Raw genomic sequence first — 72,089 nt, 5'->3', positions numbered from 1 at the left:
CACAGTAATGTGTGTGTGTGTGTGGGCAAAGTAATGTATGTGTGTGGATGTGTGTGTGTGGACACAGTAATGTGTGTGTGTGGAAACAGTAATGTATGTGTGTGGACACAGTAATATATGTGTGTGGCATAGTAATGTGTGTGTGTGGACGCAGTAATGTGTGTGTGGACGCAGTAATGTGTGTGTGGACGCAGTAATGTGTGTGTGGACGCAGTAATGTGTGTGTGGACACAGTAATGTGTGTGTGGACGCAGTAATGTGTGTGTGAACACAGTAATGTGTGTGTGGACGCAGTAATGTGTGTGTGGACGCAGTAATGTGTGTGTGAACACAGTAATGTGTGTGTGGACGCAGTAATGTGTGTGTGGACGCAGTAATGTGTGTGTGGACGCAGTAATGTGTGTGTGGACGCAGTAATGTGTGTGTGAACACAGTAATGTGTGTGTGGACGCAGTAATGTGTGTGTGGACGCAGTAATGTGTGTGTGAACACAGTAATGTGTGTGTGGACGCAGTAATGTGTGTGTGGACGCAGTAATGTGTGTGTGGACGCAGTAATGTGTGTGTGGACGCAGTAATGTGTGTGTGGACGCAGTAATGTGTGTGTGGACGCAGTAATGTGTGTGTGAACACAGTAATGTGTGTGTGAACACAGTAATGTGTGTGTGGACGCAGTAATGTGTGTGTGGACGCAGTAATGTGTGTGTGAACACAGTAATGTGTGTGTGTGGACACATTAATGTGTGTCCGTGTGGACACAGTAATGTGTGTGTGGATGCAGTAATGTGTGTGTGTGGACACAGTAATGTGTGTGTGTGGACACAGTAATGTGTGTGTGTCGACACAGTAATGTTTGTGTCTGTGAGCACACCATAATGTGTGTATGTGTCTCGATAATTGTCTATTTTTATGTGTCCTTGGTGTCCTGCCCACTCTCCCTAATGGTTAGTTGCTGTGTAGTTATTAACTGGATGTGAGTTTGCTGCTCTCTGTCTGTGCTCCTTCTCACTCTCTGACCCACTGAACCAACGGTGCCGAAGGTCCAGGCACGCACTTGTTGCACAGGGAAACAGCCTTCACCTGTTTTATTGGGCAGGCCCGGGAATGGCAAACTTTGTGCCGCCAATTGCTCACATTTTGCAGACATGCTGCTCCATTCATGTCGGAAGGTGTTTGCTATTGGTCTCTGTCTGGCTCCTTATGAATGAAATGCAGACTTCCGGTTGCGGCCATCGAGTGTGCGGTCGCACATTTGGTCCCCCCCCACCCCCATCCCTCAGGTGGAATTTGTTATATTACTGAATTGTAATATAAATATTACTCTTTTGTCTTGCCGAGTTGTATTGAATTCTGATGATAAATTGTCAAAGTCTTCCAGATGATGACAAATTATTTATTGAGTAATGTAATAATATACTTGTGAGTTCCTTCACTGTATTACTTTGACTAGTAAAACAAATAAGTAAGTTTAGATTAAACTAACAATTATGATAATACACTACACTCTGATCAGCTCATGTCTTCACGCTAGCTGTTCTCCACACACACTAACTAAAGAAAAAGTGGGAAACTCCTTATATAGCTCTGGTTAGTGATCATCTGTCTGTACTTACTTTACATTAACTGAACATGTATTAACACATACAGAGATCATTACATCCCCCTTTTTCTTGTGTTCCACTTTTCTATTTACATTATAAAGAGAAATGCAATATTGTGTTATGCATTGTACAGTAAATGAGAATTAATCACTCAAAAGTTTATAAATTCATACGAGTTAGTTTTCTGCTATGTCTCGTAGATCTTCTCAGTTTGATTAGAGAGATAGAAGCTTTGATGTTCTGTTGTTCTGGATCAACAGATTGTTGGATTTGTACATTTCGAGTTAAAGACTGGTTTAAGTTCAGATCTGGAAAGATTGGTTTCGGAACTTGAACTTTTAAAAGATCACATTTGTTTCTCCTAATCAATCCACCTTCTGAAGTTTTGATTAGATAGGATCTTGTTGATATTTGCCGAAGAACTATGGCAGTGTCAGACCATCCTCCATCAGGACATCTGATTCTGACAACATCTTCTGCTACGAGAGGTTTTAGCGGTTTTGCATGTCTGTCGCAGTAACTTGTTGTTTCTCAGTTGCTGATGAATTTTCTCTAAAACACCTAGTTGATCTGGGTCATCAACATGAATTTTAGGTAATGTCATTCTAATCTCACGATTATACAACATCTGTGCTGGTGATAGCGGAATTCAGCGGAGAGGTTCTATAGGATAATAAAGCTAAGTAGAAATCCGATTGAGAATCTCTTGCTTTACTCAACAATTCCATCATAATATGTACACCTTTTTCCACTCTTCCATTTGATTGAAGAAAATGAGGACTGGAAGTATTGTGATTGAAGCTATGTGGTCTCGAAAATTCCATCTACTCCCAGCTTGCAAAGCACGGACCATTATCTGACATAACAGTTTGCGGCATGCCATGTCTCGCAAAAATTTCTTTACACGCTTTGATAACAGCTGTAGAGGTGAGATCAGGTAGTCTCATTACATCCGGAAAATTGGAATAATAATCATTTACAAGAACATAGTCTTTTCCATATGAATGAAATAAGTCTACACCTACTTTCACCAATGGTGACGTAGTAATGTCATGTTGTTGTAACGTTTCTTTGCATTGAGATGGTTGATGTCTTTGACATGTTGAACATAACATAATCATTTCTGCAATGTCCTTGTTTATACCCGGCCAGTACACTGTTTGCCTAGCTCTTCGTTTGCACTTCTCGATGCTGAGACGTCCTTCATGAAGTTTGCTTAGAATTTCTGACCTGAGACTTCCTGGAATGACAATTCTATCATTTCTCAACAGTATGCCATCTGATATTGTCAGTTCAGCTTGTATACTTTGATACTGAGGATAGTGACCTTTTGGCCACCCATGCTGCAGATGATTGATGACTCTACGCAAGGTTACATCCTTCTGTGTTTCTTCACGTATCTGCTTCAGCTTTCGATCTGATGCAGGAAGTGTTTCTCTGTATAACTGTAAGTGAGATTCGATATCATTGATTGATTCCAATGGTAATTTTTCTGTGTTGACAAATCGCGAAAGTGTATCTGCAATTACTAAATCTTTACCAGGAGTATAGAGTGAAATCATATCTCCTTAACTTCTTCATCATTCTCTGTAATCTTGGGGTCATATCATTGAAATTTTTATCAATGATATTTACTAGAGGTCAATGGTCAGTTTCAACTATGAATTTAGGTAGACCATATACATAATCATGAAACTTAGATATGCCAGTTACAAGTCCTAAGCATTCGTTTTCTATTTGCGCATATCTGCACTCTGTTACTGTCATGGCTCTCGATGCATATGCAATGGGTATCCAATTGGTCTGGTAGTCTTGCTGGAGTAAAACTGCACCCATGCCTTCTTGACTTGCATCTGTCGAGATGTTTGTGGGCTTAGTTGGATCGAAAAAGTTCAAGCTTGGAGCTTGTATTAGTTGTCTGAGGTCCAGCCATTCTGCATTACGACGTGGAGTCCACTCAAATTCAATGTTTTTCTTAATCAATTGACGTAGCGCAAAGTTCTGGAAGATAGATTGGAGATGAATTTCCCAAGGAAATTGACAAAACCAAGAAACCTTCGTACAGCTTTTTTGGCTTTTGGTTGCTGCATTTTCTTGATGGCTTCTATCTTTTCTTCATCCGGTCTGATACCACTGTCTGTAATGTTATCACCCAGAAATTTTAACGATGAGGTAGCAAATGTGCATTTTGACTGGTTTAATTTTAAACCATACTGATGTATGTGTTTGAATACTTTCTTTAGCCTAGCAATATGCTCTTCCTCAGTGGTAGACCATATAATGATGTCGCCTACATAGACTCGAACCCCATCTATGTTTTCATCATTTGCTCCATAATTCGATGAAAAATCACTGAGGCAGAGATGATCCCGAAGGGCATTCTATTAAAGCAGTACCTCCCAAAAGGTGTGTTGATTGTACAGAGGAGCTTGCTTGAGTCATCGAGCTGCATCTGCCAAAAATCTTGTGATGCATCCAACTTTGTGAAAATTCACGCATTCAACATTTCAGAAGTAATTTCTTCGCTTTTGGGAATAGGATAATGTTCTCTACGTATATTTTTGTTAAGATCCTTGGGATCCATGTAAATTCTGATATCTCCTGACGGTTTTTTTTACACAGACCAAGGAACTAACCCAATCAGTCGGTTGTATTACCTTGGACATGATACCTTGAACTTGTAATCTCATTAGTTCTGCTTTCAATCTCTCGCTTAGAGGGGCTGGAAGTCTTATGGGCAGATGGATTATAGGCTTCGCAACCTTTTTTAGCAGAATTTTATACTGATATGGCAATGTGCCCATACCATGAAAAACATCAGGGTATTCACTGAGTAACTGTTGAATGTCACCTTCTAATCTTGATGTCTCATTTGTGTGCATGAAGCTCCTTTGAATCAACTGCAACTCCTTGCATGTCTGATCACCTTATAAAGAAGATCGGTGATCATCCACAATCTCAAAACGCAGTGTTCTCTGAATTTCTCTGTTGAGAGCTGTTAAATGACACGAACCATGTGACACAATCTGATTGCCATTATAATCTTTAAATTTGCATGCTGCAGGTAAAATCTTGTAATCCCCTTGGATGGATGATAAATCCTGACAGTTGAGGAAATTGGCAGAAGCACCAGTGTCAAGCTTAAATAATATAGGACTGTTGTTAATATGCACGGTCGTTGTCTATTCATTGTCGTTACTAATGATGTATACTTGATGAGGAACCTTCTTTGTTGCATGGAGATCTTTTGTTGTTGCTTGAAGCTCCGTTGTTGTTTCTTCAATGACTCCAACTAAAATGTGTTTTCCAAAGAAAAACTTTCATCTTCGTCTGAAAAATTCTTTTGTGACTTTTTATTTTCAGTTTTTTCCATGGATCTTACATTGAAATACTTGTCCTGTGCAGTAGGGAGACAAATTGCTGACGATTTACGTTGAGAAGCAAAGTGGTTTAATCTTGAGCACTTTAAACGTTTTCCTTGAGCAGGACAATTCCCCTTTAAGTGGGCGTTACCACATCTGTAGCATGTCATGAGGTCGTCACTCTGACTCATGAGTGACGTTCGCGCATGCGCAGACTTCCTCTGTTGAGTCTCGCATTTCTGAACGAACTGCGCCTGTCCCTAGTTGAAATGTATGCGCGCAAGATAGCTGCTGTCCTGAACGTGCTTTTTTGCCTCCTGCGACACCATTTTAATATTCTCAACCTCGTGGTGGACTTTCGCACCTTTTTCACCGTGATAAAATTCCAAGCATTGGTTTTTACTCTGCTCATTTGAAATGCACTTTTTGATAGCAATTTTTAGAGTTAAATCATTTTGCCGTAATAGAGTTTCTCTTAGACTCTCGTCCGTTATTCCATAAACGATCTGATCTCTGATTAAAGAGTCATGTAAATCAGCAAAATTACAAGTTTGGGCTAGAAGTTTAAGATTAAAGATAAAGCTAGTGATGGATTCTCCATTTCTCTGTAAATGCTTGTGAAACCTGAATCGCTCCAGAATTTCATTGGTTTGCATTTTGCAATGATCATCAAATTTTGCGACATTCACTTCGAATTTACTTTTATCTTCGCCTTCAGAAATATGAACAAATTATAAATTTTGATAGGTTGCTGACCTGCCAGAGACAGAAGCAGGGCTATGCGTCTAGCTTCAGAGGCTGTATTTAAGTCATGAGCTTCTAAATAGAGTTGTAATTGCTGATTAAATAGCTTCAATTAAGATTTAAGTTACTGGTAGTCTTCCGGTGTCTGGGAGCCTGCACTTGCCAATCGATTTGCTGTCGAGGATTCGTTTGCTGCAATGACTTCCACAGTCGAACAGTCAGTATCGGAACTTTTCTTATCTTTTCTAATCTTGTTACTAGTTGTTCTTAAAGCTTGTTTTTACCTGGTACCATGTTATATCACTGAATTGTAATATAAATATTACTCTTTTGTCTTGCCGAGTTGTATTAAATTCTGCTGATAAATAGTCGAAGTCTTCCAGTTGATGACAAATTATTTATTGAGTAATATAATAATATACTCGTGAGTTCTTTCACTTTAATACTTTGACTAGTAAAACAAATAAGTAAGTTTAGATTAAACTAACAATTATGATAATACACTGCACTCTGATCTGCTCACGTCTTCACTCCAGCTGTTCTCCACATACACTAACTAATGAAAGAGCGGGAAACTCCTTATATAGCTCCTGTTAGTGTTGCCATCTAGTGATCATTTGTCTGTACTTACTTTACATGTATTAACACATACAGAGATCACTACAGAATTGTTTGGTCCTTTTTCACCTTGATTTAGGGGTTGTTTGCTGGTGTGAGGTGCATGAGTACTGAGAGATAGAAGTGTTCCCCCAGTGTGGCCAGATTATAGCTGATCAGAAGAGGAGTGTAACAAGCAAGAGGCAGCAATCTGGCAGGGAGGATTTTCAAACTGAGACAGAAGGAAAGATGGCGGCGAGTTCTGGGATGTCGTTGCCTGCCCAGAGGTCTGCTGAGCAACTACTTGAATGTTAAGTTCCAGCAGCAGAGGCAAGAGGCTTTAGAGGGCCTGGCTAAGATGGTGGAGCCACTCAGGTCGGCTACTGAGAGAGTGGAACAGAGGCTGGAGGTCCAGTGTTCGGCGCTCCAGAAGGTGGGTGAGTCAGTGGTGGAACATGAGGATCGGCTGGCCTCGTTGGAGGCAGATATGGTTCTCGTAGCGATGGGCAAGAAGCAGCTGAGGAGAAGGTGGGGGACTTGGAGAACCGCTCCAGGAGGTAGAATCTCTGGGTTGTGGGGCTGCCTGATGGGATTGAGGGAACGCAGGCTGCAAAGTACATGATGAATCGTCCCCCCGAGGTGGACCAAGCGCCCAGGACGTTGAGGAAGAGGCCGAAGGGGGAAAGCAGCCGTTGGCGATGGTGGTGCGGTGGCTGTATTGTTCTCACGATAAGGAGAAGAATCTGAGGTGGACGAAGGAGACGGGAAAGTGCACCTCGGAAGGAGACGTATTGCGGATCGACCAGGGCTTGGGTGTGGAGTCGACCCAGAGGCGGGCTGGGTTCAATTGGATCAAGGCGGCCCTCTACAAGGAAGGAGTGAAGTTTGAAGTGTTGTATCCTGCTTGTCTGTGGGTCACATACCAGAATCTAGAATTTTATTTAGAATTTCTGAGAGACAATGGACTGGGAGGCGTGTGAGGACATTGAACTTTGGGGCAGCACGGTAGCCTTGTGGATAGCACAATTGCTTCACAGCTCCAGGGTCCCAGGTTCGATTCCGGCTTGGGTCACTGTCTGTGCGGAGTCTGCACATCCTCCCCGTGTGTGCGTGGGTTTCCTCCGGGTGCTCCGGTTTCCTCCCACAGTCCAAAGATGTGCAGGTTAGGTGGATTGGCCATGATAAAATTGCCCTTAGTGTCCAAAATTGCCAGTAGTGTTGGGTGGGGTTACTGGGTTATGGGGATAGGGTAGAGGTGTGGACCTCGGATAGGGTGCTCTTTCCAAGAGCCAGTGCAGACTCGATGGGCCGAATGGCCTCCTTCTGCACTGTAAATTCTATGAAATCTATGAGATGCCAATGTTTGGAATGTGGGTGAGTACATGGGGCAGATTGTTGTATTTACTGTGTCCGGGTGCAGAGTGGGTAAGTGTGTTTTACTGTTCTTGGTGAATTGTGGGTAAAGGGTAGCTGGGGGGGGGGGGGGGGGGGGGGGCGTGGGGGGGTGGGAAGAGAGGTCGGTGGTGGTCCCGAGTGGGGGCCACCATGCTAGGTGGTTGGCTAGTTAATGGGAGTGAAGTGCGATGTTGATCTGTGGAGGGAGTGGGGGAGGGGGTGGTTGGGTTTTCTTTTTCTTTGTTCATGGGGGGGAGGGGAGTGGGGGAGGGGGGATGCTGACATGAGTGGAATTAGTTGGTTAAGGGGAGATGGCGGCGGACATCTTGGGGAGGGCTCGAGGGTGAGCGAGGCGTGAACCTGGTGGGGGCTGGTTAAAGAGGGGCTATGGCTGATCGACGAGGAGGGGAGGCAGGGAACCCCCGCCGACCCGGTTGATTACATGGAACCCCCGCCGACCCGGTTGATTACATGGAACGTTGGAGGTTTGAATGGCCCCGTTAAAAGGTCTTATGTTTTCACGCATTTAAGGGGTTTGAAGGCAGGGTTTCAGTTCTTTCAGGTGACGCACCTGAAGTTTGGGGACCAGAGGAGGCTGAGGAAGGGCTGGGTGGGGCAAGTTTTCAATTCGGGGTTGGATACGAAGACGAGGGGGGTGGCGGTGTGGATCAATAAGAGGGTGGCTTTTGGGGTGGGGGGGGGTATTGTGAAGGACCCGGGGGGTAAGGTTTGTGATGGTGAGGGGATGCCCGTGGTGCTGGTGAACGTATATGCCCCAGATTTGGACGATGTGGAATTTCTGAAGCGGGTTTTAGCAAAGACACCGGACCTGGACATGCACTAGCTGATTATGGGCGGGGAATTTACTAGAACATAGAACAGTACAGCACAGTACAGGCCCTTCTGCCCACGATGTTGTGCCGACCATTTATCCTAATCTAAGATCAACCTAACCTACACCCCTTTAATTTATTGCTGTCCATGTGCCTGTCCAAGAGTCGCTTAAATGTCCCTAATGACTCTGACTCCACCACCTCTGCTGGCAGTGCATTCCATGCACCCACCAATCACTGTGTAAAGAACCTTCCTCTGACATCTCCCCTATACCTTCCTCCATTCACCTTACAATTATGTACCCCCATGACAGCCATTTTCGCCCTGGGGAAAAGTCTCTGGCTATCCACTCTATCCATGCCTCTCATCATCTTGTACACCTCTATCAAGTCACCTCTCTTCCCTCTTCGCTCCAGTGAGAAAAGCCCTAGCTCCCTCAACCTTATGGTGCTGCATCCTCGGTAGGACTTGTAACAATATGTATATTGTAAAGAATACAAAGGGTTGACAATTTGATGTTAATACTTCTCACCACCAGATGGCGATAAGGAGCAGTCATATAAATATCATGTGACTCCTGGGATTCTGGGAGAAGGTGTTTAGGTGTGAGGTAGGTTAGTTGCATAGTGTAGAGTTCTGTAGTTAGAGTTATCGTATAGTTTAATTTAATAACTTATACCTTGTGATTTGTTTGAATCTTATTTAAGTAGTGTAAATAAATCAGCTTTGTTCAGTAACTTAGCTTGAAGTTCTTTGTTCAACACTATGTTCTCAAGACATCCTGATAGACACAACAGAGAACATCACAGGACTGGTCGTGCTGTAGGTCCCTGAAGGTTTTAGCCATGGAAAAGAAGCTTTGAGGTGTGTGAAAGGTATGGGGGGAGCAGACCCATGACAGTTTGAGAGACTGACATCGAAGGAGTTTTCATATTTTTCACACGTGGAATGGATGTACTCTTGGATTGATTTCTTTGTCTTAGATAAGGCGCTTTTGGCGGGGGTGGCTGGATCGGAGTATTCGCCGATTGTGGTGTCGGATCATGCACTGCATTGGATGGACTTGTGGGTGGTGAAGGGGGATTCCCAGCAGCCGCAGTGGAGGTTGGATGTGAGGCTATTGGGGATAAGGGGGTTTGCTAATGAGTGAGGATGGCCATCCGGAACTATGCGGAGCAGAATAGGAAAAGGGAGGTTTCTGCCTCCACGCTGTGGGAGGCACTGAAGACAGTGATAAGGGGGAGCGTATTTTGATTTGGGCGCATTGGGAGAGAGTGGAGTGGGCTGAGGGGTTGAGGCTGGTGGAGGCCTTCTGAGGGTGGACCAGAAGTACTCAGCAGCGCCTGAGCAGGCGCTATTATAGGAGAGGCAGAGGCTTCAGATGGAGTTTGGGCTGGTGTCCATGGGAAAAGCGGTGGGACAATTACTTCGAGCCAGAGGGGCTGTATTTGAGCATGAGGAGAAAGCCAGCAGGATGCTTGCGAAACAGTTGAGGAAGCAGGCAGTGGCAAGGGAGATTGGGAGGAGGAGAGACGATAGGGGTGCAGTGGTATCAGAGCCAGCGGGGTTAATAAGGGTTCTGAGCCTTTTTACCATAATATATAGCTCGGAGCCTCCGGTTGGGGATTAAGGGATGAGGTGGTTTTAGGGTGGGCTGGAGTTTCCAAGGATGGAAGAGGCACGAACAACATGAGTTCGGGAACTTTGCTCTGCACTGGGGCGAGGCAGAGATATCCTATGTCCCCCCTGCCATTTGCATTAGCGATAGAGCCAATGGCCGTCGATTTAAGAAGTTTGGGGTTGTGGAACGGGCTAGTGAGAGGGGTGATGGAAGAGAGGGTGCCCTTGTATGCAGACGATTTACTGCTGTACATTTCAGAGCCGAGTACATCGGTGGGGAATATAATGGGGCTACTCCAAAGATTCGGGTCATTCTCGGGGTATAAATTAAATTTTGAAAAGACCGAGTACTTTATGGTGTCCCAGCCAGGAGTGGGTGCAGGAGTTTGTGCGGGGGCGGGGGGGGGGGGGGGTGCTCCGCAGATTCAATTTTATTAGCTTGTCGGCAGGGCGACTTGACAAGGTGGGACTATCTCCCTCTGTTGGTTGAGGGCCGGTTGCTGGTGGTTAAGATGAATGTGCTACTGTGATTTCTGTTTCTCTTTCCGTGTCTGCCAGTCCTGTTACGCAAGTCATTTTTTAAGGATCTGGTCAAGGTAGTCACCTCATTTATTTGGGAGGGTGAAAGGTAGCCAGGGTTAGGAAGGTGGTCCTGCAACGAGGGCTGGGTCAGGGGAGATGCCGATCGGGGGGGAATCATGGGTTTGAGCCAGGGGGGCTGGATGGGAGGTTCGGAGATGGGAGGAGAGGGAGATCAAGGTGATAAAATATCTTCCTGGGAGGACATTTTGCGAGGTTGCAGGATTTGGGGGATAAGTATGGATTGGCACAGGGGGAAGGGTTTAGGGATTAGGGTGGCATGTGGCGCAGTGGATAACACTGGGACTGCGGCGCTGAGGACCCGGATTCAAATCCTGGCCCTGGGTCACTGTCCATGTGGCCCCGTGTCTGCGTGGGTTTCACCCCCACAACCCAAAGATGTGCAGGTTAGGTGGATTAGCCACGCTAAATTGCCCCTTAATTGGAAAAAATATATATAATTGGGTACTCTATATTTATTTTTAAAAAGAAAAAAAAAAGGAAGAGTTGAGGTACCTGCAAGTCCGACACTTTGTAAGGAAGGAGTTTCCGAGCTTCCCAATCGCGCTGGCCCTTCGTTGTTGGAGGCGGTACTGTCGGCAAGGGGGCTGGAGAAGGGGGTGGTGTCGGCGATTTATGGAAAGATTATGGAGGACAGGGTGTCCATGGAAGGGATTAATACTAAATGGGAAGAAGATTATTGGGGGGAGGTAATGGAGGAAGGTTTGTGGTGTGAGGTGCTGCGAAGGGTGAACACTTCAACCTCTTGCGCAAGGTTGGGGCTTGTACAGCTGAAGGTCATGTATCAGGTACACCTCACAAAGGCTAGGATAAGGTGAGCTGGCTCTTTGAGGGACTGGAGGATGTCTGTGAGTGGTGCGGAAGGGGTCCCGCAAACCATATACATATATTTTGGTCCTGCCCGAAGCTGGAGAGGTATTAGAGGGATTGCTGGTAAAGGGAGAGCTTTGCTGCATAGAGCAGCTACACCGTGGATGGGATGACTCAGAGCACTAGACTTTGAATTGCTGCCTGGGCTTCATTTCTCATCCAAGCTAATTATCATGCTTGCTATTTTTTAAAAATATGAACATCTGTCAGTGTCTTGCATTTCAGGTGCACCTTATTTGTACAACCACTTATGAAGCTCGCAGCATCATGGTTAAGAGGGCAGAGTGGTAATCGCTCACTGAGCTCTGCCATCCAGTGACTCAAAATGGCCCAAAAGCTCCTGAAGCTGACTATTCTGATAATATTCCTAAATGTCAACAATGACTACACTTCAAAAGTGCTTTGGTAGCTGTAAAGCACCTTGGGACATCCTGTGGTTGTGAAAGACGCTGTATAAATGAGAGACTTTTGTTTTGTTTTTTCTCTATTTGTGAGAATGTAATTATCCAGCAGTAACCGTGCCCCCCTCCTCAGTGACCCCCGCCCCCGGTGTTCCCCCCTAGTCCTCCCCCCAAACCCCACCCTTTCTCCATAGTCTGGGTGAAAGAAATAAAACAATATTCCTTACATTACCTGAAATGATTCACCTGCAACTTACATATCCTTAGGTCATGTTTCCTGGTAACCTTGCAACTTCAAAGTCAGCTGTTTATTTTGCTACGATACATGTCCTCACCTGTGTGCTATTCTCCATCCCACGGTGTCTCCATCAGTTGCAAAGAGACAAAATTCTGTGGTTTACATATGTGGATCATCGAGGAGGCGGAGTCATTGTAGACAGGATGTTCCCTTTTGGTTTTATCATGTATGAAGGCTCATTGTCATAGAGCCTCTGTGGATATGGTCTGGCGTGATTGATGTTTTGTTAATTTACGGGATGTGAGCATCATTATTGAGGCAATAAGTTATTGCCCATCCCTATTTGCCCTTGAAAAGATGGTGGTGAGCTGCCTTCTTGAACCGCTGCAGTCCCTGAGGTGTACGTACGTCCACACTGTTGTTAGTGGGGGAATTCCAGGATTTTGACCCAATGACAGTGAAGGAACGGTGATATATTTCCAAGTCAGTGTGGTGAATGACTTGGAGGGGAACCTCCAGGTGGTGGGGTGGGGTTCCCAGGAATCAAAAGGGCTGTTTTTTTCTGGATGGTGTTGAGCTTTTTGAGTGTTGTTGGAGCTGCACTCATCCAGGCAAAAGTAGAGTATTCCAACACACTCCCGACTTGTGCCTTGTAGATGGTGGACAAACCTTGTGGAGTCAGGATGTGAGTTACTTGCCGCAAGATTCCTAACCTTTGACCTGTTCTTGTAGCCACATTATTTATATAGCTAGCCCAGTTCAATTTCTGGTTAACGGTAACCTCCAGGATGTTGATATTGGGGGATTCAACGATGGTAATGCCATTGAATATCAAGGGGCGATGGTTAGATCCTCTCTTGTTGGAGATGGTCATTACATGGCACTTGTGTGGCGCAAATGTTGCTTGCCACTTGTCAATACAAGCCTGGACCTGGACATTGTCCAAGTCTTGCTGCATTTGGACTGCTTCAGTATCTGAGGAGTTGGGAGTGGTGCTGAACATTGTGCAGTCATCAGCGACCATTCCCACTGTCAAGCTCCGCTGGTAATACTATAATGAAAGCTAGAAAGCAAGTATTGACTTCATCGACTCCAAATTTATTGTGTTCAACAATCGCTTCTCCAACACACCCGAGTGCCCTTTATATATATATATATGTGCAGTCTATCAAACAATAAGTGCGGTCTATTAAACAATTAAAGCACCAATTCTAACTTAAGCACTGAGGAACATTAGCTCTTTCCTAACAGATCCCCCTCTTAAAGAAAATAAATCTTTAAATTTGACATAAATGGCCATAACACAAACGTATATATTTTCTTTTTTGCAATAAATGCATACTATTCCCTCTTATTAATTAAAACAAAATCTACCCTCACATATCTCTTCCATATAATAATAATCACTTATTGTCACAAGTAGGCTTCAATGAAGTTATTGTGAAAAACCCCTAGTCGCCACATTCCGGCGCCTGTTCTGGGAGACTGCTATGGGAATTGAACCCGCGCTGCTGGCATTGTTCTGCATTGCAAGCCAGCTATTTAGCCCACTGTGCTAAACCAGCCCCTATATGAAAAGGCACCACTCTTTAACAATTTCTAATAACTGCTTTAAGCAGTTTTTTTGTCGGTCAGTTTTTAGAATGATGTGTTTATTCAAAATTTTTCATATTAAACAAATATGGCAGCCTGGTGGCATAGTGGTTAGCACAGTGCCAGGGACCTGGATACGATTTCAACCTCAGGTGACTATCTGTCTGGAGTTTGCATGTTCTCCCCGTGGTCTGCATGGGTTTCCTCTGGGTGCTCCGGTTTCCTCCCACAGTCCAAAGATGTGCAGGTTAGGTGGATTGGCCATGCTAAGTTTCCCCGTTGTGTCCAAACTATAGGTGGGGTTACGGGGTTGCAGGGGAGTGGGGTCTAGGTGGGATGCTCTTTCAGAGGGTTGGTGCAAACTCGATGGGCTGAGTCATCTCCTTTTATACTGTTGGGATATCTATGATCTATGAAAACCACCCGAAATAATCAAACATAAATACACTATAGAAGGAGGAAACAAAAAAAACCCACATTGGGCAGGATTCTCCGTTTTTCCGTGTTGACCCCAACGCAGAATTCGTGGAATTCCACAACAGAAAAACTGGCGCCACACCTGGACCGATTCTGCAACTGCTAACCAGTGCCACGTTGATTCTAATGGAAACGGTGGTGGATTTGCCGGTTTCGCGATTCACACTCAATGGCTGACAAGCTGCAGCCGCATATACATACTTCACTCCCCACACACACCATCCCAACCAACAAGGTGGCAGCGAGGAGAGCAGCCCCGAGGTTTACCGATGCCGAGCTGGAGACCCCCTTTGAACAGGGTGGAGGAGAGACTGATGACCTTGTACTCCAGCCCGAGAAGGACGCTACCAGCCTCCTCCGCTCACTGTGTCTGGGCACAGATGGCAGAGGCCGTGAGCGCCGTGGGCAACACCATCCGGGCGGGTCAGCAGTGCCGGAAAAAACTACACAACCTCCTCAGTGCAGCCAGGGTGAATAGGCAGCATTGAGCCCTTACATTGTCCCTTACTTGGAAAAATGAATTGGGTACTGTAATTTTTTAAATAAACTAACCCGCATCCCACACACCCGTATAACCCCCCCCCCCCATACACACACAAAGAGGACGACCCAACCCTCACTCTGCCCCACATGCCGGTTCCCATACCTGGCCACTGATGTCACCAGCTACCCACCCCCTGGGCTGCATGCATCGGACTGTTTCACACTGTCATTTTCTGTCCCCCCCCTCCCCCCGCCCAACTAGCCTGGTGCGGGAGGAGATAGGAGGGGGCCGTCTGACCTGCGGCCTCTCACCGTGGCTGAGCAGAGGGCCCTGGATGTGGTCAGCGACCCAGGGGAAACGGAGTTTGCCAGGGTGGAGATTAGCCGCGGGTGAGGAAATTAGACCCCGCTTAGTTGCGGTTCTCTGTGATACGTGTGCCAACCCTCCCTAACAACCCCCCCTCCCCCACCACCACCACCCTCCCCCCTCCCCCCATCACCCTCACCCCCACACCACCTTCATGGCAACACCACTGTAATGATATGTAGATAGACAAGTTAGTGAAGGTTTAATTATTACATCTCAGTATAATTCAATAGAGGGCACCACCATATCTCGGAGTATAAATCAGACCTCAGGGAACGCTGGGTATATAGTAAGAGTTAGCAAAGGAGCAGTATTGATCACAGCACGAGGAGTTGTTTAGATTAGAGAGAGAGTTAACACGAGGTCATCATTAGTTAATACTAGATTATAGATTATTGTTTAACAGATTCAACCTTACTTTATTCATAGTTATAGCTCTGTAGTGTATGCAAACTTTATTTAATTAATCATTATTCAATAAATTAGTTTTGCCTCAATCTAAAGATTGGTGGTTTCTTTATCATCAACTCAACAGACCATTCTGGATCACAAGGCAAAGAATAACAACATATTACCACAAAGTGTAATATAACAACCACCACCCCCCAACCCCACCCACATGCCCCCGCCCACTCCCCTCTCCGCCCCCCCTGTCTGCGCCCAAATTCAACATGGAAAAGGAGCTAAAAGTACGAAGGGTAGGGTCAAGTGAGCACTGGTGGCCCATCTCAAGAATGGAGCCCAGCAGCCTCTGCTGCTCCATCCACGTCATCCTCACCAAATGCACTTTATAATTTCACCCCAAAGGTCCAATTTAAGTGCCTCCCACATCTTGGAAGGTGAGATTGACTCGGTTTTGTTAAATTCTCTATAGCCCTCTATGGCAGCGGACAGGCGCTCACACAATTTCCTATCCATTAACACTGTTGTGTCTAACCTCCATGGCAGACGTTGAGTGAACATAGAAACTTATAGGAACATCGGAAATAGGAACAGGAGTAGGCTATTCTGCTCCTCAAGCCTGTCCAGCTATTTAATGATATCATGGCTGATCTGTGCCCTAACTCCATATACCTGCCTTTGGCCCATATCCCTTTGCTGAACAAAAATCTATCTATCTCGGATTTGAATTTAACAAGTGTTCTGGCTTCAACTTCTGTTTGTGGGAGTGAGTTCCAAACCTCTACCACCCTTTGAGTGAAGAAGTGTTTCCTAACATCATGAATGATCTAACCCTCATTTTTAGATTATGCCCCCTAGTTTTAGAATGTCCAATATACCTTACATACTTTGATCAGATCACCCCTTAACCGTCTAATTTTAATCCAAAACAGGTCTAATTTGTGTAATCTCTCTTCGCAACTGAACCAGTGTGGGGCCAGGCTCCAACACCAAATCCATAAAGTGTGGGGCATGGTCCGAAATAGCATCGCTGAGTACTCAGTTGCCACCACTGAAGGGAGGAGCGACCTATCCACCGCAAAATGAATCAATCTGCGAATATACCTGCTAAACATGCAAAAAAAAAGAAAAATCTGTATCAGCTGGGTGCAAAAAACACCAAAGATATACCCTCCCCACCATCTGCTCCATGAAAGTTAGCAAAGCCCTGGCCACCCCCGATGGAGTAAGAGATTTGGGCTTGGAACGATCCAACATAGAGTCCAAGGTCCTGACCCAAAATGAGCCAATGCAAGTCTAATTCAGGGAGGGAGGCAAGCAGGGTATTAATAAAATTTGTATCGTCCCAGTTCGGGGCATAAATATTAACCACCATCGCTGTGATGCCCACCAAAGAACCACAAACAATAACGTGTCTGCTGTTAGGGTTGACCAAAATCTTAGAGGCAGAGAACTGAACCCTTTTATTAATTAAAATTGCTGCACCCCTGGCCCTACCATATAAACCCGAATGAAAGACCTGTCCTACCCACCTGGTTTTTGCAGCCTGTTTGGTCTCTGACCTGCAAGTGGGTCTCTTGCAAAAACGACACGTCGGAGTTTAAGCTCTCAAGGTGAGCAAATAATAATATTATAATAATAATTAATGATAATAATAATCTTTATTATTGTCACAAGTAGGCTTATGTTACCACTGCAATGAAGTTACTGTGAAAAGCCCCTAGTCGCCACATTCCGGCACATGTTCGGGTACACTGAGGGAGAATTCAGAATGTCCAAATTACCTAACAGCATGTCTTTTGGGACTTGCGGGAGGACACTGGAGCACCCAGAGGAAACCCACGCATACACGGGGAGAACGTGCAGATTCCGCACAGACAGTGACCCAAGCGGGAATCAAATTAATTGTTATTAGGTTAATATTCTCCAAGTAAGGCGGCTGATGTTGAGTGAAATGCGAACCACTACCTGATTTCTAACCCAATGTACTTGAATGCACCAGAGGCCTGACTTCCAATCTTGAACTCTGTTCAAAGCCCATTAATAACAGTATTTTCAAATTCGCTACCACCACTCCACATAACATCATCCACATCCATCTGAATATGCCTGAAGACTTTCCTTCATGGTGCCAATAAAACATCACAGGGCCTGCTTTCAACTGAAGACAGCCCAACTTGAACACAAACAACCTCACTGGGAAATACCAAATGCTAGAAGTGTCATTTAACTGGTATACACATTTATTTCACTTCCAGAATACCCTTTCTGTGCTTGGCACTTCTTTCGGAGGACAAAGAAACATTTCTCTTTGAAGTTGATGTCCCTGTAAGAAAGCAGCTTTAATATCTATCGAATTGCATTCCCAAGCAGTTGTGGCTAACAGAACCAAGAAGATCTTCAAAGTAACCTTTTCTGCTGTAGGTGAATCTACCCTTACACCCAAGTTTCTTCAGAACCTCGTGTCACCAGCTGGGTTTTGGCCTTATAAGTTGCATCAGGAAGCACCTTTTCCATGTATATCCATCTATGAGATAAAACCCATTGTCCCCTGTCTGGGACCTCACCTGGTCCATCAGATTAATAAGCTCATCCGGTTCGTCAAATTTACTATGTCCCCCTTCAGATACCCTTGCAATTTCCACGATCTGGTCCTCATAATTCTATAACATGTGTATGAGAAGTAGCTGGTTCCTCAGCATGTTCAATAACGCCATTTGATTCTGCAAATTTTTTTTTTTTTAATTTAGAGTACTCAATTATTTATTTTTTCTCCAATTAAGGGGCAATGTAGCGTGACCAATCCACCTAACCTGCACATCTTTGGCTGGTGTGGGGTGAAACCCACACAGACATGGGGAGAATGTGCAAACTCCACACGGACAGTGACCAGGGCCGGGATTTGAACCCGGGTCCTCAGCACCGCAGTCCCAGTGCTATCCACTGCGCCTCATGCCACCCTTTGATTCTGCAAATTTGTAATCTGTGCCCACTAATCTTGATGAGTATACCTGAACAGTTTGGTTTCCATGCTACAGAATGATTGTTTTACCATCTTTATCTATAATCTTTCTTGGACCTTTCTACTCGTTAAATCATCTCTTTTATAGTATGATATATCTCCTTGTTTGAAAATAGTTTAAAGTTGCCGTACACTATGCCTCAAAGCTCTCTGAATTCTTTCCAGGATTTCTGCTTTAAGGATTGCACTTTTGCCCACATGAAGTGCATTTAAATGCTCAGAAAGGGTAGAACTTATCATTGTCCTCTCACAAGCTGAAAGATGATCATTCATGACTGAAGGAATTTTAGATTTTCTACCAAAAAACAACTGGTATGGGCTGTAGCTCCCTACCATCTGTAATGAATTCTTTGGACGGCCCATGCTGAAGTCAAAGTTAACTTACAATTTGGCCTATCGCCCAAAGTTTTACAAAGCATTTAATCTATCACAGCACGATTTCTCTCGCACACCCCCTTACTAAATTGGCTTTCTGCAGCTGTATTCACAACTATTATGTTTATGTTCTTACACATATCCTAAAATCCATCATTAGCAAATTTCCCCCCTTATCAGAGAGGAACTTTGCCAATGGCCCCAGTCTGGTTCCTATCCATTTTTCTATCATCTGTTCCACAATTTTCTCTACCACGAATAATCGTCGACTGACTAAACCTAGTTGCCAAGTCTACAAAGTGTAAAATGAAGATGTTCTTTCCTTTATCCCACACCTTAAGATCCATAACCACAACTTTATTAAAATCTGTCACCAAGGGCATTCTCACTATGGGTCATGATGGTGTTCTTCTATATTTCTTACATATATCACATCTATCACTTATCTGTTTTATAAGTTTGGTATATTCTTCATCTCTTATACATGAGCAAATTTTTTAATCTTTGAGAGGACGGATGGGAAAATTGCTGATGTAACTTTAACACAATCAACTTTCTGTTTTCTAGACTCCTACTCTCTGATGCTAATAGTACTTCCTTAATTTCTTTACAAGAAAAATTAGGATTCATTAAGGAAGACAATAGTGGCCAGAATGTGTAAATCGTAAGTCCACAGTTTTTCCCAAAACGGTGGCCTTGTTGTTTTCCATGTCAAGTTTCAGATGTGCTTTCTTCATCGATGTTCAGGTCAAAAATAAAGGTAGTTCATTGGATATGCCATCCGTGCTAATAAAATGATTCCTTTCCGCGATTTTACAAGGAATCACAATTCTTTTCAGCGATCCCAAATCTGAAACTCAGAGAACTTCCAAATTCCTTAACCTTCTTCCGATCTTTGTCATTTAAAGAGTCTAGGTAACATCTCAACCAGTTTATTCCACAGACTGTAGATATGCATCTGCTGCCTAATCCGGCACAATTGAAGGCCTCTGCGACTAGCACCGTCATCACCAGGCTGAAACTTCTCATTGCTAAAACAATGCCTTCTCTTTGGGCAATATCTTCCACTTCTTCTTCAAAGTGTTTGGTCCCATGTTTATTTCAAACACCTTATTATATCGCTTCGGACAGTCTATTGCATAATAGAATTTTGAATCACTCCTAAAACACCGATTGACCACACCCAGGCATTTCTGGGTTCATTTTTTTGTTGAAATTTCCCAATTCATTCCTCCTGCCATAATTGTTAAAGGCGTTTCTGTCCTCGTTATTTTTAGTTCTAAATCTTCTTTCGTATTCACCCTTGTGGCTTGTTTCTTCACCTCATTGCTTTCCCGTTAACATTGTGTCTTCCATAGTCTGTGTTATTGCAGATCAGCCCATTTGTGTCATGAATGCTGCCAGGAAGGAATGTTTGCCCAGAAACCTTTTTAGAACCTCTGACATTTGTTCTAGCAGGGTGTGTCTTTCTGCAAATTTAACTCCCGTCCAAACCAGAATCCAATCCATATTTGTAACTTTAATGCAGTCCAATAACTTGAACGCCAGCACAAATTGAGGAGTTTCTAGATGGAATTTTTTGCAGCCTAGCAGACTGTCTGCTAAATTCCATGATATACTCTTCCATGGAGGTATCCTCCAACTTTCTAAATTTGTCAAAATATGACCAGGCCTCATAAGTACTTAATAAGTCATCCTTTATGTAGATTAGCTATGAAAGTTAATAATGTATCCAAACCTTCACTTGAGTTTAAATGCTTTGGTTCCAATTCGGAAAAAAACTTGCGTCTTATTTTGTTTTCGTACGGTAACGGAAGTGCCAAGGCCTTTCCATGTTTTTTCTTGGGCAAGGACGTAACCCTTGTCCACATGATAACTTCATTCTTCCATTGGTCAGAGAGTTGACACTCGTCAAACAATGGTGGGTAGTCATACCACAATATATTACACTTGGATTCAACCATTTCTAGTTTGCAATCCTTTTTATTCACAAGAGCTAAACATCCTCTGCTATCATTGTTATGCTCTGATCATAACACTATAATGAAACCTAGAAAGCAAGTCTTGACTTCAACTCCAAATTTATTATGGTCAACAATCACCTCCCCAACAAACCACAATGTCATCTGTATCCCCCTTATATATATGCAGTCTATCAAACAATAAGTATGGTCTATTAAACAATTAAAGCTCCAATTCTAACTTAAACAATGGAGAACATCAACACTTTCCTAATACCCATTTCTGATCTATGATGGAAGGAATGTCATTGATGAAGCAACTGATGATGGGTTGGTTCCAGGACACTACCCTAGGAACTCCTGAAGTGATATCCAGGAGCTGAGATGACTGCTTGCCAACCACCAAGCATCTTCCTTTGTGCTTGGTATGACTCCAATTAGTGGAAGGCTTTCCCCCTGACTCCCATTGACCCCAGTTTTGCTCGGGATTCTTGATGCCACAATGCTGGTCAAATGCTGCCTTGACGTCAAGGACAGTCACTCTCACCTCACCATTGGAGTTCAGCTCTTTTGTCCATGTTTGAGCCAATGCTGTAATGAGGTCAGGAGCTGAGTGACCCTGGCGGAACCCAAACTGAGTGTCAGTGAGCAGGTTATTGCTGAGTAAGTGCTGCTTGATAACACTGTTGATGACCCCTGTCATCATTTTATTGATGGTATCATTTTATTGATAGATGATAATTAGTTGGGTTGGATTTGTTCTGTGTCTTGTGTACAGGACACACCTGGGCAATTTTCCACATTGCTGGAGGGATGCCAGTGTTTTGGCTGTACTGGAACTGCTTGGCTGGGGGCGTGGAAAGTTCTGGAATACAAATCTTTGATACTATTGCCGGAATATTATCAGGTCCCATAACCATTGCAGCCTTCAGCCATTTCTTGATAGCGCATGTAGTGAATTGAACTGACTGAAGGCTGACACCTGTAATGCTGGAGACCTCTGTCAGAGGCCATGATTCATCTATTGATCTTCCCTCCCTCTTTACTCACTGCTTCCTTCTTACCGCAAGGTTTAAAATTAGTAACTCGTTTTGCAAGCATCAAGTGTAAATTGTCACAATGACACATTCAGTTGGCTGACATGCCCCAGAGTTATTCAATGACCGCTTACGCAATCTAGGTCCTGAAAGTCTCAAGTTCAGTTCCCAGTTTACTGAGTTCACTATCTTAGTCAAAATGACTAGCAAGAGTTCCATAACTTGTCTTGTGAGGTGAAAGAGTGATTTTTAAAAATTCATTCTTGGGATGTGAACATCAATGGCTAGGTTAGAATTTATTACCCATTCCTAATTATTCTTGAGAAGGTGGTGCTAAGCTGCCTTCTTTAACTGTATAAAGACCCTGGAAGCTTAGTGGTCGAATAAATGGTACTTTATTCAGTCAAAGGAAATGGCCGCCACGGCCACAGTATAGGTCCCAGTCGGACCTACCAGAATGCCGGTCCCTGTACAGTCCAATTATGAACCCCAGCTGGGCGGGCCTCCGCCTGCGAGCGGGGAAGCTCGTATTTCACAAGTCCCGGGGAGACCATTAGGGAATCCCCGTGCGCCTTGTGAGGGTTATTACAAACCGCTATAGTCAGGGGTTATGGGGATAAGGCAGGAGAATGGGGACGAGAAACATATCAGCCATGATTGAATGGCAAAGCAGACTCAATGGGCTGAATGGTTTAATTCTGCTCCTATGTCTTATGTGGTATAGGGACACCCACAGTGTTGCTACGAAGGGAACTGTGAAGGAGCGGTGATATAGTTCCATGTCAGGGTGGTGGACTTGGAGAGCAACTTGCAGTGGTTGTGCCCCATAGTCCTTCTAGGTGACAGAGGTTGCTGGTTTGGAAGGTCTGTTTTGGACGAGGATAATTAGACTCAGTTGTGTTGTTGCATAGCAGTAAATAGTGCCAACAATCACTATCCAAGGTTCACATAAATAGTGCCCGCTGGGGCAAAGTGCCAGAGAATGCCCAAATTTAGGGAATTGTGATATAACAGGGATAAAAAAAAAATCCATTTATATCACACCTCTTGCAACCATCAGCCGTCCCAAAGCACTTTACAGCCAATGAAGTACATCTTTTTGAGGTGTAATCATTGTTGTGTTGTAGCAAATGTGAGCAGCCAATTGACACACAGCAAACTCCCACGAATATCAGTGTGACCAGATTGTCTGTTTTGGTGATGTTGATTGTGGAATGCCAGGGGAAACTCCTTTGATTGTCTGTGAAATCGTGCCCTGGGATCTTTTCTATCCACTTGAGAGGGACTTGGTTTAATGCCTCATCTGGAAAAGAGCAACTTCGCCAAGCAGTGGAGAAGATAAATGTTTCCATATTCCACTGTTTTCAAAGTTTAAAGATGCCAGACATCAATTCTTAAAAGGTATGTTCCAGTACTAAGAATGGGATGCAATGTCTGCTCCATGAAGTATGGATAATAATCACATGTGATTTGTACCATTATAAACAAAATAATGCCTTATGTATACATAACAAGCGACTAAGGTTATAACTTTTCTCTGTTTTTTCCAGTGCTTGCTGTCGTTGGGCACATTCTTAAAAATGGACTTGTTACCACCACTCGTTCCTTCTTGGAATTTGTGACAGTAAAGCAATCTTCCCAGACTGGAAGTCAATGGAAATAACCCAATCGGATCCTGTAATAGCAATGTTCACAACATGATAGTGAATAGGTTCCTGCCCTTATTTTTCCAATCCTTGATGTGGAGATGCCGGCGTTGGACTGGGGTGAGCACAGTAAGAAGTCTTACAACACCAGGTTAAAGTCCAACAGGTTTGTTTGGATTCACTAGCTTTCGGAGCACTGCTCCTTCCTCAGGTGAATGCTGATGATTCACCTGAGGAAGGAGCAGTGCTCCGAAAGCTAGTGATCCAAACAAACCTGTTGGACTTTAACCTGGTGTTGTAAGACTTCTTACTGTTTTCCAATCCCAGACACTCATGGGTCAGCCAAGTACCTTTGTGCCTTTTAGAATGCCATTCCAAGATCGTACATGGAGCTATGCAGGGTGAATCATTCCAAGGTTCAGAAGTCAATATGTAGAATGAGCCTGTGTCAACATTTCCCTCCAGAAACAAAATGCTGCAGATGATGGAATTCTGAAATGAAAACAACAAAAAAAGGTTGGAGATCCCGGCAGGTCTGGCAACATCAGCGGAGAGACACACAGAGTTAACCTTGCAAGTCGATGACCTTTCATCAGATATGGTCACGATTGGAAATGGCTGAACTTCATGTAAAGACTGGAAAATGAGGTGCTGTTTCATCGCACTTCTTTGGGACTTTTTAGGAGGTAGAGGACAATGAGGTCAGAGTAGGACTGGGTCAGAGGATTTAAATGACAGGTGACGGGAATCAGGTTACACTTGTGGAAGTGTTTCGCAAAACGGTCATGAAATCCGTGTTTGTTCTTCTGAATAAAAGGGGGACTGTATCATGAGCAGCGATTACAGCAAAATAAATTGGAAAACATAGAACATAGAAAAATACAGCACAGAACAAGCCCTTCAGCCCACGATGTTGTGCCGAACCTTTGTCCTAGATTAATCATAGATTATCATTGAATTTACAGTGCAGAAGGAGGCCATTCGGTCCATTGAGTCTGCACCGGCTCTTGGAAAGAGCACCCTACACATAGTCAACACCTCCACCCAACACTAAGGGCAATTTTGGACAATAAGGGCGATTTATCATGGCCAATCCACCTAACCTGCACATCTTTGGACTGTGGGAGGAAACCGGAGCACCCGGAGGAAACCCACGCAGACACAGGGAGGATGTGCAGACTCCACACAGGCAGTGACCCAAGCCGGAATCGAACCTGGGGCCCTGGAGCTGTGTAGCAATTGTGCTATCCACAATGCTACCATGCTGCCCTTAAGAACAAATAAATCTACACTATATCATTTTACCGTAATCCATGTACCTATCCAATAGCTGCTTGAAGGTCCCTAATGTTTCCGACTCAACTACTTCCACAGGCAGTGCATTCCATGCCCCCACTACTCTCTGGGTAAAGAACCTACCTCTGATATCCCTCCTATATCTTCCACCTTTCACCTTAAATTTATGTCCCCTCGTAATGGTTTGTTCCACCCGGGGAAAAAGTCTCTGACTGTCTACTCTATCTATTCCCCTGATCATCTTATAAACCTCTATCAAGTCGCCCCTCATCCTTCTCCGTTCTAATGAAAAAAGGCCTAGCACCCTCAACCTTTCCTCGTAAGACCTACTCTCCAATCCAGGCAACATCCTGGTAAATCTCCTTTGCACCTTTTCCAAAGCTTCCACATCTTTCCTAAAATGAGGCGACCAGAACTGTACACAGTACTCCAAATATGGCCTTACCAAAGTTTTGTACAGCTGCATCATCACCTCACGGCTCTTAAATTCAATCCCTCTGTTAATGAACGCTAGCACACCATAGGCCTTCTTTACAGCTCTATCCACTTGAGTGGCAACTTTCAAAGATGTATGAACATAGACCCCAAGATCTCTCTGCTCCTCCACATTGCCAAGAACTCTACCGTTAACCCTGTATTCCGCATTCATATTTCTCCTTTCAAAATGGACAACCTCACACTTTTCAGGGTTAAACTCCATCTGTCACTTCTCAGCCCAGCTCTGCATCCTATCTATGTCTCATTGCAGCCGACAACAGCCCTCCTCACTATCCACAACTCCACCAATCTTCGCATCATCTGCAAATTTACTGACCCACCCTTCAACTCCCTCATCCAAGTCATTAATGAAAATCACAAACAGCAGAGGACCCAGAACTGATCCCTGCGGTACGCCACTGGTAACTGGGATCCAGGCTGAATATTTGCCATCTACCACCACTCTCTGACTTCTATCAGTTAGCCAGTTCGTTATCCATCTGGTCAAATTTCCCACTATCCCATGCCTCCTTACTTTCTACCATGGGGAACCTTATCAATTGCCTTACTAAAATCCATGTACACTACATCCACTGCTTTACCTTCATCCACATGCTTGGTCACCTCCTCAAAAAAATCAATAAGACTTGTAAGGCAAGACCTACCCCTCACAAATCCGTGCTGACTATCCCTAATCAAGCAGTGTCTTTCCAGATGCTCAGAAATCCTATCCTTCAGTACCCTTTCCATGACTTTGCCTACCACCGAAGTAAGACTAACTGGCCTGTAATTCCCAGGGTTATCCCTATTCCCTTTTTTGAACAGGGGGACGACATTCACCACTCTCCAATCCCCTGGTACCACCCCTGTTGACAATGAGGACGAAAAGATCATTGCCAACGGCTCTGCAATTTCATCTCTTGCTTCCCATAGAATCCTTGGATATATCCCGTCAGGCCCTTGTCTATCCTCAAGTTTTTCAAAATGCCCAACACATCTCCCTTCCTAACAAGTATTTCCTCGAGCTTACCAGTCTGTTTCACACTGTCCTCTCCAACAATATGGCCCCTCTCATTTGTAAATACAGAAGAAAAGTACTCGTTCAAGACCTCTCCTATCTCTTCAGATTCCATACACAATCTCCCGCTACTGTCATTGATCGGACCTACCCTCGCTCTAGTCATTCTCATATTTCTCACATATGTGTAAAAGGCCTTGGGGTTTTCCTTGATCCTACCCGCCAAAGATGGTTCATGCCCTCTCTTAGCTCTCCTAATCCCTTTCTTTAGTTCCCTCCTGGCTATCTTGTATCCCTCCAACGCCCTGTCTGAACCTTGTTTCCTCAGCCTTACATAAGTCTCCTTTTTCCTCTTAACAAGACATTCAACCTCTCTCGGCAACCATGGTTCCCTCACTCGACCATCTCTTCCCTGCCTGACAGGGACATCCATATCAAGGACACGTAGTACCTGTTCCTTGAACAAGTTCCACATTTCATTTGTGTCCTTCCCTGACAGCCTATGTTCCCAACCTATGCACTTCAATTCTTGTCTGACAACATTGTATTTACCCTTCCCCCAATTGTAAACCTTGCCCTGTTGCACGCACCTATCCCTCTCCATTACTAAAGTGAAAGTCACAGAATTGTGGTCACTATCTCCAAAATGCTCCCCCACTAACAAATCTATCACTTGCCCTGGTTCATTACCAAGTACTAAATCTAATATTGCCCCTCCTCTGGTCGGACAACCTACATACTGTGTTAGAAAAGCTTCCTGGACACACTGCACAAACACCACCCCATCCAAACTATTTGATCTGAAGAGTTTCCACTCAATGTTTGGGAAGTTAAAGTCACCCATGACTACTACCCTGTGACTTCTGCACCTTTCCAAAATCTGTTTCCCAATCTGTTTCTCCCTACTATTGGGGGGCCTATAGAAAACTCCTAACAAGGTGACTGCTCCTTTCCTATTTCTGACTTCAACCCATACTGCCTCAGTATGCTGATACTCCTCGAACTGCCTTTCTGCAGCTGTTATACTATCTCTAATTAACAATGCCACCCCCCCCCCCCCACCTCATTTACCACCCTCCCTAATCTTATTGAAACATCTATAACCAGGGACCTCCAACAACCATTTCTGCCCCTCTTCTATCCAAGTTTCCGTGATGGCCACCACATCGTAGTCCCAAGTACCGATCCATGCCTTAAGTTCACCCACCTTATTCCTGATGCTTCTTGCGTTGAAGTATACACACTTCAACCCATCTCCGTGCCTGCAAGTACTCTCCTTTGTCAGTGTTCCCTTCCCCACTGCCTCATTACATGCTTTGGCGTCCTGAATATCGGCTACCTTAGTTGCTGGACTACAAATCCGGTTCCCATTCCCCTGCCAAATTAGTTTAAAGCCTCACGAAGAGTACTAGCAAACCTCCCTCCCAGGATATTGGTGCCCCTCTGGTTCAGATGCAACCCATCCTGCTTGTACAGGTCCCACCTTCCCCAGAATGCGCTCCAATTATCCAAATACCTGAAGCCCTCCCTCCTCCACCATTCCTGCAGCCACGTGTTCAGCTGCACTCTCTCCCTATTCCTAGCCTCGCTATCACGTGGCACCGGCAACAAACCAGAGATGACAACTCTGTCTGGTCCTGGCTTTTAACTTCCAGCCTAACTCTCTAAACTCATTTATTACCTCCACATCCCTTTTCCTACCTACGTCGTTGGTACCAATGTGCACCACGACATCTGGCTGCTCCCCCTCCCCCTTAAGGATCCTGAAGACACGATCCGAGACATCCCTGGCCCTGGCACCCAGGAGGCAACATACCTTCCGGGAGTCTCGCTCGCGACCACAGAATCTCCTACCTATTCCCCTCACCATTGAATCTCCTACTATTGCTTTTCTATTCTCCCCCCCTTCCCTTCTGAGCCCCAGAGCCAGACTCAGTGCCAGAGACCTGGCCGCTAGGGCCTTCCCCCAGTAGGTCATCCCCCCCAACAGCATCCAAAACGGTATACTTGTTTTGAAGGGGAACGGCCACGAGGGATCCCTGCACTGTCTGCCTGGGTTTTTTTTCCCCCTGACTGTAACCCAGCTATTCTTGTCCTGTATCTTGGGTGTGGTTACCTCCCTGTAACTCTTCTCTATCACCCCCCCCCCCCCTTGCCTCCTGGATGATCCAAAGTTCATCCAGCTTCAGCTCCAGTTCCCTAACACGGTCTTTGAGGAGCTGGAGTTGGGTGCACTTCCTGCAGGTATAGTCAGCGGGGACACCGGTGGTATCCCTCACCACCCACATCCTACAGGAGGAGCATGCAGCTGGTCTAGCCTCCATCCCCTCTTACCTTACAGAATATAGCTGCCCAGTGGACCAACTGGATCTCCGCCCTCCGACTCTGCTCCCAGTCAGCTGCACTCTCTGTAAACTCCTGGCTCCCTTCTTGCTCTTTGCGGAAATGTAGAAAAAATGAAAGGAGTACCTTACTCCCTCCTCACCTAACTCCCTCAGTCACCAAACTCTCACTATAGCACTCAAATGCACCAAATTCAGCACTCCCTCAGTCACCAAACTCTCACTATAGCACTCAAATGCACCAAATTCAGCTCTCCCTCAGTCACCAAACTCTCACTATAGCACTCAAATGCACCAAATTCAGCACTCAGTACAAGGAGGGAATGATTGGGACGTTGGATGATGGGAAGGAAGGAGTTAAAAAGGCAGGCGTTGCATCTCCTTCACTTGCTCTAGAATGGTTTGAGGAAAAGTGGGGAGTGTTGGAGATTATTGAGTGAAGCAGAGTGTTGCAGACGGAGCAGTTCTTTTGGAATGTTGAAAGGGCAGGGCAGGATGTGTTTGATGGAGAAAATGACAAATGATACATTTTTAAATTTGCAGGCTGGTGGGGTAAAAGGTGAGAACAAAGGGAACCCTATTGTGGTGCCGGAAGGGAGCGAAGGAGTGGGGCAGGAGTCTGAAATGGGGCGGGCATGGTGGAGGGCCCTGCCAGCCACAGTCGAGGGGATCATCGTTCAAAAATTTCAGCTCAAAACCACTGCTTCCATTTTTTCAAACACTTAAGTGCTGATTATGACTTTTCTTTTTCCATTTACATCTCCTCGAGACACATCTTTTGTTTCTTTACATTCCCTATTACCTTCCTCTTTTTCAGTGTACCATGTCAATTAATCCCTCCTTCTTTCATCCCTAAACACACCTTGCTCACTTTCTCTCCTGCCCACTTCCCTTTCCTTTAAACCTCTTAATCTTTTTCAGTCCTGATGATAAGTCCTCGACCCGAAACATTAATTTTGTTTCTCTTGCCGCATTTGTTGTCAGATCTGTAGAGTATGTCCAGCATTTTTTGTTTTTATCCAAGATTTCAATGTGCTTTCTGGGGTTTTTCATAGAGATCACAATAGGGTTTCCTTTGTTCTCACCTTTTAGTATGAGGGTGAACCCTCCAGTATTAATTCACACCAATACGTTTCCACAAATCCCTGAGGATTTGAGAGCTTACATATGTGAGGTGCATAGGAGATGGTTTCCACTGAGGCTTAGTGTTAACGGACTAAGAAGTGAAAGTTATAAACTGTGTGCTCCATCTAATTTCCTGCATTAAATAGGTCAAAATTTGTAACCCATTCAGTCTGAGCTACTCGGAAAGTAGAATTACAGCAGAACAGACAACAAAAAATCAAGTTCAGCGACCTGTTGAGGGCATGTATGCTGGCTGGTAACATAGGACGGGATTCTCCGACCTCCCACAGGGTCGGAGAATCCCAGGGGGGCGGCGCGAATCCTGCCCCGCCGCCCCAATGCCGGCTGCCGTATTCTCCGGCGCTGGTTTTTGGGCGGGGGCGGGGTTCACGCCACGCCAGTTGGGGGCCGTTGGTAGCGGCCCCACCGGCAATTGTCTGGGCCCCGATAGGCTGAGCACCCGTCGGTTTAGACATGTCCCACGCGGCCGGACCTGGCAGGTAAGTTGGCTGGTGCGGTTCTCGGGGGGGCACGGGGGATCCTCAAGGTGAGGGCTTGACACTTAAATGTCACTTAAATTGGGGCGGCCTGACGCCGGAGCGGTTCACGCCACTCCATCCCACCGGGACCACCCGCCCCAGATGAACCGGCACACTGAGAGAGCACCCCACCCAGGTCCACTCACCCAGCCTAATCTCGCAACCCCGTAACTCCACCTAACCTGCACATCGTTGGATTGTGGGAGGAAGCTGGAGAACCCGGAGAAAACATACGCAGACATGGGAGAACATGCAAACTCCACACAGTCACCCAAGGCCATTGTGATGATAGCAGTAAATAACAGGAAAGGAAATGTGACCTATGCCCTCAAAAGGATGATAGTGTGGACAGCGCAGTGGTGCAGTGGGTTAGCACTGCTGCCTCACGGCGCCGAGGTCCCAGGTTCAATCCCGGCTCTGGGTCACTGTTCGTGTGGAGTTTGCACATTCTCCCTGTGTTTGCGTGGTGTTCACCCCCACAACCCAAAGATATGCTGGGTCGGTGGATCGGCCATGCTAAATTGTCCCTTAAAGTGAATTGGGTACTCTAAATTTATATTTTAAAAAAAGATAATATTGTTCTGCAATAAGTAAGTAAAAAATATGACGAGAACACATAATGCCTCTCATTCACTGTTCATGTTTTTGCCTAATGTTCCAGTAAATTATACATCATTTTAATATCCTTGTTCTGTATGTTTAGTGTCATTACCAAATAAAATGGCACCATAACTGCAAATAGGGCTTAATTATTTTGTCTCAGTGACACATGTGAATGCTATGACTCAAGAGGAGAATTGCCATTTTATAATGGTCATTCTGATGACCATCATGGTACAATGTCGAGAGTAGGGGTCACATAGTCCAGCTCTCAAGTCAGCTGCCCTAATAATTCTCTTCATTGGCCTGATCTTAAGCCTCTCACTGCCTGAGAGCGTGGTGGAGGCAGAGCATAAGACCACCATAAAACCATAAGATGTAGGAGCAGAAGTAGGTCACTCAGCCCACCGAGTCTGCTCCATCATTCAATGAGGTCATGGCTAATCTGGTATAATCCTCAACTCTACTTTCCCGCCTTACCCCCATAACCCTCAATTCACTCACTGATCAAAAATCTGTCTAGCTCAGCCATGGAAATCCCGACCAACCCAACCTCTACAGCTCTCTGCCTTAAATAATGCCACAGATTCACTACCATCCGAGAGAAGAAATTCCTTCTCATTTCTGTCTTAAATGGATGACTCCTTACTCTGAGATTATGCCCTCTGGCACTCGACTTTCTCACAAGAGGAAACATCCTCTCAGCATCTACCCTGTCAAGCCTCTTGAGAATCCTATATGTCTCAATAAGGTCACCTCGCATTCTTCTAAACTCTAATGAGTACAGGCCCAACCTACACAACCACTCATAAGAAAATTCCCCCATACCCGCGGTCAACCTGGTGACCCTTCTCTGGACTGCCTCCAATATCAATATATTTTTCCTTAAATACGGGAACCAAAACTGTTCATAGGTTTGATCGAAGGATTCAAAAGGAAATTAGACAGTTATCTGAAAAGGAAGAGTGTGCAGGGTAACCGGGAGAAGGTGGAGGAATGCCATCAGATGAACTGCTCATTCAGTGAGCAGGTGCAGACAGGACGGGCCGAGTGGTCTCCTTCTGTGATGTAAATATTCTGTGGATTCTGTGATTCCTCCTATTCTGCTGTTTGAATCTGTTGTGCAGAGCAAAATTGTGGAGACTACAGCAGGTTCCAGGAGAATACTGCCCCATGCCACCTCATTTTAAAATTCATTTGAGGGTATATAGACATCGCTGGCAGCGCCAGCATTTATTGCCCACCCTTATCTGCCCTTCACAGGTGGTAGTGAGCTGCCTTCTTAAAACGTTGCAGTCCCTGATGTGTAGGTTCACCCACAGTGCAGATAGGGAGGGAGTTGCAGGATTTTGACCCAGCATCAGTGAAGGAACGGTAATATATTTCCAAGTCTGGATGGTCAGTGACTTGAAGGGAAACCACCAAAAGGTGGTGTTGTTCTCAGATATCAACAGCCCTGTCCTTCTAGATGGTAGTGGTCGTGGGTTTGGATGGTGCTGACTAAGGAATTCGTGCAGCGCACTTTGTAGATGGTACACACGGCTGCTACTGTTCGTCGGTGGTGGAGGGATTGAATGTTTGTTGACGGGGGAGCAATCAAGTGGGCTGTTTTGTCTTGGATGCTGTCGAGCCTCTTGAGTGTTGTTGGAACTGCGCTCACCCAGACAGTGGAGAATATTCCATTACACTCTGACTTGCAGATGGTGGACAGGCTTTGGGGAGTCAAAAAGTGAGTTACTCATTGCAGGATTCCTAATCTCTGAGCTGCCCTGTAGCCACAGTATTTGGATCAGTTTCTGGTCAATGGTAACCCACGGGATGTTGATAATTGGGAATTCAGCAATGGTAACGCCATTGAATGTCATGGGGCAGTGGTTAGATTCTCTCTTGTTGGAGATGGACATTGCCTGGCACTTGTGTGGCGTGAATGTTTCTTACCATTTTGCAGCTCAAGCCTGGATATTGTTCAGGTCTTGCTGCATTTGGACATGGACTGCTTCAGCATCTGAGGAGTCACGAATGGTGCTGAACATTGTGCAGTCATCCGCAAACATCCCCACTTCTGACCTTATGATGGAAGGGAGGTCATTGATGAAGCAGTTGAAGATAGCTGTGCCTAGGACACTTCCCTGAGGAAGCCCTGTAGTGATGTCAGTGGCAGCACTCATACCTTTGACTCAGAAAATTCTGAGATTGAGCACAAAAATCAAGGCTGATACTACAATGCAGCCTTGCGGGACTGCTGCACTGTCAGCAGCATCTGCTTTTGGCTGAGAGGCTAAACTCGGGCCCTGTCTGTCTTCACACATGGATATTGAAAAATCCCTTGTTACTAGTTTGAAGAAGATCAGAGATGCCTCCTCTGTGCCCGAGCAAATATTTATCCCTCAATCAACATAATTGAAGCAGATTATCTGACCATTATGCCACTGCTGTTTCTAACAGCCTGCTGTATGTATATTGTCTGTAGCATTTTCTTCATTGCAATAGTGAATGCACTTGGAAAATTGATTGATTGGTTGTAAAAGTATTTTGGAATCTTCCGTGATATTGATAGGCACAAGCCTTTCATTTAAGGTAGTGTGGAGACTGTTACATTGTTATGGGATCCAGTAGACAGGAAGGATGTTCTGTGAACATACACTGTGTATGCTGACTTCACTGGTGAGGAATGCAGAAGGGTGGAGTGTTGGCATATTTTGTGAGGGCCACGAAGAATCCAGCACGAGTTTTAAGGATACAAAGTAATAACATTTATTTACAATAACATATATATATATAACAGCAGCAGCAACTTCCCTTGCTGCACACTCCTTCCTGCTGGTTCCAAATTGGCCAGCTTTATTTATACTTGGAGTTTACTAATGGTTTCTCCACCCCCCTCATTGGGGAAGCTCATACTCCCACAGGATTGTGGGATTGTCATTAGTCCCCAGCCAATGGGAAGCAGGCAGGTTATAACATCCCTCCCCCCCCCCCCAAAGTCCAAGGAATCCACCGAAGACCCTGGCGAAGGAGGGCGTCGGACTCGTTTTGCCGCAGGCCGGACACCATTTGCACGCGGCGCTGGATCAGGCGGCGTGTAACGAGACGGAGACCGGCGTTTCCGTGATGAACGGCGCAATGGTTGTACATCCACGGCCCGTGGACCCGAGGATTCCCCCTCTGATGCATCCTGTGTCTCCATCTCGGAGTTAGAGTCTGCCGCCTCCGTCATGTCAGCGTCTCGATCTCCATTCGGTTCTGTAACGTCCTGCGCAGGCTTCGAGTGAGGCACCAGTGGAAGATTGTGAGGACTACCTTCCCTTGTCTCTGGTCTCTGCGGCTGTAGAAATGAGCTCCGGGGGTGGGGAATCTTTTGAGGGGATACTCTTCTGGACCGAACGTGGTCTACATGTTTGCGCTGGAGACGACCCTGGGCTTGCACCTGGTAAGATATAGGGCCCATTTGGCGAAAGATTACGCCAGAAACCCACTGGGCACCACCAGAAAAATTCCGAACGAACACTGGGTCACCGGGCGCAAACTGCCGAATCGGCCGATGCCGGGAAAATCCCTGTCCCTGCCGTTCTTGTGTGCGGCGTACTTTTGCAGCAATGTCCAGGAAAACCATACTAAGCCAGGTGCGAAGTCTCCGGCCCATTAGGAGTTCTGCGGGAGCTACCCCAGTCACCGCATGGCGGGTGGTCCTATACGTACACAAAAAGCGAGCCAGTCTCGTGTCCATTGATCCAGAAGACTGCTTCTTTAGGCCTCTTTTGAATGTCTGCACTGCGCGCGCGCTCTGCCAACCCATTTGAAGCCGGGTGGTAAGGGGCAGTGCGGATATGGCGTATGCCGTTCATTTTTGTGAACCTCGCAAACTCCTCACTCGTGAATGGAGTGCCGTTATCCATGACCAGCACCTTGGGGAGGCCATGCGTACTAAAAGTCAAACGCATCTTTTCAATTGTTGCGCAGGACGTTGTCCCCTGCATCTTATGCACCTCTTGCCATTTAGACTGGGCGTCAATTAATAGAAGGAACATGGATCCTTGAAAAGGGCCTGCAAAATCTGCATGCAAGCGTGCCCAAGGCCGCCATGGCCATTCCCAGTGATGTGGGGGCGCGGCCGGCGGGAGCTTCTGATGCTCCTGGCAAATGGAGCAGTTTTGGGCCACCTTCTCAATGTCGGTGTCGAGGCCTGGCCACCAGACATAACTCCGGGCCAACATTTTCATTTTGGTCACACCTGGATGCCCATTGTGCAAGTCTGTTAGTATCAGCTCCTGGCCTTTTTCCGGGATAATCACACGCGTCCCCCACAAGAGGATGCCGTCTTCCACGCTGAACTCTGACAGCTTGTAGGAAAATGCCCGCAACTCGCCTGGGAGCTGTCTATGCTGCCCACCATACAGGACTATGTGCCGAACCTTTGACAGGACTGGCTCCGTCTGGGTCCACTCACGGATCTGTGATGCCGTGACAGGCAAGGTCTCCATAAAATTTAGGGTTGCAACCACCTCACCGGTCGTGGGGGTCGACATGGGGCCGGTCGATAAAGGCAATCGGCTCAGTGATTCGGCATTTGCTATCTGCGTTCCTGGTTTGTGCTCCAGAGAATACTCGTATGCAGCAAGCAACAAAGCCCAGCGCTAGATCCGTGCGGAAGCAATGGGCGGTATTGGCTTATCCTCTCTGAAAAGTCCCAGCAGAGGCTTATGATCAGTCACGATAGTGAAATGGCGGCCATACACGTACTGGTGGAAGCGTTTCACCGCAAAAACCACTGCCAGGCCCTCCTTCTCGATCTGCGCATACTTTTTCTCCGCTGCAGTCAATGTGCGGGAGGCGAAAGCTATCTGTCGCTCGGCCCCGTTCTCCATCTTGTGGGACAGGACGGCCCCAATACCATACGGGGATGCATCACATGTGACGAGCAAAGGCTTTCCAGGATCATAGTGGGTTAGTAACCCAGATGACGACAATTGTTGCTTTACCTGCCGAAAAGCGGTTTCTTGCGGCTGACCCCAAACCCAGGTGTGATTTTTCTTTAGCAGCAGGTGCAAAGGGGCCAGCGTAGTTGCCAGATTGGGGAGGAACTTCCCGTAATAGTTTACGAGACCGAGAAAAGAACGAAGATGCAAAGTGTCAGTCGGGGCGGGGGCCTGTTGAATCGCACGCACCTTCTCTGCGACGGGGTGCAAACCTTCACGGTCCACCCGATAACCTAGGTAGACTACTTCCTTTGCCTGAAATACGCACTTTGTGCGACGTAAATGGACTCCAGCCTCCGAAAAACGTCTAAGGACAGCCTCCAGATTTTCCAAATGTTCCTGCTCCGACGTCCCTGTAATCTAAACGTCATCTAGGTAGACAGCAACACGTGGTAAACCTCTCAAAATGCCCTCCATAACACGTTGAAAAATTGCGCAGGCAGAGGATACTCCAAAGGGCAACCGTGTATATTCATACAGGCCCCGGTGTGTATTAATCGTTACATATGGTCGGGAGGCAGGGTCCAGCTCCAACTGCAGGTAGGTGTGACTCACATCTAATTTTGTGAATGAGAGTCCACCTGCAAGCTTCGCGTAGAGGTCCTCTATGCGAGGCATTGGATATCGGTCGAGTCGGGAAGCCGTATTCACTGTAAGTTTATAGTCGCCACACAAGCAAACTGTGGCATCTGGCTTCATTACAGGTACAATTGGTGCTGCCCAGTCAGCAAAACGGACGGGCCTGATAATACCCAAACTCTCCAAACGAGTGAGCTCCCCTTCTACCTTCTCGAGCAAGGCGTAAGGCACCGGGCGCGCCCGGAAATAGCGCGGCGTGGCTCCTGGTTCGACTTGGATATGGGCTACGGCCCCTTTTATTTTCCCCACACCAGGCTGGAATACATCTGGGTATCGTCCTAGCACCTCAGTCAACCCTTCATAAACTGTTTGGAGGATGTGCTGCCATTGCAACCGCAAATGGCGCAACCAGTCCCGACCCAACAGGCTGGGCCCATGGCCGCGCACCACGATAAGTGGGAAACGCCCCTCCTGGCGTCCATAAACAACAGGGGTCATTGTAGTTCCTGCAATGTCCAGTGGTTCCCCCGTGTAGGTGGCCAACCTGGCCTGTGAGTCGGTTAATGTAAGGGTCTGTATACCCAGCTTGATGCGGTCGAATGTCCTCTGGGCGATCACGGAGACCTCTGCGCCAGTGTCCAACTCCATCTCAAGCGGGTGGCCATTGACCCATACTGTCACCTTAATTGGGGCCACACGGGGAGCTGCCACACAATGCAGCTGCAGGCAGTCGTCCTCCATCTCCACGTCCTCAGGAGTAGTCGCCGCAGGTTCATCCACATGGAAGGTACGGCCCCGGGGTGGTCCCAGTTACGGCCCCTGAGCTGGTCCCAGTTTCGGTCGGAACGACGGCGTCTCTGGCGCCCCCAGGACCGCCGTCCGCGACAGGGTCGGCGCCTACAAGTCTGACACGGACATGGCTCCTCATCCATTGGTTCTGGAGAAGGCTCCCTTCGGGGAGGAATGTCCGACGGCCACTGGCGTCGGTCCGGATGTCGCCTCGCCCAAGGTACCGCAGGAGTGCGGGGGGACGTTTTTGGACGGAAGGGGTTGCGCCCCAAGGCATGCACTTCCATTCCCTGTAGCTCCTGCACTCCTCGTTCTGTGCTCTCTCGGGACAATACTATTTGAATGGCCTGTTGAAAAGTCAATGTTGGCTCAGCTTACAACTGTCTCTGGGTGGCCGCATTGTTAATACCGCAAACCAAACGGCCGCGTAACATTTCTGACAAGGTCTCACCATAGTCACAGTACTCCGCAATCCTGCGTAGCCTGGATAGAAAATCGGCAAGGGATTCTCCAGGGGTCCTCTCAGCGGTATTAAACCGGTAACGCTGGACTAGCGTGGATGGGGTTGGGTTAAAATGTTGCCCCACTATATTCACAAGTTCATCAAACATTTTGGTGTCCGGCGCAGCTGTGTACGTAAGGCTCCTAATCACCCTAAACGTATGCGGGCCACAGGCGGTGAGCAATATGACCACCTGATACTCGTTTTCGGTGATATTGTTTGCCCGGAAATAGTAACGCATCCGTTGTGTGTACTGGTTCCAGCTTTCCAGCGCAGCATCAAAGACATCCAAACGTCCGTACAGAGGCATGGTATAATAGAAAACAACTTCCAACCTGTATCCAACAAAAATCCAGGGAGGTGGCTTCAGCAGTGTAGACAGCTATTCACTCTAACCCTCGTCGCCAGTTTTGTGAGGGCCACGAAGAATCCAGCACGAGTTTTATGGATATAAAGTAATAACATTTATTTACAATAACATATATATAACAGCAGCAGCAACTTCCCTTGCTGCACACTCCTTCCTGCTGGTTCCAAATTGGCCAGCTTTATTTATACTTGGAGTTTACTAATCGTTTCTCCGCCCCCCTCATTGGGGAAGCTCATACTCCCACAGGATTGTGGGATTGTCATTAGTCCCCAGCCAATGGTATTCAGGCAGGTTATACCAGCATAGATGAAAATAGCATTGTGTCACTGCTTTCTAACACTTACACTCATGTTTGCAAGTGGATGGCTGTTCCCATAATGCAGACTGTGCCTTAATGTATCTGCTGGTGCTCATTAAAGAGGCTGCTTTAATTAATGTCCAATCCCAACAGCAACCTGCTAATCAGGAATAATATGGCGTAGATGTTGATCTGACCACTTAAAGGGATACTCACTATTTAAAGGGATAGTTGCCATCCCATACCGGTTTCTGTTGTAACTGTGAATAGGGCCTCTGAAATACATCAGTATACTTTCTGAGACACTTTGTCAAAACTTCACCAACACCCGAGCAACATTTATTCTTGAAATTCTCTGAGGCCTGCCTCTAAAAAGAGCAAGCATTGTGCTACTTCACTTCATAGCAGTCACCAGGGGTAAGGGAGGACATTTGTTTTTTATTTATTTACATCATTTAATGCACATCCTTATACAGCTTCAGTGACTTGCTAGACCATTTCAGAGGGCTGTTAAGAGTCCAGCACATTGCTGTGTGTGGTAAACCACTATTAGTATATTATATGTATTGTGGTAAACTGTTACTGTACTACATGTATTGTGGTAAACGACTGCCTGATGGCTCTGCCTCCCCTCGGGCTCGGTATAAAGGTGGCTGACCTCCGGTCCTGCCCCAGTTCGGGATCAGTGGCCAGGAGGCTTTCAGTTTAGCTTATTAAAGCCACAGTTTTGTTCACTACTCGTCTTGTGTTAATTGATGGCTCATCAATTTAATAAAGTTAAACTTTTAAGATGAATTCATCACTTCAAGCCTGATCGCCTGGAGCTGGACCCACAAGCAGCCGACGCCACTGCGACATTCGAGCACTGGCTAAGCTACTTCGAAGCTTACCTCGGATCCTCCACCGACGATGTCACCGACCTCCAAAAGCTTCAAATACTCAACACACGGGGTGAGCCCGCAAGTTTTCCTTCTTATCAGAGACACCCCCTCGTATACAGAGGTGAAAATGCTGCTGAAGGGACAGTATGTAAAGGCAGTAAATGAGGTGTACGCCAGGCACCTCCTTGCCACGAGGCGACAACGCCCCGGAGAATCACAAGCCGAATTCCTGCATGCCTTGCGGGTACTCGGCCGGAACTGTACTTGCCAGGCGGTATCGGCTGTCCAACACACGAAGCTGCTGATCAGGGACGCCTATGTCGTGGGCATTAAATCCAATTACATCCGCCAACGATTGCTAGAAGGGGGTACACTCGGCCTCCCAGAGACAGTGCAGCTCTCAAACTCACTGGAAGTGCTTTCCAGAACATGGAGGCCTACACCTCCGAAATCGCGGCACCCTCGTGGACCTCGTGGGCGCCGCCATCACCCAACTCGAGTGTGGTGCAAGCCTGTGCCACGCAGAAGCCCGCCAACGCCGGAAGCCCAAAATGCTACTTTTGCGGCCAGGGTAAGCATCCCAGACAATGCTGCCCTGCATGGAACGCGATTTGCAACGGGTGTGGGAGGAAAGGCCACTTCGCCAAAGTCTGCCAGGCCCGACCTGTCCCTAACGTTCCTAGGCCCAGCAGCGCTGCCTGTCGGGATCGCCCCCATCTGCCGCGCCACCAGCCATGTGTGACCCATGAGCGCCACCATCTTCGCTGCCACCCGCCATGTGCGACCCGTGGGGGCCTCCATCTTCGCTGCCATCTTTGACGCCACCTTCGATACCACCCGCCACGTGTGACCCATGGGGGCCGCCATTTTGGAACCACTCCGCTGCCTCCCGGGACCCCTGCTCACCCAGTCGTACGCTGGCCACCGCTACCTCCGACCGGCCCACCCACCACTGAAGTTCGTCTCCATCACACTTGACCAGTCCTGGCCTCATCATCTCACGAAATCCACGATAACCGTCCGGATCAACGGCCTGCCTCTTCAGACAGCTTTATCCACCCAGATACAGTAAGGCGCTGCTCCCTCCCAATTTTACCCGTGACCCAGAAAATCTCCCTGGCTTCCGGATCACATCCATAGAAATCCGGGGGTACTGTGTCACGACCCTTTCGGTAAAAGTACACTAGATAGCGTAGAGTACACTATCTTTAAGTTCTACGTCCTCCCCCATCTCTGCGTGGCCCAATTAATGGGGCTCGACTTTCAGTGCCACCTCCAAAGCCTTACCTTAAAGTTCGGTGGATCCATGCCCCCCCCTCACCGTCTGCAGCCTCGCGACCCTTAAGGTAGCCACACCCTCGCTCTTCGCTAACCTCACTCTGGACTGTAAGCCTGTCACCACTAGGAGCAGACGATACAGTGCCCGGGACAGGGCCTTTATCAGGTCGGAGGTCCAGCGACTCCTACGAGAGGAGATCATTGAGGCTAATACCAGCCCCTGGAGAACCCAAGTGGTGGTCGCCAAGACTGGGGAGAAGCACCGGATGGTCATCGACTACAGTCAGACGATCAACCAGTACAGGCAGCTTGATGCGTACCCCCTCCCCCGCATATCTGACATGGTCAATCAGATTTTGCAGTATCGAGTCTTCTCCACAGTTGACTTGAAGTCCGCGTACCACCAGCTCCCTATCCGCCTGGAGGACCGCCAATACACTGCCTTCGAGGCAGATGGCCGCCTCTACCACTTCCTCAGGGTTCCCTTCAGCGTCACCAATGGGGGTCTCGGTCTTCCAGCGAGAAATGGACCAAATGTTTGACCAGTACGGGCTGCGGGCCAAGTTCCTGTATTTAGATAATGTCACCATCTGCGGCCATGACCAGCAGGACCATGACGCAAACCTCCGGCATTTCCTCCACACCGCCAAGCTCCTTAACCTCACATACAATAAGGAGAAATGCGTTTTCCGCACAACCCGCCTAGCCATCCTTGGCTACATTGTGGAAAACGGAGTCCTACGGCTCGATCCCGACCGCATGCACCCCCTCCTGGAACTTCCCCTCCGCCACTGCCACAAGGCCCTGAAGAGATGCCTGGGGTTCTTCTCTTATTATGCACAGTGGGTCCCCAATTATGCGGACAAGGCCCGTCCATTCATTAAATCTACCATTTTTCCCCTGACGGCTGAAGCCCGCCTGACCTTCGACCGCATCAAGGCAGACATTGCCAAAGCCGCGATACACGCTGTGGACGAGTCCATTCCATTCCAGGTGGAGAGCGATGCGATGGACTTTGCTCTGGCCGCTACCCTCAACCAGGCGGGCAGGCCGGTGGCTTTCTTCTCCCGTATGCTCTATGCCTCCGAAATTCGACACAAGTAGACCGACTTCGGGCCCTCCACAATGACCTCTGTCCTCCGGGGGTCACCTGTTTTTTTCATTTTATCAAGGCTCGCAACCTGCTTTACTCCATCGAGGAGGTCAGGACCATGACCAGGGACTGCCAGGTCTGCGCGGAGTGCAAACCGCACTTCTATCGGCCCGACAGAGCACACTTGGTAAAGGCCTCCCGCCCCTTTGAGCGCCTCAGCATCGACTTCAAAGGGCCCCTCCCCTCCATTGACCGCAACATGTACTTCCTCAACGTTGTTGTCGAGTACACACGATTCCCCTTTGCCATCCCATGTCCTGACATGACCTCTGCCACCGTCATCAAGGCCCTGCACAGTCTCTTCATCTTGCTCGGTTTCCCCACCTACATCCATAGCGATCGGGGTTCCTCCTTCCTGAGCGACGAGTTGCGTCAGTTCCTGCTCAGCAAGGGCATCGCCTCCAGCAGGACGACCAGCAACAACCCCCGGGGAAACGGACAGGTGGAGAGGGAGAACGCGACAGTCTGGAAGGCCGTCCTTCTGGCCCTATGGTCTAGAAGTCTCCCGCTGGCAGGAGGTCCTTCCCGATGCGCTCCACTCCATTCGGTCAATCCTGTGTACTGCCACCAATGAGACCCCTCACAAACGTATGTTTGCCTTCCCTAGGAAGTCCACCTCAGGGGTCTCGCTCCCGTCCTGGCTGACAGTCCCAGGGCCTGTCCGCCTCCGGAAACATGCGAGGAGTCATAAATTGGATCCCCTCGTCGAGAAGGTCCTGCTCCTCCATGCCAACCCACAGTATGCCTACGTGGCACATCAGGACGGGCGACAGGACACAGTCTCCCTTCGGGATTTGGCACCTGCAGGTTCCCCAGAGACCATCACCACCACCCCCCACCCTACACCATCTGCCTACACCACTACCCGGCTACTTCAAGATTTGGCACCCGCAGGCGGCCCTCACCACCACCCCTGCCCCTACACCGCCCCCCCCCCCTTCCACACCAACTAAATTACTGGGCGAAGAAGAAGACAACACGCTCCCGGACGCGTAGGTCTCGACACCAGTGCACACATCACAGCCGGCACTGAGGCGATCATGGTGGAAGGTCAAACCCCCCGACAGACTCGACCTTTAAGTCCACTTCACCCCCGCTGGACTCTTTTTTTTAACAGGTGAATGTGGTAAACCACTGTTAGTGTATTATATGTATTGTGGTAAACTGTTACTGTACTACATGTATTGTGGTAAACCACTGGCTGATGGCTCCGCCTCCCCTCGGGCTCGGTATTAAGGTGGCTGACTTCCGGCCCTGCCCTAGTTCGGGTTCAGTGGCCAGGAGGCTTTCTGTTTAGCTTATTAAAGCCACAGTTTCATTCACTACTCGTCTTGTGTTAATTGATGGCACATCAAATGTATCTGCTGGTGCTCATTAAAGAGGCTGCTTCAACTAATGGCCACTGCCAACAGCAACCTGCTAATCAGGAATAATATGGCGTAGATGTTGATCTGACCACTTAAAGGGATACTCACTATTTAAAGGGATAGTTGCCATCCCATACTGGTTTCTGCTGTAACTGTGAATAGGGCCTCTGAAATACATCAGTGTACTTTCTGAGACACTTTGTCAAAATTTCACCAACTCCCGAGCAACATTTATTCTTGAAATTCTCTGAGGTCTGCCTCTAAAAAGAGCAAACATTGTGCTACTTCACTTCGTAGTAGTCACCAGGGGTAAGGGAGGACATTTGTTTTTTATTCATTTACATCATTTCATCCTCATCCTTATACAGCTTCAGTGACTTGCTAGACCATTTCAGAGGGCTGTTAAGAGTCCAACATATTGCTGTGGATCTGGAGAAACATGTAGTGCAGAGCCAGTAATGAACCAGATGGATTTTTACTACACTCCGGTAATCTCATAGTCGCCATTACCTATGTACTCACAAAACCAGACTATCTTCTGCAGCCGTGATACGAGCTTGGTGATGGATGTACTGGGGGACCTCTCCGCCGTATTAAACCGATATCTTTGAATGATTACTGACAGGATCGGATTAAAGTGTTGCATCACCAGTGCCACAAACTGGTCAAATGATTGCGTATCTGGAGCTGCCGAGGATGTGAGGCTCCGGGCCACTCTGGACGTGTGCGCTCCGCAGGCCATCAAAAGTATGACCATCTGCCACTCGTTGTCCGTGATGTTGTTGGCCCGGAAGAAGTAACGCATCCTTTCTGTGTATTGGTTTCAGTCTTCAACTTCCGTCTTCAACTGCCCAAACAGCGGCATGGTGAATTAAGTAAATCCTCAAACCTGGGTCCAGAAGATTGGGGTGGTGGCTCAGTTGAGTAGGTCACAGTATTGGCAAGAGACCAGTTTACTCCTTGGCCAGGATTCTCCGCCGGTGGGATGCTCTGTTATGCCGGTGCGTGGGGGTTTCCCGATGTCATGGGGCTGCCCCACAATTGGAAACCCCATTGACCGCTGGCAAAACGGAAAACCCCGCCGGCCGGTCGGGGCAGAAATGTGGCACGACGGGGCGGAGAATCCCGGCCAAAGTCGCCAGTTTAATAAGGACACCGAGTGTCCACACTGAGTAAAACAAAGAAACATAGGTTTATTTACAGCACGCTATATACATTGCCTAGCAGATCCCCACCGGCGTCCTGTTCTGGTAGCTGCCTTACTGGCCTACCTTTCATACAAAGGTTAATAGAGATCCCTCACCCCGAGGACCACGGGGCAGATAATCATTCCCATCCGTAGGCCCCGTGCAGGCTATTACACCTTCTGTCCCTCAGTCATTGAGCCATCCTACTTTATGACACTTTGTATCAGCGATAGCACTTCACATATTCTGTGAAAGTGGGTGCAAGGTGTTTACATATACTCCGCCATGAAAATCTAATCTAATCAGCATTGGAGTAATAAATCTGCACGCGCCTGCTGTTCAGGGGACCAAAGCAGGTTGGTGAAGCAGAAACCAAGGCACAAAGCTTTTCTTTATCCAGAGTGTATTGATTTGTGCAGTCCCACCATCCTCCTCCCACACAAGTCCCAGCTAAACCTTATCTAAACATCTTCAGAGTACTTACTGAAATAATGCCCTTCACCTGCGTATCCTAACAAATAATTAACAGACCATTAACACCTCTTTATCACCTCCAGGCAAGTTCAAATTAGGGAAACCGGCAATTAGGACTAGAACCTTGTGTAAATCAGGGTTTTCAAACAGACTGGTCTTGTTAGCATTGGATCCATTTTCAGCCTTTTACCAAAATAATCCCAGGATTCTTTCCAAATATCTGGACCATCTTTTAATAGCTGGAATATCAGGTTCCTTAGTTCAGTCAATTTCAAATTTAGGGTTGCGACTGTGGGTGGGTTGCAGGCGGGTGTCGGGAGGGTCAAGGGGCAATCGGTCGCGGCGTTCCTAATCACGGGAAGAAGTGCCCAGCAGCCGTGACCAACTTTTTAAAATGTCGGCTGCGACCGGCTGTCAGAATTCCCCCTCGAAGTGCGCATGCCCGGAACCCAGCGAGGCTGACTGCCTCCTCTTGATGTCAGCGCGCTGACCCAGGAGCAGGTTCTTAAAAAAAATCAATGGAGTCCTCTCTCCAGAAGTGGCAGCAGAGAGCAGGTCAACCACCTCGTACACTGATGTCACGTTCTCTGGGCACGAGAGAGATTCCTCCATTTTGTAGCAGTGTTGGTGTGAGCTCCAGGGCCTCTGGTGAACAACCCATTAAGAAGAAGCTGCAATCAGGAACAAAGCAGCACAAAGATGATTACTTGAGGTATGGGTTTATTAATTGTGCCAGTGGAAATCAGGGTGCAAAGTTCATTTGTTTTATATGCAGGTGATTACTGTAAAATCAAAGTTTAAAACTCTCTTCAAAGGCATTTGAAGACTAAGCATGGCGAGTTCGAGGACAAGCAGTCCTTTTTCAAATGAAGCAGTAAAATCTTAAAATCATCAGCTGAAGTCATTGTCAGAAACGTAACATTGAATGACAAAGCAAGTGAGATTGTGAGGACCCAGCAGGCTCACCTGTCACATTAAATGTAAGCCAAAATGGTGGGTTGTGAATTTCTACTTGCATGGGTCGCAAAGTTTGGACGTTGTGGGTCGCTAAGGTTGACCGGTGTGGGACTTGAAGGATGGCCGGTTGGTAAAAATGGGTCCTGGGCAAAAATATTTGAGAAACACTGCCTTAGTTGACAAGAAACCTGAGATCAGATTTTTCACAGGATTGTACCTGTCTTTAGGAAACATGTAAAAAGCTCAGTAATCATCATCTAAGATTTGATAGTTATGAAGCCTTTGATGGGTCAACATATCCAGAAATGTGTGAGGTCTGAGATATGGCCTTACTTGTAATGGAGGTTGGATGTAATCTTATCTGAGCATAACTACTGTAATGGCTTGTGGGATCCATTTGCACCTCTAAAACATTCAACTGTTGCAAATCCCTCCAGCAGCTGTGTGTTCCACTTCTTTATCCAAGATTTACCAGCTATGTGGCATCAGCTCAGGGCTCAGAGTAAAGCAACAATTTATCTTGTAATTGTGAACGGCTTGGCACATTCCCTGTGACTTTGTTGCAATGCTCAATGTCATTGGGAATCTTCAGACCTCGGGCTGTTCATCTTTTTTGACAAGAGGGCCATTTTTATCTGTCTGGAGCAAGGCTTTGGCCCTCTGACAAAGGGCAACTGCCAAGTCAGAGTGGCCGATTTGGCTAAGATTGAGTGAGTCTCGACATTCAGCCGTAAGAGGCATATTGCCAAACAGAAGATCCATACAACTGTTGCTAAGGCAGCCTCAACAGTAGACGATGTGGTCAGTAATATATTTGGCCGCCATTTTCCCAGCGCAAACGAGGTGTCTTTGGAGCGAGGTGTGGAGCACGGAATTTTAGAGTTGAAAGAATTCTGATGTGTAGAAAGGTTCTTGACATATTCCTGCTTCCTCAATGTTTTCCTGGATGCAGGAGAGTAACGGCAACAGCAGCACATGGGACCATAAGCCAATTGGTGAGAGCACTTAACGGGCATTCTATAAACAAGTGGCAATTTTTCTGGATTTATGCTGTCCTGGCATGTAAGGGGAGGGGGTCGCACACAGTAGGTGGAAGCTGCCTTACATATGGTTAAGGTTTCATTGACGTTAGTCACAAATAGCAAGGCTACTGTCTCCCCATCTCACAGCCTTGCCGTTGAGTGCGGAGGTTTCGGAGATGGAGAACTTCAATCACTGTGAGCCTCATGATTTCTCAGTCTGAAGGTAGCAAATGCCAGAGGTGACACACTATCCGGGAGCACTATTTTCAAAATGTGCCTGTACCCAACCTCACCCCCATGAGCGCTAGAAAATCAAGCCCAATGTGTGGGATTCAGACCACGTTCTTTCCCCCTTCTGAAGGCAGAACAGAACTCAATAGTGTCTACAGGCTAAAACTACTGAGGCAAATTTATTAACAAATTCAACAAACAATGCAGCAATTTACCAAAACACAATCATTGAAAACACCAGAAGCACGATTTAAGCACAAAATGTAAATAAATAATTTTCCAATAATTTGTTTATCACAATAAATTCTAAGAAATATGTTACATAATAATCCTTCCTGGAAGCTGGATTTGTTCATACAGTGGCAAGATGAGGGAATGTGTTCCAAAGCACCTCTCCCAAAGGTAATTAAATGTGTTAACATGTTCTTCCTAATGGTTACGCAACAAAAAAATGAAATTAGAATTATTTTTAACAGGTAGGTGGAGAAGCTGCCCATTCTCGGCACCCTGACCATCTAATTGTCAGCTACTTGACGTCAGGCAGTATTTGAAAGAACATCCTTGTCTGGCGGTTGCAATAAAATCATTAAAATTATCTCTAGGCCTTCACAGAATTTATAATTGGATCAGCTTTGGATCAAGGGTGATGAGGGCTTCAGCCCAAACACACCAGCTACAGCTGCTTTTCTAACATTAACTGCGAGTTGGGGTGAGGTGAAGATACCTGGTGCTGTACTAACAAGGGTGGCAATGCCATTAAAATCGCCTTCCAAAAAATACCATGCCATTCCTGCTCGACCTGCCTGCGACTGCTTAAACAGGCTTGGCTGCTCCCTGATTGACGGAGAAACCTGATTAATACTAGCATGTTATCAAGAGCCCAAAGGCATGTTAACTGTGGTTGGTGTTGGACTGCAACATTGATAATGCAGGTTTCAGTATTGAAACTTCCAATCCTGGCCTGACTTGGAGGAGGACCTGGGGTTTAAATACAGAGCAATATTTTTCTTAATTCATGGGATGTGGGTGTTGCTGGCTGGCCCATCCCTCAGTGTCTATGAACTGAATGGCTTGTTCAGCCATTTCAGAGGGCATTTTAAGAGTCAACCACATTGCTGTGGGTCTGGAGTCGCATGTCGGCCAGACCATGTAAGGATGGCAGATTTCCTGAAAGGACATTCGTGAACTAGATGGGTATTTACAACAATCGACAATGGTTTCAAAAAGAATAAGAACACAGAAAAATACAGCACAGGAACAGGCCCTTCGGCCCTCCAACCCTGTGCCGATCATGATGTCCTAACTAAAAAACAACCTTCTGCCCTTACTCGGTTCGAATCACTATATTTCCTCCCTATTCATGTATCCATCCAGATGCCTCTTAAATGTTGCAAATGTGCCCGCTTCCACCACATCCTCTGGCAGCGCGTTCCAGGCACCCACCACTCTCTATGTGAAAAACCTACCCTGCACATCTCCTCCCTTAAACGTTCCCCCTCTCACCTTGAATCTGTGTCCCCTTGTAATTGACACTTCCACCGTTGGAGAAAGCCTCTGACTATCCACCCTGTCTATACCTCTTATAATTTTGCAGACCTCCATCTGGTCTCCCGTCAGCCTCCGTCTTTCAGTAAAAACAATCCTAGTTTATTCGACCTCTCCTCATAGCCAACACCCTCGAGACCAGACAGCATCCTGGTGAACCTTCTTTGCACTCCCTCTAAAGCTTCCACATACCTCTGATAATGTGGTGACCAGAACTGCACGCAATATTCCAAATGCGGCCTAGCCAAGGTTTTACATAGCTGCAATGTGATTTCCCAACTCCTGTACCCAATGCCCCAGCTGAAGAAGGCAAGCATGTATGAAGAAGGCAAGACTTTAATTCAAATTTCACTATCTGTCATGGTGGGAGTTGAACCTGGGTCCACAGAACATGGGTCTCTGGATTGCTAGACCAGTGACAATGTGATGCCCACATTCCGTGAAGGAACTAAAAATTAATAATATTGGACAGGGTTTGTGACACATTACCGCCTGTTTTGTGTCCTGATTTGTTTCCAATTCCTTGGATTCCAATTCTGGATGCTTTTGATAAGTCACCAGAACGCAATATTGGTGATCCAGCAGATGCCGCGATTTGAGTACTCAGGTTGTTCGAGCAGTCTCTGGTGATCCAAGCAGAACCCTTGAGTAATGGGAAATTGGGCAGAGCTGAGCTCCAGAAGCTGAGGTGATCGCTTTAAGAAACTGGGTTCTTTTCTCTGCTCCAACCCAAATTTTAAATAGCAATGAAACCCAGTCAGCCAAAAAGGGAAATTGTACAAGCCATAGCCAGGTAACAAGAAAAACCACATTATGATGATGGAGTGAAACCATGCTCAACTGCTCCACAAGGTGCACTTCCTGATAACTAATCCAGAAAACACTAACAACTGCTGCATGATTTCACCCCCCTGACTAAAGGACAACGTGGAGAAAGGCAACATAAAAACAGAGCTAAAGCAAGAGACAAGTTACAAAATACAGTTGAAAATTAGCCACTAACAGTCCACCCAAAAAAATGCTCCAATACTGCTTTTGGCTGAAAAACAAAGTCCAGCAACTTGCTCCCAGCGTTTATTCATCACCCATGTTCCTGACTATCTTCCCACTGTCTGCACCTACCACCCTCCCCCCCCCCCCCCCCCCCCCCACACACACACACACAACCATCTGCCCCCCCACCCATTCGCCTCTTCTGCAACATAGATGTGTCTGGGAAAATGCCCAGTTGGAGGAATTCTGCTGTGAAGCATGTCGTGTTAGGTACACTGGTCTAACACTGGCTGCAACTGGATGCAGCTTAGATCAGAAAGATACACCAGACCTTGAAGTTAGTTCAATCAGGTTTATTGAACTAATAGCACAGTTAGCACTGACTGAACCAGACTAGCTCTTAGCCACGTGGTGGAGGTGTGAGATTGTAATACCACCCTTGACTTACTCTCTAGATGTTCATCAGTGGAAAGAGGCGGAGTGTGAGTGCCTCGTCTCTTTTATAGTCAGATCCCACCCCCGGGTGTCCTGCCTGTTTTTAGCAGCTTGTCTGTCTCTCATTATGTGTGTGTCTGCATATCATGACATCTCCCTTGTTTTTTTATGTTTGGATCACATATGTGAACGTATTTCCAAGAATAGGCCAATATTAACACATATACATGCAGTGGATGTGAACATATGTACATGTGAAAACAGCTGTCGAATGCGAGAACACAGAACATAACAAACAGAACAAATGTTCATAAGTCCAGTCTCTGTGGCTTGCGTCTGATCCTGGTCGACCGCCGGAGAGGTGGTGGTGGGGACGACAGCGCCTTGATAGGCGGGATTGAAGCCTGACTGGTGGTCTCGTGAGTCAAGGTATCAGGAGGTGGCAAAACAAAAGAAGGAAACGGAGAAGAATGTGGTTGTGGGCAGGCAATTTTGCGCAGTGCCCGTCTGTTTCGTCACACAACAGAACCATCAGCCAGACGCACAACATACGAGCGGGGGTAGGGGCAGCACAGTGGCCTAGTGGTTAGCACAGCTGCCTCACGGCTCTGGGCCACTGTCCCTGTGGAGTTTGCACATTCTCCCTGTGTCTGCGTGGGTTTCGCCCCCACAACCCAAAAATGTGCAGAATAGGTGGATTGGCCACACTAAATTGCCCCTTAATTGGAAAAAATAATTGGGTAATCTAAATTTAAAAAAAAAAATTTTTTTTAAACATAAGAGCGGGCGGGGGGGGGGGGGAGGGGGAAGCCTGTCGAACAACGACAGGTGGAGCTGACCAGCCTCCATCAGGGATCTTGATTCAAACAGTGTCTGACGGGGATAACACGGGCAAATCGGTGGCATGAGCATCATAGCCCTGTTTTTGCCAGTCTCGGAGTTGCTGCACCTTCTGCAGCACCGGGAGGTGATCCAGGTTGGGCACGTGTATGGCTGGAAGTGTCGACCGGAGGTCCCTGTTCATCAGGAGTTGAGCCGGCGACATGCCAGTGGACAGTGGGGTCGCCCCGTACGCAAGCAGTGCAAGGTGAATGTCAGACGCAGAATCCACGGCCTTGCAGATGAGCTGCTTCACTATGTGCACCCCTTTCTCAACCTTTCCGTTTGACTGCGGATAGTGTGGGCTGGAAGTGACGTGTTTGAACTGATACGACTGGGCAAACAGAGACCATTCATAACTGCTGAAGCACGGGCCATTGTCACTCATGACAGTGAGCGGGATACCATGCCTGGAGAACGTCTCCTTACAGGCCTTGATGACAGTCCGAGATGTGAGGTCTGAGAGCTTCACGACTTCAGGGTAATTGGAAAAGTAATCAATGATTAACACGTAATCATGACCATTTGCATGAAAGAGGTTGATGCCAACCTTGGACCACGGAGAGGTTTCGATTTCATGCTGCTGAAGTGTCTCCTTATTCTCCGCTGGCTGGAAGCGTTGCCAGGTCGCACAGTTAAGGACCATGTTCGCGATGTCTTGGCTGATCCCGGGCCAGTAGACAGCCTGCCTGGCTCTGCGTCTGCACTTTTCCACACCCAGGTGGCCCTCATGGATTTGACGGAGCACCAAGCTCTGGAGACTGTGTGGAATTACAATCCGGTCCAGTTTGAGGAGGATATCATCAACACCGTCAGGTTGTCCTTTACATTGAAAAATTGAGGGCACTGCCCTTTTTGCCAGCCATTGGCTAGGTGTTGCATAACACGCTGCAAGAGGGGGTCTTTGGCTGTCTCCTCAAGGATATGAATCACCTTCTCATCAGATGCCGGGAGGGTGCTAGCACACAGCTGCACCTGTGACTCAACCTGTGACTCAATTTGTCGGATGACGTTCAGTGGTTCACTAGGCACGGTGATGGAGCGGGACAGTGTATCGGCAATGAGGAGCTCCTTGCCAGGCGTGTAGACCAGGTCAAAGTCGTACCTTCTGAGTATGAGGAGGATGCGCTGCAACCGAGGCGTCATGTCATTCATGTCCTTGTGGATAATGTGGGTCAGGGGCCTGTGATCCGTCTCGACTGTGAATGGCGGCAGGCCGTAGACATAATCGTGAAACTTGAGAATGCCAGTGAGAAGGCCCAGGCATTCCTTCTCGATTTGTGCATACCTTTGTTCGGTGGGCGTCATTGCCCTTGATGCGTAGGCAACCGGTGCCCAGGATGAAGTGTCATTGCGTTGCAGCAGGACCGCACCGATGCCACCCTGGCTCACATCTGTCGAGATTTTTGTTTCCTTGTCTGGGTCGAAAAATGCCAATACAGGTGCAGTGGCGAGCTTGGCTTTCAGCTCCAACCACCCTGCCTGATGGGCCGCCTTCCACTCGAAGGCAGTGGACTTCTTCACTAGGTTCGTAGGGCCTTGGTGTGTGAGGCCATGTTTGGGATGAACTTGCCCAGAAAATTGACCATGCAATACCGCCTTCTTGTCTTCCGGGATCTTCATGGCTGCGATGACAGACCTTGTCTGTGTCGGGGCACACGACCTGCTGCTGAGAGATCTGGTCTCCTAGGAACTTGAGTGTCGACATGCCAAAGCAACATTTGGACCTGTTCAGCTTCAGGCCATTGGCATGGACACGGCGGAATACCTGCTGGAGACGGGAAACATGCATCTCAGGGGTCGTGGACCATATGATGACGTTGTCCACGTACACACGAACCCCTTCGATGCCCTCCATCATCTGCTCCATGATGCGATGAAATATCTCTGATGCCGAGACGATGCCGAACGGCATACGGTTATAGCAGTACCTGCCAAACGGTGTGTTGAAAGTGCAGAGCCTTCTGCTGGGACTCATTCAGCAGGATTTGCCGGAATCCATGTGACGCATCTAACTTCATGAAAAACCGTGCATGTGCCATCTCACTGGTGAGTTCCTCCCGCTTCGGGATGGGGTAGTGTTCACCCATTATATTCTGGTTGAGATCCTTGGGATCAATGCGGATGTGTAGGTCTCCAGAGGGTTGTTTAACCACCACCATCGAGCTGACCCAGTCAGTCGGTTCGGTTACCCTGGAAATTAACCCCTGCTGCAGCTCCTTGAGCTGTTCCTTCAGGTGCTCCTTCAGCGGAGCCGGGACCAGACGTGTCCTGTTCTCTGTGTCCATTAGCTGCTTGTCTGTATATCATTATGTGTGTGTCTGCATATCATGACAAAGCAGAGTTTCATCACGTTGTGATGGACACTGCTGTGGGTTATGCACAACCTTTTAAAGAGAGTCCTTCAATAAATTGATTTGATAAAGGCGGCTTGAAAGGAAACATTTCATCCTCAGGGCATTTATTTAGTGGACTAAAAAGAATTGGAACTAAGTGAGAAGCTGGGAAATTCGGCCGAAACCCTATTCCGAGTGTTCAACGTCACTGTGTAACTTCTGAAGGTCCCTGAAATCATTCAGTAATTTTTGAAACCAACCAATAGAGCACGGCTTCCTTATGGTGCAACATGCCAGTTATAATATGCAGAGAATGTACTTATTGGCTGTCATTTGAAGCTCACAGAGGGTGAGCTAAAAGAAGTGTCACACTGTGCATACTTCCAAACATCGATAAAGCATCTCAAATGATCTAAATATGAATCCATTAATATTTTAAAGGGAAGTGGATTAAACATTTGTCAAACAGGAATATACAAGGCTACAGGGAGGATTCAAGGCAGTGGAGGTTACTTTTTTCGACTGATCTCGTGGAAGGATAGTGCAGCTACAATTGACCAATTGGCTTCCTTCTGGGCTGTATACTTCAATGGCTCTATGGACCCTACCAGTCATAGACTATTTATGTTTTTATATTAAATAGCATATGGCTAGAGCGAATGGAAGTATCTGGGGTGAGCTTTGCATGGCAAGGTGAGGAGGGGGCAGTGGCTGGGAGGGTTTATTGTTAGTTTCTGCTGACACTCACCTGTCCCTCACTCGTAGCTCCAAGTGTCACATTCCCAAGAGCTTGTCTCGATTGATATGCTGAATCTAGTGAGAGTAGTCAAGTTGTCCAACAGTTGTTTGATGAAAAATATGGCCCTGAAAGTTCTGGATCATGCAATGTAGTTGGCGGTGGGGGTGGCTAAGCTTCAGTGGGGTTTTCTGCCTGGCCCCTGTACCTTATCCTTAAACGATGCAGGCACATTTTACATTCACTGGGGCAATTGGGGCCCACAATTGCACTTTCCCCAAACCATCTCCAAGAGGTTAATAGCTACTAAAAGGTGCACCGTAGAACAGAAATGTGGTAGGAAGATCATTGGTGAAGTCTGCCTGCTGGTTCCGCCCAGTAAGGCGGAGTATAAGAATCTGTGTCTCCCTAGCAGCTGCATTCTGTGCCTGCGCTGCTGGGGGAAACATCTAGTGCAATAAAGCCTTCAATTGTCTTCCAATCTCGCTTCGGGAGTCATTGATCGAGCATCAATTTATTGGATTGCCCCCTTCCCAGGTGGATCGGTTCTTCCACTGGTCCCACCCAGGGGTGAGAAAGCTACCGAAGAAGCCAAAGTCACGCTCCCGGAGTTACGGATGCCCGAGCCAGCGCTTGCATCACCACCAAAACTGCGATGATCACAGAGGACGACCAGGGCCCCCGATCGACTAATTGCTTCATTCTGATAGGTACATGTAAAATGAATACTGTAAATAGTTGTGACATGTAATAAGGCAAAATACTGTACCACTGACGGGTACCACCATAACCTCTACCAATCTATGACGCGAGACCACCACCCGCACCGGACTCTTTTTGTTAACAGGGGTTGAATGTGGTATTTGGTATTAGGGTTATTACGGTACCTAGGTTGAGGCTGTAGGATCATTGGTGTGGGAGGTACCTGAGACAGGAAGATCATTGGTGAAGCCTGCCTGTTGGTTCCGCCCAGTAAGGCGGAGTATAAGAGCTGTGTCTCCCCAGCAGCCGCATTCTGTACCTGCACTGCTGGGGAAACATCTAGTCCATTAAAGCCTTCAATTGTCTTCCAATCTCGCTTCTGGAGTCATTGATTGAGCATCAAGAAATACTCCTTCTTTGGTCAGACCGACCATGCCAAACACTTCTCCTCCCCCCCGCGCATTCCCCCCCCCCCCCCCCCCCCCCAATCACCACCACACCCACAGCCCACCATCTCAGCAGAGCAGCAAGGTGTTGCTTAGAAATGTGGGGCTACTACTGCTTGCAGGCTAGATGTTCAGGGACTGTCTTAAACAATGCTGGCCATCTGTCCTTCGCTTATGCGAATACTTTTGCACCTGGGATAGGGTCAGTATTGACTGGGAAATCTCTACATTCTAACTGAGCTGAATTCCGACAGCACTGTGACCAGTGAAGAATTTCTAAGCCTAGACGGGGAATGCAATGAGGTCAATCATCCTGACATAAGGCCAACAACAACAATGAATTTTCACACACGTCAAACCGTCTGGTATTTGTCCAAATTGCCTGGAAAAAAAATGTTACATAGCGATACCCAGATAACAGTTTCCTACATCTATCAAACTGCACCTACAGAACCAACCAGATCATGTTCCAAATACTTAGGCCGGAATTCTCCAGTTGTTGCGATTCACTTTTCCCACTGGTAATGCACCCATCCCATGAGATTCCCTGTGGCATCATCTGGTTACAATGGGGGAAATTCCATTGACAAGTGGTGGAAGGTAGAATTCCACTACCTGTGAATGGTGCGCCACTGAGTAAAATGCGACTGCGGAACCGGAGAATCTCGCCGTTAGTGTCCTAAATTTACCTGAGGGTACGTCTCACCAGCACCCTTTTCTGGGAAGCAAGAGATATATTTATATATATTTTTTAAGGGGCAATTTACGAGGCCAATCCACCGACACTGCACATCTTTGGGTTGTGAGGGTGAGACCCACGCAGACACGGGGGGAATATGCAAACTCCACATGGGCAGTGACCTGGGGCCGGGATCAAACCCATGTCCTTGGTGCCATGAGGCAGCACTGCTAACCACTGCGCCACCGTGCCACCCTGAGGTATATTTATTTATATATTTTTAAAATTTAGAATACACAATTCATTTTTTCCAATTAAGGGGCAATTTAGTGTAACCTGGGACCTCGGCACCATGAGACAGTAGTGCTAACCACTGCACCACCATGCAGCCCCTGAGATATATTTATATTGATGTAACATCTTTTGTAACTTCAGAATGTTCCAAGAAGTATTTCTGAAGTGGCACTGCTGTCGTAATGTAAACAAATGCGGCAACCAATTTGAGCATAACATCCACCCACAGATAACAATGAGATAATGACCAGTGAACTATGTTTTTGAGGGATAAATATTAGCCAGGAATGCAGGGAGAATGTCAAAGGCTAGAGAGTGCCTCAGGCCCACTCAGGCCCCTGTCCCTGAGCCAGAGGCTGATCGAACCCAGGTCCTTGGCACCGTGAGGCAGCAGTGCTAGCCACTGTGCCGCCCTCATCCTCAGGAGTTGTTGGCCATGGAAGAACCCAGCCACTCATGCAGAAAAACCAACGTGTATCAGATCAGAAATAAAAACAGAAAATGCTGGATAAACACAGCAGGGCTGACACCATCTGTAGCGAGAGAAACAGAGTCAACGTTTCAAGTCCCTATGACCCTTCTATACAACAGAAGTTCTGCAGAATTTTCCAGCATTTTCTGTTTTTATTTCAGGTTTCCAGCATCCGCAGTATTTTGCTTTTACTTGAGTGTACTGGATCAGATTGGGTAAATGAGAACAGTTAATGGCAGGAAGGGCTGGAAAGCCACCCATCAGATTCAGAAAATGATGCTTCACGTGAAGGGTGGTACTGGCTGCATGTCCGAAATGGTTTGGACATCTGTTTCTCGAATTGTGAGTCTTATCATTACTTTGCATATCCTCGGAGCATTCGACTTTAATAGGATACTCTAATTTACTAATCTGTAATGCTTCAACGTACTTTTAATTAGCTAGCCCTAATTTCTAATTTTGTGTTTTATGTGAAATTTAGCCTCAGGCTAAGCCAGTGCTCTTCCTAAGATGGTTCATTCCCCACGGTGCGTTCTCCCTATGTGCTCATGGCGGCAGCTTAATGATCTGCTCGTGCCCAAGCTATCCTGAATATCACAGAAAGGGATGAATTTCCCTTTGCTTTTACCTCTCTTCCCAGGGGGAAGCAAGAGGCGACCAACAACAGCATCCCTCACCCAACACCTCGAATCATCCCTGCTCAGTACCTTCCCCCATGGCATGACTGAGATCAGGAACGTACCGCGTCAAGGTACTAAGAGTCTGAACAGATCTGCCCTACAAAACACAATATTATTTTCTTTTCCCTGCTTCTTAAGAATAGGTATTGCCTTTGAGTAAATATCAACATTTTTACAGCCTTGAGGAGGTTTACCATTTTAGATCTCTGCCTCACTCCTCAGCTGCCCACTGCTGGGGAAAACCCTCTGCCATTTCCAAAGAACTGGTTGAAGGTATTTGAGTTATTCTGGAAGGCCAGCGAGCCATTCCAGAACCTACACCACAATGTGAGATGCAAACCCCAAATAGCATTCTTGGGCCATACCCTATCTATATTGTTGAAATCCTTCCATACGTTTTTTGAGATATTTTGTTTGCAGACAAACATGGGTGAAAATATTACCTCTGCCCGTGCAGAGTTAGAAAGCTCTTCATTGGGTGTAAAGTAGCTTGGGGCATCCAGGAGTCATGAATATAAGTGAAATCATTCATTCATTTCAGGTACGCACTGAATTTGATTACAACATGTGCAAGAGACCATAGACAGAGGCCTAGATCTTGCCGTCCCGCCCGCTGCAGGAATTGTGATAGGCAGGACGGAGAATTTCATGGAGAAGCAAATGGTCCGTTGACCTCGGATGGGAATTTCGGTCCCAGGATGGGCGGTACCATCAAACCCAACCCTCTCAGAGGCCTTGAAGTTGATTTGTTAGGTTCTAGGTGTAACATAAGCGGCTTCCTTGTGGTGCACTAGACAAAGGAAGGTTCAGACGTGGAGATAACTTCAACACGTTTATTAAACTATTTACACTTCTATTACTCGGGTTCGACACTACTGCTAATCCTACTATAGCCACCCAGACTGACTAACCAGCTGCTGCAATCCACGTGGTGGGTGTAATATTGAATCAACCCTGTGTCTCTACTCACTGACTGTCTCTATTGGAAAGAGGCAGATCATGTGTGTGGTGTCCTTTATATATGGGTTGGTGTAATGCCCTCCTGTGGTGGTGTCACCTCTGTGTGTATCGTGAATGTCCATTTGTTCTGTCCTATCTAACTGATCTATTGGTTGAGTGTGTGTGTGTGATGTTTCTGGTGCTCCCTCTAGTGTCTAGCTAGCCTACATGTATTTACATTGATGCACATCACCACATCCCCCCCTTTTTTATATGTTACATATTTTCTGCACACTTTGAGAAAATTGAACAAAGAACAGGTAGATAAGTTAAGGTATATACAAGTCATGGGAACAGTGATTAAACAATAAGTTCAAATCATTTGTGTGAGTCCAAAAACCATCAATCATCATGGTCAAATGTCTCTCTTGGTTATGAATGCCATCAACGTTCCTGTGCCACAGGAACCAAGTAATGGTCAAATCACTTCGCTGTCTGATTTGGAGTCCCTTACTTTTTCGATGTTTGTGATGGTGCTGTTGGATGGCATCTTGTAGCTGATAAGGTGTTGACATTGAAGAGGTACCATCAACAGTATAATTCGAGGTCATGGATGTGCCATATGTTGAAGTTGGATAAGACTGTACATACTGGTTCTGGCCACATGCTGTGCTGGAAGGGTGATCCTGCTGAGAACCGTTGAAGCTTGTTGGATTGGAAACAGAATTGCTGCTCGCATCAATACCTGGTGATGGTGTGAAACTAGAACCTTGCATCTGATAGGAATATGCCGTCTGGCCAGGCTGGGGTGCAGCAAACCCTGGGCGGTAACTAAGGCATCCAGTCTGTAGTGCAGATTGCGCTTGCGGTAGTCCTCCTTCGGTCTTGATTCCATTAGTGGGCAATCCGTAGAGCTGGCCTGTTTGAGAATATGCTGCATAGACTGCTGGCTGCTGCATGCCTGAATGCTGGGTTTGTCCAGCATGAGATGTCATTGGCTGCGCTGCTGGTGTGGCAAAAATGTGTGGATATAGCTGTGGTGAATATTGGTGTATTCCTCTTGAACTGTAGCCGCTGCTTGTTATTACTGACCCAGTGTAATTGTTAAGTGATCCATCTCCTGTCGTTGTGGCATCTGCTGTCACCCTGAGCGTGCCATCACTGAGGTTGCGGCACTCCCTGTCTGGAGTAAAGTCTGGCTTACGTGAATCAGAGTCGGCGTTTGGTTGCTCCCCATCTGGAGTCTGGTCTGTTTTAACTGAGTCAGTGTTGGTTTGTTGATGATCCCCGTCCGGAGTCTTAGCAGGTTCACTGGAGTCAGCTGAGACTTCTTGAAGCTGCACGTCTGGAGTCGGAACATGCAGGAATGCATTGACTTGTGGAGAGGTTCGAGCGAATGAGGGTGGAAGTATCATGGTGTCACCGGAGTCACCAGTGGTCTCACAGTGATCGTCAAGTGCCTCTGTACACACTAGCTGAGGTCTGTCACTTTGCACATTTTGCATGGGAAGTGGGATGCTGTCGTCACTCGTCTCACATACCGTTGGTTTGAGCCTCAGTAGCTGCTTGTTGTTCACTTGGGTTGGGTGAATCGTCAGAGTCTTCATCTGATGGCGCAACCAATGTGGGTGGACTGTCATTGTCTTGCTGTTGTCCTTCATTTGGGCTTGGACTGTCATCGTCGCTTTGTTCTTCACTATAGCATGATAGACCGTCATGGTCGTCCTGCTGTGCACTGGAGCGTGGTAGACTGTTATAGCCTTCTTGCTGTTTACTTGAGCATGGCAGACTTGCATCATCTGCTGCTAGTTGGTCAGAGGAGGTTGCTTGACCCTCATGGTCTTGTTCCTGCAAGGACTGCGCGTTGGAGTCTTGCGTTGCTTCTATCGTGGAGTCTGTCCACGAGCTCGCTGTGGAGGCTTGTGACACTGGAGTCACATCTGGTTCATGCAAGGACTGCGCTCTGGAGTCTTGCGTTTCTGCAATTGTGGAGTCTGTCCACGAGCTCGCTGAGGAGGCTTGTGACACTGGAGTCACTTTTGTTCATGCAAGGACTGCGGTGTGGAGTCTTGCGTGTCTTCTTTCGTGAAGTCGGGAACCCTGAGCGGTGCATGGACCACGCTCTGTGTGACAGCAGGCCGCTCTCTGTGGGCTTGTACCGCTCTCTGTCTCTTGGTTTCAGGCCGCAGCATAATCCTGCACTCACGAGTCGGGATGTCGTATATGCTGGGCTGAAGATCCTCAAATCCGAAGAACTCGTCGTCGGGGTTGTCCATGTGCAACACGTGTAGTTGCGGTTCGGATTTGGTACTGGGGTAGCCTCCCAAGGTGAAAGGTTCGTCTGAGACGTTGTCTTCTCGGACCATATCATCACTGTTTGCATCGGAGCTGGCATTGGGCTCGCGAGGTCCAGAGAAAATGTAAAGGTCGGTATCGAAGTATTCAAGGTCGGAATCATCGGTTTGGGCGTAGGTAACTGCTTGTTGCATGGTTCTTCGGAGGTTAATTTCATTTCCTGGTTCAATTTGAGGCATTGTGCTGTCATTCCAGGTGAAGGAAGGTTGTTTTACGGCTTTAAAAGATTTTTTCTGACTTCCGGGTGCGGCGATGACCAGCTAAGTCGCACGTTTCGGCAGCTCTCGGTGGAACGGACTTTTGGGCTCTTAATAGGAGCCCCAACGGCAATTTTAACGGCTAAAAACACTGTGTGGTAAACCAGAAGGGAGTCCCCCCTGGACACGGATGGAAAAAGGAGAGGAAAGCGGCCAGATTGCGGAGGATCCTCTAGAGCAGCGGCAAGGAAGGCAAGCACAAAGCAAGATGGCGTCGGAAGGTGGCCGTTTGGTATGGGGCCCTGACCAACAAGAGTTCCTGCGGTACTGTGTGGAAGAACTAAAAAAGGAGATGAAGAAGGAGCTGCTGGCCCCGATATTACAGGCGATTGAAGGGCTAAAGGAGGAGCAAAAGACCCAGGAGCAGGGTCGTGAAGGCAAAGGCTGCTGAGAATGAGGACGACATACAGGGCCTGGTGGTGAAGACAGAGATGCACGAGGCACAACACAAAAGGTGTGTGGAAAGGCTGGAGGTGCTGGAGAATAATGCGAGGAGGAAGAATTTAAAGATTCTTGGTCTTCCCGAAGGCGCAGAAGGGGCGGACGTCGGGGCATATGTGAGCACGATGCTTCACTCGTTAATGGGATCGGAGGCCCCGACGGGCCCGTTGGAGGTGGAGGGAGCCTATCGAGTTATGGCGCGAAGACCGAGGGCTGGAGAAATACCTCGAGCCATAGTGGTGAGATTTCTCCGCTATAATGACAGAGAGATGGTCCTCAGATGGGCGAAGAAAACTCGGAGCAGTAGGTGGGAGAACGCGGTGATCCGCCTATATCAAGATTGGAGTGCGGAGGTGGCGAGAAGGAGGGCAAGTTTTAATCGGGCTAAGGCGGTGCTTCACAAAAGGAAGGTCAAATTCGGAATGTTGCAGCCGGCAAGATTGTGGGTCACACACCAAGGGAAGCACCACTACTTTGAAACGGCAGAAGAGGCGTGGACATTTATTGTGGACAAGAAGCTGGAATAGGCGGGCAAGAAAAAGAACGTTGGGGACAAAGTGGTGGGGTGATTACGTGGGGTGAAGGGGGGAAAAAGGGGGAGGGGATGATTTTTCAAGTTGTTAATCTTGCGACCCTGTAACTTTTCTCTCTTCCCCATGTTGTGGGGAGGGGGGGAGGGAGGATGAGGAACTGTGGGCGCCGGTCATTAGGGGCGGGGCCAAGTGGGAAACGCGGGCTTTGTTCCCGCGCTATGGTAATCATGGCGGGAACAGGGAAGCAGGAAGGAGGGGGCCTTGAACAGTGGGGGCCGAGGTCACGGGGGGAAGCCGAGGTCAGCCAGAGTTTGCTGACTTCTGGGAGTAACATGGGGGGTGCAACTACGCTAGAAAGGGATCTAGCGGGGGGGGGGGGGGGTTAACTGGGTTGCTGCTGCTGGGAGAAGGGGGAGCTGGTACGGGGTGGGCTGGTTGAGGCGGGAGGGCGCCGTCGGGGGGATATACAGGTACGTGGGAACCGGGTGAGGAGTTGGATTAAAAAAGGGGATGGCTAGTCGACAAGGGGTGGTGGTAAAGAGCCCCCCAACCTGGCTGATCACGTGGAATGTGAGTGGGCTGAACGAGCCGATTAAAAGGATACGGGTACTCGCACACCTAAAGAAATTAAAGGCAGATGTGGTTATGCTGCAGGAGACGCATTTGAAACTGATAGACCAGGTCAGACTACGCAAAGGATGGGTGGGGCAGGTGTTTCATTTGGGGTTAGATGCAAAGAACAGGGGGGTGGCTATATTAGTGGGGAAACGGGTATTGTTTGAGGCAAAGACCATAGTGGCGGATAGTGGGGGTAGATACGTGATGGTGAGTGGTAGATTGCAAGGGGAGGCGGTGGTTCTAGTGAACGTATATGCCCCGACCTGGGATGATGCAAATTTTATGAGGCGTATGTTGGGACGTATCCCGGACCTAGAGGTGGGAAAGTTGGTAATGGGGGGAGACTTCAATACGGTGCTGGACACAGGGCTGGACAGATCGAGGTCCAGAACCGGGAGGAGGCCGGCTGCAGCTAGGGTGCTCAAGGACTTCATGGAGCAGATGGGAGGAGTAGACCCCTGGAGATTTAGCAGGCCTAGGAGTAAGGAGTTCTCGTTTTTCTCCTATGTTCATAAAGTATATTCACAGATAGACTTTTTTGTTTTGGGAAGGGCATTGATCCCGAAGGTGACAGGGACGGAGTACACGGCCATAGCTATCTCGGACCACGCTCCACATTGGGTGGACCTGGAGATAGGAGAGGAAAAAGAACAGCACCCACCCTGGAGAATGGACATGGGATTATTGGCGGATGAGGGGGTATGTTTAAGGGTGAGGGGGTGTATTGAAAGGTACTTGGAGCTTAATGACAATGGGGAGGTTCAGGTGGGAGTGGTCTGGGAGGCGTTGAAGGCAGTGGTTAGAGGGGAGCTGATATCTATCAGGGCACATAAAGGAAAGCAGGAGGGTAGGGAAAGGGAGCGGTTGCTGAAAGAACTTTTGAGGGTGGACAGACAATATGCGGAGGCACCGGAGGAGGGACTGTACAGGGAAAGACAAAGGCTACATGCAGAATTTGACTTGTTGACTACGGGTAATGCAGAGGCACAATGGAGGAGGACACAGGGTGTACAGTCCGAATGTGGAGAGAAGGCGAGCCGGTTGCTGGCCCACCAACTGAGGAAGAGGGGAGTAGCGAGGGAGATCGGGGGGGTGAGAGATGAGGAGGGAGAGATGGAGCGGGGAGCAGAGAGAGTGAATGGGGTGTTCAAGGCATTCTACGAAAGATTATATAAAGCTCAGCCCCCGGAAGGGAAGGAGAGAATGATGTGTTTTCTGGATCAGCTGGAATTCCCTAAGGTGGAGGAACAGGAGAGGGCGGGACTGGGAGCACAGATTGAGATGGAGGAGGTAGTGAAAGGGATTGGGAGCATGCAGGCGGGGAAGGCCCCGGGACCAGACGGATTCCCGGTGGAATTTTATAGGAAGTATATGGACTTGCTGGCCCCGCTTTTGACGAGAACCTTTAATGAGGCTAGGGAAAGGGGGCAGCTGCCCCCGACTATGTCAGAGGCAACGATATCGCTCCTCTTAAAGAAGGAAAAAGACCCGCTGCAATGCGGGTCCTATAGGCCCATTTCCCTTTTAAACGTGGATGCTAAGATTCTGGCCAAGGTGATGGCGATGAGGATAGAGGACAGTGTCCCGGGGGTGGTCCATGAGGACCAAACCGGGTTTGTGAAGGGGAGACAGCTGAAGACGAACATACGGAGGTTGCTAGGGGTAATGATGATGCCCCCGCCAGAGGAGGAAGCGGAGATAGTGGTGGCGATGGATGCCGAGAAAGCATTCGACAGAGTGGAGTGGGATTATCTGTGGAGGTGCTGAGGAGATTTGGCTTTGGAGATGGGTATATCGGATGGGTACAGTTGCTGTATAGGGCCCCAATGGCGAGTGTGGTCACGAATGGACGGAGGTCTGATTATTTCCGGCTTCACAGAGGGACGAGGCAGGGGTGTCCCCTGTCTCCGTTATTGTTTGCATTGGCGATTGAGCCCCTGGCCATAGCACTGAGGGGTTCCAGGAAGTGGAGGGGAGTGTTTAGGGGAGGAGAAGAACACCGGGTATCTTTGTATGCGGATGATTTGTTGTTGTATGTTGCGGACCCGGTGGAGGGGATGCCAGAGATAATGCGGATACTTGGGGAGTTTGGGGATTTTTCGGGGTACAAATTGAACATGGGGAAAAGTGAGTTGTTTGTGGTGCATCCAGGGGAGCAGAGCAGGGAAATAGAGGATTTACCGCTGAGGAAGGTGACAAGAGACTTCCGGTACTTAGGGATTCAGATAGCCAAGAATTGGGGAACCTTACACCGGCTTAATTTAACACGATTGGTGGAACAGATGGAGGAGGATTTCAAGAGATGGGACATGGTGTCCCTGTCACTGGCAGGTCGGGTGCAGGTGGTTAAAATGGTTGTTCTCCCGAGATTCCTCTTTGTGTTTCAGTGCCTCCCGGTGATGGTCACGAAGGCTTTTTTTAAGAGAATTGAGAAAAGTATTATGAGTTTTGTGTGGGCCGGGAAGACCCCGAGAGTGAGCAGGGGGTTCTTGCAGCGTAGTAGAGATAGGGGGGGCTGGCACTACCGAGCCTAAACGATTATTACTGGGCTGCCAATATCTCAATGGTGTGGAAGTGGATGGGAGAAGGGGAGGGAGCGGCGTGGAAGAGATTGGAGAGGGTGTCCTGCAAGGGGACCAGCCTACAAGCAATGGTGACGGCACCGTTGCCGTTCTCACCGAAGAAATACACCACAAGCCCAGTGGTGGTGGCAACACTAAAAATTTGGGGGCAGTGGAGACGGCATAGGGGAAGGACGGGAGCCTCGGTGCAGTCCCCGATAAGAAATAACCATAGGTTTGTTCCGGGGAGAATGGATGGGGGATTTGGAGCATGGCAAAGAGCAGGGGTAGCACAATTGAGAGATCTGTTCCTGGATGGGACGTTTGCAAGTATGGGAGCGCTGACGGAAAAGTATGGGTTGCCCCAAGGGAATGCATTTCGGTATATGCAACTGAGGGCGTTTGCGAGGCAACAGGTGAGGGAATTCCCGCAGCTTCCGACGCAGGAGGTGCAAGATAGAGTGATCTCAGAGACATGGGTGGGGGATGGTAGGGTGTCGGATATATATAGGGAAATGAGGGACGAGGGGGAGATCATGATAGATGAGCTGAAAGGGAAATGGGAGGAAGAGCTGGGGGAAGAGATCGAAGAGGGGCTATGGGCTGATGCCCTTCGTAGGGTAAACTCGTCGTCCTCGTGTGCCAGGCTAAGCTTGATACAATTTAAAGTTTTACACAGGGCGCATATGACTGGAGCACGGCTCAGTAAATTTTTCGGGGTAGAGGATAGGTGTGGGAGATGCTCGAGAAGCTCAGCGAATCACACCCACATGTTCTGGTCATGTCAGGCACTACAGGGGTTCTGGGTGGGGGTGGCGAAGGTGCTTTCGAAGATGGTGGGGGTCCGGGTCGAGCCAGGCTGGGGGTTGGCTATATTCGGGGTCGCAGAAGAGCCGGGAGTACAGGAGGCGAGAGAGGCTGATGTTGTGGCCTTTGCGTCCCTAGTAGCCCGGCGCAGGATATTGCTAATGTGGAAGGAAGCCAAACCCCCGGGCGTGGAGACCTGGATAAATGACATGGCAGGGTTTATAAAGCTAGAACGGATCAAGTTCGTATTAAGGGGTTCGGCTCAGGGGTTCACCAGGCGGTGGCAACCATTCGTCAACTACCTCACAGAACGATAGAGGGAATGGAAAAGAAAGAAGGCAACAGCAGCAACCCAGGGGGAGGGGGGGGGTGGGAGGACCCGGGCGGGCTCTCAGGGATGTCATTGTATATGTATAGGCATTTGTTTTAGGTAATGTATACTGGACTGTTAGATTGTACTTTTGGAGAGTAACTATTTTTGATAAGGCAGTTGCCATTTAGTTTTTGTTTATATATTATTTATTTATTTGTTTAAAACTGGCCACTGTTATTTATATTGTTTTATTGTTGTTAAAAAGAAAAACTGTGTACTGTTATGTTTGGCCAAAAAATCTTGAACAAAATATATTTTTTTTAAAAAAGAAGATTTTTTCTTTGATTTGGGATGTTTCCCCTTTAAATGGGCGTGGTCCAGGGCATGTGACATCATACGTAGGAAGCGTTTGCGCATGCGCAAATCGCTGTTCCTGTACTGGGGGCCGTTTTTGTGATTGCTCATGCGCGACGTCTCGCAACTGCGCAAGTGCAGTCCCTTTAGAAAGATGGCCGCCGATCAAAATTGTTCTCGGCCTCGTGGTGAGTACTGGCGCTTCTCTTACCTTTTCTTGCTGGTTGGAGTGTGTTTTCCTCACAGTATTTGCCGAATTTGTCCAGGACTGCCTGGAAGTCGCTCCTGTTTTGCCCTTTGGAGAACTTGAATTCTTTCAAGATTTCTTCTGCTCTGGCACCGGTGATGGTGAGGAGAAGCTCTGTCTTTTCAGCATCGGCCACGTCTTCTAGTTCGGCTGTTACCAGGAAGATTTCAAACATTTGCCGGAATACCCACCAGTTTTTGCGGAGATCGACGCGGCACTGGAGCTGCTGCGGAACCCGGATCCCGAACATCTTGCCTGGGTATCATTGCTGGTTGTCACTGTACACTGAGGTCTGGCTATATGGATTGAAACAGTTCAGTCCTGGTTCCATGATTTGTTATGTTCTAGGTGTAACATAAGCGGCTTCCTTGTGGTGCACTTGACAAAGGAAGGTTCAGACGTGGAGATAACTTCAACACGTTTATTAAACTATTTACACTTCTATTACTCAGGTTCGACACTACTGCTAATCCTACTATAGCTACCCAGACTGACTAACCAGTTGCTGCAATCCACGTGGTGGGTGTAATATTGAATCAACCCTGTGTCTCTACTCTCTGACTGTCTCCACTGGAAAGAGGCAGATCATGTGTGTGGTGTCCTTCATATATGGGTTGGTGTAATGCCCTCCTGTGGTGGTGTCACCTCTGTGTGTATCGTGAATGTCCATTGGCCGTGTCCTATCTAACTGATCTATTGGTTGAGTGTGTGTGTGTAATGTTCCGGGTGCTCCCTCTAGTGTCTAGCTAGCCTACATGTATTTACGTTGATGCACATCACCACAGAAGTTTCATTGATTGCAATCTCGTGGAGTTATATTTAAAATTTAAAGCACAGAATCACGTCACTTATCCCAATGAAGCATGTACACCACACAAGTTTCCTCCCACTCTTCCCCTCCCCCCTCATCTCTTGTCTCCATATTATTCCTGTATTCTGTGAGCCTCCTCTTTAAATGCATCAATGCTATCTGCATTACTGCATATGACTTTGTGCAAATTAATTTCTCCTAAATTCTTTATTTAATCTGTTAATGGCTTTCTTATATTTTCACTTCTCTGTTTTGGAAAATGGAAACAATTTATCCACATAGGAAGAATAATAGGCCATTCAGCCCTCAAACCTATTCTGTCATTGAGTTTGGTCATGACCGATCTATACCATAATTACATTTATCTGCCCCTTGATCTGGTTGTAGATAACCCTCTGGTGATTCTACCTTCCACATTAGGCATGCACGCTATCAAGCCCCTACATTATTTTAACAATGGTCTTCTCTGGAGTTAAGAGCTCCAGGCTGTTCAATTCTGTCCAAATAGTTGCACCCTCTCAATTCTGGTAACACTGTTATAATTTGTATCATCACTTGGTCAATGCTTCACTACTCTTTAGTAGCATGGAGAGCAGAATGGTACATAGTACTCCAAGTGTTGTCTCACCAAGTTCATATACAAATTCAATATTACCTCCTGGCTTTTGTATTTTGCTTCTGTAGAAATGAACACTAGGAGGTTGTTTACACTCTTTACAGCCTCAGTATTTTAGTAATATGTGTATCTGACCTCAGCCTTCTCTTTGCTCATCCACCACAATTAGTTCTTACCTTCCATGGAATAAGTGACCTTCTTATTCCACCGGCTTGAATAAACCATCTCTTCACTGTATCAAATTTTATTTCTGCTTTACATGCCCACTCTTAAAGCCTGTTTATATCTTTCTGCAGTTAGGTGCATTCCTCAACCGTACCCCACCCCCAGTGTCATCGGCAAATTATGGCATCGCAACTCCAATTTCTGAGTCCAAATCACTCATGCGTATGATGAACAATAGTGGACGCAGTATGAATCCCTGTGAACGCCACTTCTTTGGACGCTACTGGTCCAAGGCACCTCCCTTGACCCTCAGTCTCTCTTTTCCGTTTGGTAGTCTTCTTTCAATCCATTCTGCTGTACGGTCCCTGACCCCACATCCTCTAACTCTTGGTACAAGTCTCTGATGTAGCACCTTATCACAATCAACTGAAAGTCCACAGATATCACATCCACTGGATTGCTGTTGTATGTTATTTCTTTAAGAAATTTACCATGCTTGATTAAGCATAACCTTCTTTTTAGTAAGCTCAGCTGATGAGATTTTATGATACTCTTTTTATTATTTTGTGATCTTTTAGCAAAGGTTCTAGTTTCTTTCCTCCCACTGACATAAAATTAACTGGTAGTTTTCTAGATTAGTTCCATCGCCCTCCTAGAAGTTATGAGTTACATTTGCCAGTCTCTACCAATATGCCATTGCTGTTGGACATATATGCATGGATTCTTGTGCCTCAGCTACATCTGCCCTGGTTTAAAGGCTGCGTCCAGCAGTATCCCCCTCATTGACCTCACTGTATTTAGTAAAGCCGCCATAATCCCAGATGGCTGCTTTCCTCTTTGAGGGGGAGAGCTGACTGGTGGTGATTTAACCTGAGGATCACCACACCTCAGGCAAAGGGCAAGGTTGAGAAGGCGGGGCCTTCACAAATTCACTGTGTTTACAAGATGATTGCGCGGGCAGCTCAGCTCTATGGGATACATGAGTGAAAATGGCTCTTGGGTGCCCACCTGCTTCATAAACCTGTAAATCTGATCCTTGGTGCACGAGGGGTTGTCCAGGCCCCTGCCCTGATCCCACCTGGAACCTCAGCCATTCCAAATAACCTTTAAGCGAGGATAGGAATCCAGGATTTAAAAACAAGATCAATTCCTTCACAAGGTTCATTCTGTTTGCCAGATGCACATCCTTAAAGCTGGCGCCACACATGGGTTTTCGTGCCACATACCGACTGCCACTAAAAATGTTGAGCTCCCAACCCCTTTACAAATTAAATTGAAAACAGCAGAGACCAAGAGTAACTGGCTCTCCACCATTTCTGTGCATCTCTAGCCAACGTTCCTTGTAGAACCCCGAAGCAATTTGAGGGCCAGAAAAAAATATGATGGGATATGAAGTTGACGTGGTGTTCTGGAGCAACATTTTCGGATAGACTGGAGATGGCCAGCAAAGCAATCATTAATTTCCCGTTTGCTTTTCACAATAGACCGGGACTGCCCCATAATCAGTCTTCTAACTTGACGTGGGAAAACTGAGTCATTGTATGACACTGTCGTTAGGCCGGTGGCAATGGCATGGGAGGGAGGGGGAGGGGAAGCAAATGGATAAGTGCTGTGTCTGCTTTCATTGCCGAGGGAAGCACCTGAGAGCAAGTACAAGTGAGGGTCAGGAGTGTTGGCGAAGGAACAAAATCCGAGAGAAGAGGAAGCTTCATGTTACTGACAAAATTTCCAATCATTGATGATCCAAGTGGCAAAAGCACGTCAAGATTCAATGGGAATTTTCCTGTTGTGTCCAGGTCCTAAACCGGAATTCCCTAAAATTCCCTACCACTCTTTCTGTCTAGAACCTACCTCTTTGATCAAACATTTTCCCACCCTCTACAAATATCTTCCAATTAAAAATCATGGACATGAAATATCAACTCTGTTCCTCTCTCCATAGATGCTGCCTAACCTGATGAGTATTTCCAAAATGTTCTATTTATATTTCAGATTTTCAGCAGACGCAGTATTTGTTTAATATAATGCATAATTCTTTTTGTTTGTTCTTTTTGTTTTTCTCCTAATATCTAATTAGATCTTGCCTGATTTTGTTTCTGTGAAGCACCTTGGGGTGGTTTCTTATGTCAAAGGTGCTATATAAATGCAAGATTGTGTCTCGCGTATGGCACACAACTTGCAAAAACGTTCAACAAAACATTCCTTATACAGTTCTGTTTAACTGCAGTGAGCTTGACAGCATCAGAGGACATTGCCGCCATCTACTGGTGCTTCATGGTGAATCTATTCATAAATAAAATGTGCTTAGTCTTAAGGTCAGAAGTGGGGACATTCGCTGTGACTGCACAATGTTCAGCATCATTCACGATTCCTCAGACTCTGAAGCAGTGCATGTCCAAATGCAGCAAGACATGGCCAATATCCAGACTTGGGTTGACAAGTGGCAAGTATCATTCGCGCCACACGAGTGGCAGGCCATGACCAGTCCAACAAGAGAAGATCACCCTTTGACATTCAATGGCATTACCATTGCTGGATCCTCCACTATCAACATTCTGGGGGTTGCCATTGATCAGAAACTGAACTGGACTAGCCATTTAAATATTGTGGCTACAAGGGCAGGTCAGAGGTTAGGAATCCTGTGCCAAGTAATTCACCTCCTGACTCCCCAAAGTCTGTCCACCATCTACAAGGCACCAGTCAGGAGTGTGATCATAGAATCATAGAATTTACAGTGCAGAAAGAGGTGATTCGGCCCATCGAGTCTGCACTGGTCCTTGGAAAGAGCCCACTACTAAAGCCCACGCCTCCACCCATCCCCGTAACCTAACGTTTTGGACACTAAGGGGAAACTTAGCATGGCCAATCCACCTAACCTGTACATTCTTGGACTGTGCGAGGAAACCAGAGCACCCAGAGGAAACCCACGCAGACACGGGGAGAAAGAGCAAACTCCACACAGACAGTCACCTGAGGCTGGAACTGAACCCGGGACCCTGGAGTTGTGAGGCAGCAGTGCTAACCACTGTGCCACCGTGCCACCACACGGAATACTCTCCGTGGAATACTCTCCACTTGCCTGGATGAATGCGGTCCAACAATACTCAAGAAGCTTGACACCATCCAGGATAAAGCAGCCCGGTTGATTGAAACCCCTTCCACCAAATTGCAATCCCTCCACCACTGATGAACAATGGCAGCCGTGTGTACCAAGTTCCTTAGGCAGCACATTCCAAACCTTGACCACTACTGTGGTAGCCTGGCTACTTTAAGGGGTGATACTTCATGGGCCACATGATGGGCTCTGAGCCAATGGGATGGAGCACGCAAATGTTAGCCGATTAGGTGCTTAGGTGCAGATCTAGCTGTTGGGGCTTGGGCAGAGTTAGTCTGGGGTCATGGGAACAAGACCTCTGTAGTTGTCCTGTGTCTATTTCTTCTTAATTCTTTTAAAAATAAATTTAAAGTACTTAATTCTATTTTTTTCCAATTAAAGGACAACTTAGCATGGCCAATGCACCTACCCTGCACACCTTTGGTTTGTGGGGGTGAGACCCATGCAGACACGGAGAGAATATGCAAACTCCACATGCACAGTGACCCAGGGCCGGGTTTTGAACTGGGGTCCTCGGAGCCATGAGGCAGCAGTGATAACCATTGCGCCACCTTACGGCCTAAGCTCTTAATTCAACAAGCCTCTGTTGTGTTTGAACACTGCCTATCGATTACCTCACAATACAATATTGGCGATGAGAATGAATAAAGCCAGTCAAAGGAAACGTTCAAACAT

The sequence above is a fragment of the Scyliorhinus torazame genome, chromosome 13 (assembly GCF_047496885.1).
Source record: "Scyliorhinus torazame isolate Kashiwa2021f chromosome 13, sScyTor2.1, whole genome shotgun sequence".
NCBI classification, from domain to species: Eukaryota; Metazoa; Chordata; class Chondrichthyes; order Carcharhiniformes; family Scyliorhinidae; genus Scyliorhinus; species Scyliorhinus torazame.
The sequence above is the reverse complement of the archived record's forward strand: the minus strand, read 5'-3'. Positions refer to the sequence as shown.